Genomic DNA, 71,705 nt, shown 5'->3' with positions numbered 1-71,705 from the left:
GAGAAAGGTTTTGCGAGTGGGTAGAAGGAGAAGAAGAAGGAAAATGAACGTCGTCGTTGTATGTGCTTCTATTATCCTACCTCTCTTCCCTCTTCTCAACGACGTCTTCATGAAGGACGCATGATGGATACAATAATTGCGAAATCCTAAACGACTAAATTGGCGTGGTCACAAGGGATGGAAAAGGAAGAGGAAGGGGAAGCTGTTGATGATGATGGTATTCTGTATACTTATGAGCAGACCAAAACTGTGTGGTTATTGACCCAGCTTGGTAAATTGAATGAATACTAGCGTTTTCAAATTTTAATAGCAAATTCAAAAATGAGCCAGCAACAATAACTTTTTCGTAGACTTCATGTGACAATAAGAAAAAGGGGACATTGTGAAATATTCTATTCTAACAAAAGATTTAGAGACCCAGGGAGAAAAAACGCGCGTTTCGTTGCCCAGGACAACAGAGACCTCCACCATGAGCTTCTTTTTTTCTCTATACGCGTTTTTCTTCTATTTGAGTGCTTTTCTTTTGTTTGAGGTTAGAAACAAATAGAAAGTGCATGAACTATTTTTCCTTGAAGAAAATTTATGCTCATAGGCTACAAAGTTGATAATAAATCACTCATTTTAGAGACAGTGTTGTTATAGTTGTTTACAAACTCAGTTTGTTGATATATTATTTTGCAAGTTTGAAAAATAATACTTAAAAATAACCGGTTTGGTGTTTGCGTGTTTCGAATAAAGTCGCTATAATAATGGAACTATAATAGTAATAGCCTGTCAAAATATGTTATTATTTTGAATAGAAACACAAATTTTATTATTCCAATCAGTTTGGTTTGAACCCTGTGAAAAAAGGGCCCCTGACTTTCGGCTTATTTGCGTATTTCCTCTAATAGAATCCCACCCGAACCGTCATATTTGAGTTCAATTATATCGATTTCTGTGACAGATATAACAAATATATCAACTGATAAAATATTTATCATAACTTGTTCAATATTTTATCAGTTTCAAAGTTTTGGTATCTTTCGCAGTACTGGAGATAATTGAGCTGAAGGCTTCTTTTAGAGGAAATACGGTATTTTGGTTCGTGTCGAACATATGAATAAGTTGTCAATCGAAAAACTATTTATCATAATTTCACATACATTTTATCAGCATACATATTTTTGATATCTCTTATAGAAACCCAGTAAAGTCAGCTTAACCATGACTATATGCTACTCATACAGATTTCAAAGTGAGTTTTAGTCTATTTTTCGAATATCTGCAAATTTTAAACCGTATCTGAAAATATTAAAAATAACACAATTTTTTGGGTCCTCCAGACTTCATTTGCAAAGAAAAAAGAACAAAATCATACACTTTTCAAGACATAAAAAGTACACGAAAATGCAAGAAATTCAATGACAAACGATTGTTGGGCGCGTGGGGTGAGAAAAGTGAAACTGTTTTTTTGTGTGGAGCATTTTGGAACATCGGGGTTGGGGGGATGCGAAAGAAAAAAGGGCATTTTTGTTTCGAGATGTTAAGGCATTCTGAGAGACACAGCGAATTGTTGAGGTTTTTCAGTGATGAGAAATTTGGTTTTAGAATAAAAACAAAAAAAGACAAAGGCAGGAGAAACCAGGAATAGACTTAAAAGGAGATGAGCGGAATTTTGTGATGGGGCGGTACAACAATTGTAACGAAGAGAGGAGGGATTTTTGGTTTTTTTTTTTGAAGAATGTTGTGAACAGTCTTTACAGATTTTTAAAGTTGACTCGGAATTGATCGAGAGAAAAAAAGCATCAGCTTTAAAAATTTGTAAGGAAGTGTCAAAAAGTGAGAAGGACTGTAGAAAGAGTTTTTGAAAGATGCACTTTGACAAGATATATTAGTTTTTGATGACAGGGTACTGAGAGTGAGAGGAAGGGAAAACAGTTCTGAAAGAATAGAGAGCTCGACGGGACAATGCATTAAAGAATTTTTTGGCTGTTACGGGAAACATGATAAATGTTTTGTTGTTGAAAATCGAAAAATAATATTGCCTTAAAAAAAATCGAAAGAACTAGAAAAGATGTGATTATTAGGAGAAGGGTCAACGCAGATGGGGAAACAAGTGATAATACAAAACCAAGTCTTTTATCTTAAAAACTGAAAGCCAGCGCAACGGAGGAAGCATGGAAGGAGTATTACCAGCATGTGCCAGAGACTAAGCTTTCTACGCATCCTACGTCACGAGTGTTTCGGTATTCAGGGACAGAAAGACTCTGCAATCGTGGACTTCAGTTACGCCTACCGGCCGTCTCTGGAAGCGCCATACTTGCAATACTCATACTATGTTTCTACCGGTGTTTCCTAACGTTCAGTTTTTTCGAAAAATGAAATGATAAGGCATAATCATTAGATTCTGATGCTTTGCGTTAGCAATAGATACGAGTAAAGGGCAAGGAATAACAAAAAGAGTTCAGAGGAATCACAGAACACATCTAGGGGGTTACGTGGGGTGGAATTTGATGAATCAAGCCCGTGGAGATGGAGGAAAGCAGCAAAGTAGAGTTTTGATTGCTAGATGAGGGGAGTGAGGACATCATAAACCGTTCTTTAGAGCTCTGGGATTGGATAGAAAGACAAATGAAAACAGTACCGAGGTGTTTTTCTGAGAGGGACAATTTTTTGAAAAAAAAGGAAATGCCAGGTTATGGATAGAGTTAGAGAGATTTTGATGAAATGTTACGTTGAAGCTTTTGCGGCTACCGTGTTGGAAAGGATAAGAACTAAGGCATTTTAGGTGAAAAGTGAAATTGGAGAAAAGTTACCAGGGAAACGTGAGAAAATATTAGAAAAAATACTATAGTCGTCAGGTTATGGAGCACATAAAATCAATTAGAGATGATTTCCATAGAGATACGAGAGAATTGGTTGGGGGAGTTGGACAGATATAACTGGAGACATGACAAACTGTTGGGTACTCGTCAGAGGATTTAGAGCTGGGGATAAAGAGGATAAAAAAGCTATAAAGAAGTCGATTCCTATGCAAATGTCGATCCTTAAGCGAAATACATGACATTGTTGGCGTCCGGATGTACCTGGAGAAATTGATTATATTTTTTACAAGGACACAGAACATAAAATATTGATAAACTAATAATCTTACTTGAACAGCACGGGCCATGTTGGATAAGGTCGTATCTTCTGAGGTTCCAGATGGTTGGGATCCCTCCCCAGAGTCATGCTCACGGTCGACAAGATGGTAACGGGCACGGAAAGCGACCAAATGAGCGTAGTAGGCTGGCGCCGGGATTGACACAGATCTGGTGCATCTGACATAGGTGTGGCACATTTGGTAGGTCAGTTGTTGAAGTTCGTCGGCAGTCAGGTTATTGTCATCCCAGAGAACATGGTAGTGAGATGGGCGGGAAGTTCCTTGGATACCAGCATGAGAGCAGAGGTAGAAATCAAACTCGGTTGGGTGAGTGATACCAACATCGACGGTGGTTCCTGGCGGGATGTTGTAGGCTTTTCCGACCTGATCCTTCTTCTCAACGGCGAAGAGACGAGTGTGATGTCTCTTTTGGACAGCGATGAAGGTGATTCCTGGTTGGTATCCTCTCTCGAGCATCATGCAAGCCTCGCGGATGGCACGAAGTTCGTATTGGAGAACGTTGAAGAACTGTCCTTCCGAAACTCCATCACGGTAGACAACGATACGAGCTGGCTTGAAGCGAGTGTTGCGGTAGAATTGGACGAGAAGTTCGCGGACCATGTAGGTCAAATCCGAAATGATCTCCTGGCGATGTTGTTGGACACGAACAGTTGCTGCGTATCTACTTGGATGGGCATCCATGGATCCTACGACAGCGGCGATAGATGGTTTTCTAGAGTCTCCAGCTGGTGGATGAGTGATGTCGCAACCGAAGAAGATAACCGGTTCGTTGAAGATACGTGGACGCACGTTTGGAAGGAGAATGCTGTTAACTCCACCAAGCTTGACGTTCATCTTCAAGCACAAGTTGGACAAGGTCTGTGGTGTGGTACGGATGGCGTTCTTGGCTTGCACGCACTGGGTTGCAATTCCCAATACGGTATCTCCAACACGTTTAACCTCAGCTTAAAAAAGGAATCATTACATTAGATTCAAATGAGACATGTCTTACCATAAACTGGAGTCTTTCCTGGGAGGACAACAACAACCAATTGGATTCCAGAGTAGTTCTGCTTCAAGTACTTGAACATTGGCTCGACCTGCTCAACTCCGACGGCATACTTGCAGAAGCATGGATTGCCGATGATTGGCATACCAGCATCGTTAGAGATGCGTTGAAGTTGGTTGGTGAACATGCGCAAGTCATTCTCCTTGACATGTTGTTGTTGAGCGAAGCAGGCGATTGCCCAGACACGAACGTCGATTCCAGTGTGGAATTGTTTTCCACGCATGTCCCAGACTCCTTGGTTAGGAAGAGCGGTCGCACGAGTGCGTCCTCCGTACAAAAGCTTTGGTGCCGAGAGAACACGTCCCTTGACTTCAGTCATGGCTGGATTGATGGTGATTCCAAACTCATGAGCAAATGGATCGGCGGAGAACTCGGCCTTGCGGACCAAGTTGGAAATCTCACGCTCACGCTCTGGGGCAGATCTTGCTGTAGCCTTGATCATGGTGGAAGTCTGCACATCGGTGAGCTTCTTGATGCAACGTTGTCCTGGAACAATGTTGCAGACCTCTGGTGGCAAGTAGGTGTGTTTTTGCTCCTGTCCGACTTGAAGACATGGCAAGTGAGGGTATTTCAATTGAAGACGGTATTTGTCGTAGAAATACTTGGCCACAGTGCACTCGATGGTTTGTCCGGTTTCGAGTTGAAGCGGGAAGGTTTGAGTCTGAGCTGGACGTCGAGTCACATTGCAGACACGGTACTTTCTGCGCATTTGTCCACAGTGAGTGATCTCGATCTTCAGACCACGAATCTCCTTGGTGAACTTGACACGTTGAGCATCAGAAAGAGCACGTCTCTCAGCAAGAGCTTGGACTGGAAGCTCTAAAACTTCAGCGATGAACTCGATGACTGGCATAGAGCGGTAGAAGGCAGTTGCAGACACATCGATGTTGAGCATCATCTTCCATTGAGATGGACGGACAGATTGATGGAATCCGAACCAGACTTCGCGACCTCCTCCTAGTTTGCTCTCAGCATGATATTGTCCAGCGGAATGGGATCCGGATGAGATGGATGGGGCTGCTTGTGGTGGTGGAGCAGTTCCTGGAACTCCGGAAGCACTGATGACTGGGGGAGAAAAGAAGGAGCGGCCAACTGGGGTGTACTTCAAGCTTGGCAAGTGACGAAGGATCACATCCATAGCTTGAACAGCCTCGAATGGAACTTGACGAACTCGTCCTTCCATAGCATCTTCCAAAGTTGACAGGGAAACCTGACCAACCCATTTCAAAGAAACAGAGAATTGACGTTCGACAGCAGAATCTCCTGGAAGAGTGACATCAAAGTCCATTCGCTCTCTTCCAATTGGAAGTGGCTCTCGGGTGTACATGTTCCGTTTTCCATCGTAGACAGGACGGATATTGGTGAAATACTTGGAGAACGAGCTGATCAAGCAGCTGATAATCTCACTGAAATAAAACAATAACTGATAAGGAAGCACTTCCCAATTTACAACTTACCGGTTCACTCTTCTTGGACACTTATCCGGAGAGACATCAACTTGGTAGTGTTGGATGGTTCCTCCTGGGATTCTCACAGCAAAGTGATTGGCCCGAAGAAGAATGGATCTTCCTTCGATTCCATGGTTTGGTCTCCGTGGACATTGGAATTGAACTCCACTTTGGTTTCCGCTGAAATTCATTAGGTATACGTTAAAATGAAGAAGTTGAATATATTTTGAGCTCTAGATCGAAGAAACTTAATCTCAAGGATCTAAGGATTAATTCCATTTCGTACTATGTAGTCTAATCTCTTTCTTATTTCTCTAAATTCTAATCCAAGCATGTCTAATCTCTTACCCAACAGCACCAGCTCCTCCAGCTTGCATGGCTCCGGCAATCGTGCTTGATGGTTCTCCGATGGAGACTCCGGATGAGCCGAGAGGTGGTCCAGGAGCCAAGCTTCCGGCTTGACGTTGAGGAGGACTGTCGCCTCCAAATGTTGACGCAGTTTGCGCAGTAGGAGGAGAGTTGAATATTTCCTGGAAATTTCAGAATGTCTTGATGCTTCAAATCAGGGATTTTGAATATTCCGAAAAAATTCCAAAGGCAATTTTGAAAATCCTTACTTTTGAGTTTGCAAGCTTTTTATAAATTCAAGGGTACAACAATAAATAAAAAATTTAAATTTGATCGTGGTTTAAAAAATTGGCCCATGAATTAGAAGAATGTGTTTCTGTGATATTTCATTTTCTAATTTTGAACTTATAATCGGAATTCAACATTTTCCGCGACTAAGGTGACCAATAACGGATCGTTAGTAGAAGGAATCTATTGTAAAGTGACCTTTTTAACAGTTAAAATAACTAATCAAGTCGTTTGATGATGTCATCTCAAGGGAACGTTCTATTTTTCAGGTTACAATTTTAATCAAACATGAAATAAGGATTTCACAGTTTTTTATAGAACTTTCGTTAACTGGAAATGGAAGTTTGTTCTGAGGACCATAGAGATTGAAACAATCTTCAACTATTACGAAAAATTGCTTGACAAGATGTTTAATAATTTCAGATGAAATCCATAAATTGGAAAATGTATAAACTAACGTGTTCGCCTATAAATTTTCCTGACACGTTTGCTACTATTTTAATGATTATAGAATTTGAAAAAAATCTTAAAATATGACAAATGAGACAAAATCCTGATATTTCAACTCACCTCTAAATCGTTCTGGAGCGCGGATGACGCAGCCGCTGCCGACGGGTTAAGCGGCTGCGTTGATGCTCCAGATGTTGGTACTACTTGCGAGGTGCTCGTTGGCGACGTTCCGAGGAACGACGACGACGAGGATCCATTGGATGGTGACGTTGGTCGGAGTGTAGTACTCATTACCCCTGGCAAATATTGCGGCCCGCCGGACATTGAGTCGTTTGAGCCGACGGTCGGTGCCTCTGAAATGTATACAGGTTGTGTATGTGTGATGAAATTGTTGCAAATATAAGAATTTCGCATAACATTTTCGAATAAAATAAACATTTCAACTATTGAAACGGGAGGAAACTTTCAAAATCGATATATAGATTGGAACTGGCGATTGTTCACTGATGGGAGGTAAAGTGCTGAAGAAGAAGAGGAGGAGAGATGGAGAAATTGTCGCCGTCAGCGCGATTGGCGATTGCGACGAAGATGACGACCAGTCAAAGGAGGACGAGGCGACACACACACACAACGACATCGGAGGACATTGAATCGGAAATCGGACCGATGCGATGCGTGTAGGACAGTAGCAATATAAATTTCGATTCCCACAAGAGACTAGAGGGAGAAAAAGTTGGGAGAAAGTGGGACAAGACAGTACTATACCCCCCGCAAACAGTACACTATCAGCCGAGAGTCAGAAACGTCAGGGACGATGGTGCAGCGAAACACGGAACGAGAGAGGGAGAGATAGTTGGAAAATGAGCGTTTTTAAACGAGAGTCATCGCCAAATACAGGCAGCACCGTGGCTGTTGTGTCGGAAAAGTGGGTTTTGTCTATCGAAAGGAGTTGACTCAGCGAGCGAGGAGCGCGAGAAACAAACGAGAGTGCGACAGGTAGGATGGTCTATGGAGACAAAAACTCCGAGCGGTAGCGCAAGAAGAGAGAGAGAGTGGAAAGGCGTAAGTTAGGTGAGCCGATGAAATGCAAAGATGCGGAGGGTCAGTTGTCCGATTCAATTGAATACGCTAGCGGCGGCGGCGGTGCCGGAGGGACCTTCACATTCCCCACTAGTTGGAGTGACTGAAGAAATAAGAAGAGACTTAGAAACGAAAATAAGTGGTTTCGAGTTCAATGACCCCCCTACCTAAGTGGATCTGTTTATTTATTTATTTTTGATCTTCAAAAATTTTTATTTCATTTAATTATATATGATTCGGGTGTTCTACAAACCGGATGAACGCGTTCCGATACGATCTCCGACGACATACACAGCAATTATAAAACTACTGTGTTTGTGTGTGTCTGCAATGTTGCCAACCATGATTAGAGGTCAGTACGGTCACGACCGGCCAAGGATAGATTACGTTTTTGTACAATAAAACATGCGCAATTGTTTTTTTTTTCGAAAATACCTAGTTTTTCAGCTATTTGCTGTTCTCCGGAATACACCTCTTCAGGCCGGTTTTGTACTGAAAACGCAATAAAAAGCTTTTTTTGCACTGAAAACGTTGAAAAACAGGCGTCTTTCAGAAATCGATGGAGAACTAGAAAACCAAAGTTTTCAAAAAGATCAGACACCGTGTTTCAGACCCTTAAAATTGTCAACATCAACTGAAAAATTCGTTTTTGTATACCTTATTGACCGGTACCGTATGTACTGGAATCGTCGCTTATATTTTATCATCAAAAGTTTTAATGTGGAGATTTTTGATGATTGTGGAAGTTACCTCTAGGTCAGATTCTTATTACTTTTCGCAAAAGAAAAAGTTTCTCACCTTTTGCAAAATTTTTCTAATGGCCTTAAAAATTACAACTTCTAGATATGTTAAGAGTATTTTTTATGTATTAAGAATCTTTAAATTTCTAGGTTAAACTCATATCATGCTTTTGACTAATAAAGAAGTTTTAGGCTGGATTTGGTTCCCACGCGGTAACGGTTTCAGAGTTAAAATGAAATTAATTAGATAACACAATTAATTATGTTAATGATGAAAAATTGAAATAAAATAAAAAAACTCACCATCGGTGTTGGTGTTGTTCAGTTCGGCCGCCATGAGAGGGTTTGAAAGCACGCGGGGTGAGTGAGACGGGAAAGGAGAAGAAGCGGCAAGAACTGCGAGACTCTCGATCCGACGTTGTGGCTTCTTATTGTTTGTTTGAACAGTCGATCACTTCAAAACAATATGAGTAGAATATAGATTGAAGACGACGCCTTGGACGTTGTTGCCAGCTAGAGATAAGACGATAATGTCCTTCGAACTGGCGAACAGGAGATGCAAAAGTAGAATAGAGGAGAAGAGGAGAAGTTGAATAGGTAGTGGGGGGGATAAGGAGGATGGCCCGATAGTGTGGGTGTTTTAATGTGTTATCTCCTTTGTTGAAGGCGTTCCTGTTTCATAAAACTCGTCGTCAGCTACACCGTTTCAAGTGCATATGCCACGTGGTGAGAGAGAAGAGAGAAGGTAGACCTTCTTGCGTTTGTCTCTGAAATAAAACGATTTGAATTGCGAGGGTCAAGGGGTTGGGAAAATTTAGAAAGATAGAAGAAGTATAAGGAGTAACGGAAAAATTGGAAAGCACACGGAACAGATCGAAAAGGGCTACAGTACCGGTCAATAAAATATCCGAAAACGTGGATTTTTAGCCATTTTGATCATTTCCAGGAGTCTAGAGCTCGGCGGTCAAGTTTCTGACCATCATGAAAATTTCACAGGGTGTAGAACAGACATAGATTGAAAATTTTTAATTACAGAATTTTTGAAAATTTCTAGTTTTTCAGATATTTGTCGATTACTGAAATACACCACGTTTTCAGTGCATAAACTGGCCGAAAGGGGTGTCTTTCAGAAAATGGTGAACATTTGAAAGACTAGGAATTATCAAAAAAAATGTTTGAATTCAAAGTTTTCAATATAGGTCTGTTTTACATTTCTTAAAATTTTCAGAGTGGTCGGAAATTTGCTCCAGACTCTGGAAAATGGTCACAATCTTTTAAAAATACGTTTTTCTATATCTTATTGACCGCTACTGTAGCTAGAAGGAGATTTCAAGTAAGAAAGTAGTAGAAGTTGGAAACATGTAAAACCTTGAGAATCAGAAGCCACATCATATTTTGTTTCATGCTGGGTTTGTTCGTTGCACTTTTAGAAGTAAAGTCTAGGACATGTGACTACTCTTATAGCCTTCAAAAGTTATAGAAAGGGAAATTTCAAAATCAGACAGTGACCAACTATTCCCGAATCTTGGCTGGATCACGCTAGACAGAATCGAAAGTGAAAGCAAGATAGGAACACGCATATGGCTACTGTGACATGTGACTAGTGACGAAATATTCCAGAAAGATCCTGCCAAGAATCAGTGTCTCAAATATAGTGTCACAAGATTTGTTACTTTTTACCTTGGCAATCAGATCAAAGTGGTTCTTACATTACTCAACATAGCATGAAGGAACATGGATAAGGATGCAAAGAGAAGAGGAGAATGAAGAATAAGCTGGTGCAAGCCGGCACGGAGCACGCCATACATTACTAGATTATAAATGTATGCACTTTTAGACAAGTGCCATCATCCACAGGCACCTCCAGACACCAGGGTGCCTAATTCCAATAGTGTAAGATGATCATATTCGGGGGATTATCAATTTGCCTAATCCATAAAAACGAACAAAAACATGTAAAATGAGGATGAGCTGTGGGCAAAGAGAGACGGACTCTTTTTGCCAATGAGCATTCGGACGTGTTTCTTCACTCATTGACAGCCTAGAGGCAAATAGCCTCGACCCTCCGTCCTACCCGTCCGCCTTTAGTGACAGATGGTGGCGTGGATAGAAGGGGGGAAGAGCCATTGAATAGAATTGGAGACGGACCGATAGGAATGGACGTGTTGGTCTGGTCCTCCTCTCACATAAGGGGTCTGTGGAAATAGTGAGCAAGTTGAAGAGGGTGGTAGAGAAGCCGTTTGTCCGGTGCATTTTATGAGGGTGACCTCCCCGGCGGACCAAAACGGTAGGGGGACGGGGAGGAAAGAAAGTGATTGAAATGCACGGTTGTGTATATACAGCTGCTACGTTTTCACCTGACTTTTGAATTTCAGTCGTATAGCAATAAGCTTAAAAGTCAGATTGAAAATCAGAAGTTTTAGAAAATTTTTAGATAAAATTACGGCTTCAGCAGTTGCACTTTTAAATGTTAGACATTGTTGCTAATGTTCAGTGAAAAGGAAGAATGTGGAAAAGTGCAACTCACAAATCAGCCTTTTGCAATCTTAAAATACACTTTCGTACATTTTCAAATAGTACTTTTTATTACTGAATGGAACAAAAAACATTACTATGACTTTGATTTTGATCACTGTATACGCCAACTGTAAAAAAGAAAAAAAGCACAATGACGTTACGAAAGCATAAAACTAAAAATCTTAAAAGTCTGTCTAGTGGTCAACGACTGCGAAGTATAGGTCCCACCCAAAAATCGACAATACCCCAATGTTTGTTCCTGTGTCTACACACTCAGAAAATGCCAATACTATTCTGCTATCAGTTTTCTTAATTGTAAGTGATTTTTCTCTAGATTCTCTTCGCTATCCACACTATTTCGTTTTTGTGATAAGCGTTCGGTTATCAGAAATAGTGCAATGTTAAATGTAAGACTATAATTACAACAAGGAAAAGAAGATGGTGAACTATGAAGTCTTATAACCAGGTTTCTCGCTAAAATAATTTTCAGATTTTCAGTGTAATCCAGAGGCAAGGAATTGGAAAAAAGGAATAGGTGAAGATAGGTGGTGAAGTAATCAGAAAAAAAAGATTGGAAAAAATGTGGGAAGGCTTCATCTATTTTGCACACAGCACGAAGAGCAAAAATAGACAGAGAATGCTCAAAATGGGAGAACAAATAGGAATCGATTTGAATTTGATAAGTGATTAAATGGAAAACGAGAGAAATGATTCTGCGAATGATATTGATTAGAAAAAGATTACTGGGTAGAAAGAAAGAAACGAAAAATTGGAATTATTTGCAATGAGTTTTAGAAATAAAAATCTTTAGAATAGCAAGAAAAAAGAACATCGAAATTGATTAAATTGATAGGTATAGAAATGAGCACGTTTTATAAATTGGCTAAATTATCATATATTGCACTCAAGCCAACAACTTTAAGCTCGTATATCAGAATTTCTGTAGAAGGTATCCGAAAAAGGTGAACTAACAAAATGTTTATTATCATTTTGAAAATATTTTGTCAGTTGACCTTTTTTTATATTTTTCAAAGCAACCAAAGAAAATTGGCTCAAAACGGACGTTGGTTCTGAAATAGGAAGGAACCGTGACAAAACATAGGTTAGATAAATCATCTAAAAGTTTATTTGTGAATTTCAAGTTAACAAAGAACTTCTCGGATAGTAAGAGAAGGAATGTAGATTATTTTACTCTTATGAAATTTACTTTTAAATTGAAAGAATTCTAAATGAAGGTTCAAACATCGAAAATCAAAATCTAGAACTTACAAAAATCCAAAACCCAAACCAAAACTTTTCTGACCCCATAACAGTCCCTTTCTAGTAGATCATAAATAATAGTTCCCTTACAAAACGTGAAAAGCAATGCCATCTCCTTGGGGATCGTGTCGAAAAGTATGAGAGAGATAGATAGAAAAAAGGGATTTTTAAAGTTTTGTGAAAGCAAAAAAAGATTGAGTTCTTGTTGTTCAGAAGCCACAGCGGCACTATCAGTCTGGAGCAAACGAAATTGCAATAAAAAAAGCGAATCCAGAAAACAACAATATTTATCTATCAATTCCAAACCAATCACAACAAGCACAACAAAAAATTAAAGAGTAATTAAAAAAAGAAATAAAACAGTTGGGTTGCCGGAAACATACACTGTGAACGATCCGGATGCCGATCCATGGATAGGTGTGGGTGTTTGGGGAAGCAAGGGGTTTTACTAAAAACTGGGTAAGTATAAAACCAAATTAAAAAAAACGTTTTCTATTTTCAAGTTTTATATTTCATGATATTATCTTTATTAATTATTGCCACACACACACCAATTATTAACCAACCTTACATGCAGCAGACACTCAGAAAACAGGCTTCACCGTGGGGGGCCCGTCCTCGAGAGAGGCGTAAGTCGAGTTTTTTTCTGCAAAAAACACGGAAGAATGGCTTGTGAAAAGAGGAAAAAGTTGAAGGAATCGAGTTTTTTTTCTTTCGAGCGGCGTTCGATAAAAAAGAGAAAAATATAAAAAGTTCGTCAGACATAAAGAAACATTGAAAAATAATTTTAAACTTCTTGTGACTGGAACACTTTGACGTATTTCACGATCACATTTGTCGTTTTTTTTCACTTTTTCAACACATGACAGGTTTTTTGAAGGTGTTTTGACACTGTTTTTTTTTCAGTTGAGGTATCATGCGATTAGAGACAAAAGAAAACAAAAAATGTATTAAAAATTCATTAGCTTACCTTCAATAATCCTTATATATTTTCAATCAAATATTTAAAAAGCTGATTCAGAAATTTCTGATTTTTTAATCAGTTATCTCACCACATGGCGTAAACACATAATTATAGGGTGGAAAAAATTTGCTAACTAGCAGACAAACACATAATCATTATGGTTAATGAGAACGAATGAACGAAGACAGAAGCATAAAAAACTGGGAACGACGTCAAGACATGCTAGTCGGGATTTGCAGCAAGGACACCACTATTTTGTAGAAAAAATAACGCAAAAAAAACATACCAAGCAAAGAAGAAAAGGCTCTTGCCGCGACGCGGCCGCCTTCGCAAACGTACCACGCTGTGTGATGACATACGCACACAAGCAAAGAAGCGGAGATAGATAAAGCAGTGAAGTGAGTATTTAGAGAACTGGCGGTGCTGCGAGAGCAACGACAAGAAAAAAAACTCAAAGAAAATGAAAAGATGCATTCAGTTCTGTGCTTTCTGTGTGGGTTGTGTTGTTTTTGGGACGAAGCAAGAGGGTCCCAAGAATTTTGATACACCCAATTTGTGGCACTTGTTCCTTCTAATTCTCTAGTTGAGTAAATAGAGCACTACAATTTAGCAGCAATCGTTCAAAATCGTTCAAAATCGTTCAAAACAACTTAATCATTCGAAAAACTGGTCTTCTCTTTAGGGAAAATGACAAGTCACATAATTATACCCTTCTTTTTGTTTATTTTTGTGCCTGTCTTCTGAGAATAGTGGTTAATTAAGTTCTGACCATTTTTTCACATAGTATTTGTGAATGTTAGGTTCTTTTAATATTTGAAAATAATTTAGAAGAATTGAAGTTTAAGTTTTTGGCTTAAAATGTTTTCAGAAATATAATCTCGACGTCTCCATATTTTTATTAAATTTTGTATTTTTATTTAAGATTACGTTTTAAAATAATTATGGGTACTTGCGATTTGTAGAATCGACAAAGTTCCAGACATTTTGAGATAATGCTAGTTTTTAAACAGTTATTGTGATTCAGCCTATCAAAACGTCACTACCGTAAAACCTGTAATAGAATAACACCTCTAACTTTAAACTCTGAGAAACTTGTTCTCGGGCCCTGTCAAATAAATGAAAAAGTTGTCAACTGCTAAATTGTTAATCAATTTATCATCTGTAATATTTTTGATATTCTGGATATTAGCCAAAATAAATGAGTTCAAACTTGACAGTGTGAAGCCCTTCTGTTACAGGTTTTACGGTAGAAATTAAATTCAAAAATTGCAAAGAAAAAAAAAACATCTGTCCATTCTTTCTCTCCATCAGATTGAAGTCCTCAATTAGCTGGGAAAACCCAGCAATTTTCTCTGTTCCAATAACATTATTTTGTCCACTATCCAACCAAATTTATCCGCATGCTTTCTCACCACCTGCCGAACACGGAAGGCGGTTTTCTCAAGGACAGAGCCAGAAGCACGGGACACGCGCCGAATCCGTAGAAGACTTGGAGGTCGTTTCAATGAGGGGTCATCTGGTTATGTCTTCGTTTTGGTGTGCGGTGCTTTGCACAACGTTGCGCTTAGCCACCACCCTAGAACTCATATACATTCATTCCTTAGTCCCCACCCGCTATAGTATATTTGCATATGTAAGAGCCCTTGGTCATGTTTGTCTTAGAAGAAATTTTGGTGAGGAGGAATGAAATCGAGGGTCGGAAAGTTGAACTACTCGGTTCCCCTTGTTACGAAACCTTGAATAATATTTTTTTTATGGATAAAAAATAAAGTGTGTCTAAAACTACATAGAATATTTTGATACAAGCTTTGACTGGATTAACTGGATACCACTACATATCCAGAATCTGTTATAGCTCCACAGTTCAATGAAAAATAATCAAAGTCATATCGAAATCTACAAAAGTGGCAAATAACACAAATAAACAATGAAAAACAAAAATTCAAAAACCGCAGAAAAGAGACATGTGTACACAGGTCAGCAGCGAGAAGGGACCCTCCTAACATTGCTCAGGTCACATGAGGAGACATCGAGAGAAAAGTTGAGAAACGCGAGAAGCTGGGAAAAGACGAAGCAAAAGCAATGAGAAAAGACGAGAGCCAGAGAGTTGTCCCATCGTTGGAAGAAGCCGGAATGTGATGATGATGGTTGTAATATGATGATTGAAAAATGGGAGAGAGAGAAAGCAGAAGCCCAGGTGGACAGGATATAGAGAACACTTGGGCGGATGGATGAGATCTATGAGATTGTGATGATACAATAAAAAACAAGTGTATGTTCGAGATATATCTTTCCAGTTTTCTAAAAAAGATCCGAATTGGACTATTAGATTCAAGATTTATCGATAAAAATGTCGCTTAAACAGGGCTATAGGATTTCCTAAGGGATTTTCGGAGAAAAGTGAAATATGTCAAATATAATGGATGGTACAAGCTAAAATCATTATGATTTTCAAAATGTCTTTTTTGGGAAAAATAAAAACAATCATTTACAGCTCCCTTAAACAGCTTCTAAATGCCAATAATCCTGATTTACTAAATATATGAAAGCTTTGTGTCTCTGATATGGAGCAGTGAAATTTTAAAAAATCAACTTGACGTTCTGCTAATTTATCTCGTTCCCTGAAAACGGCATCAAAACGTGGTCCACTGATGAACGTGCAATATGAGCCAATTTATCGCAGTTCTTGAGAAGAGTTATTAAGTAACTGAAGTAACTGATAAAACGTAAAAAAGTAACTGATAAAACGTTTGTCGTAATATCAAAAATATTTAACGAGTTGACCACATTTTGATAATTATCACAGGGACCGAGATAAAGCTCAAAGTTGATAGCTACCGTACTAAGATATGCCTAAACGTTCACTTTGAGCTCAATTAGCTTTGCTCCTATGAGAGCTATAAAAATGTTGTCAACTGATAAAATATTTATGATATTATGATGAATAATTCAGCAATGAAAAACTTTCGAATATTTTTCAAAAGAACCGAGATAATTAAGCTCAAAGTGGACGTAGAGGGCGTCTTCTCTACAAGAGTTTATGGTAAAATGACATTTTATGAGGCGTCTTACGGTATATTTTGAACAATGAAAAAAAAACAGAAAAACCATGTCCACGTGGCCATTTGTGCCCACAAAACCACACAAAAATTTGACGTCATGTCCATTTATGCTCATCTCATCGCAGTCACTAGATTCCCATGGAAAACGAATATTAATGAAATTCACGAAATATGTGTTTTGAAATTGAAAAGATCTAGTTCACATGAAGAGATGGACTGGTACTCAACAGATGGAATAATGCTTCAAAGAGAGTGCAGTGAACGGAATAATTAGGTTTCCCCTAGTGAATGTGTTCTCGCAAATTCATTCAATTTCAATGGCTTTTCGGAGACAAGAAGGGGTGGAGGGGTCATTTATGTTGAAAACATTACAATGTGGTCAACAACTTTGGCTAGGAATTCAGTAATATGAATTTGTGAAGTTAAAACAAATACTCCAAACGTCTTGGTGCAAGTGTGTGGGTTTCTTTGATCATCGGAAATTTATTTGGATGTGCAAAACAGATTCCCTGAAAACGTATCATCCAGTACTAAACGAGAAACAGAAAATGAAGGCAGACAAGCAACTGATATTCTTGAACTCTTCGCACTAGCAACTCTAACTCTATGATGAGGAGAGCTCATATGTATGGTATGGGTCCTTGGGAAAAAAGACTCTACATTCCCCGCTGGCAAATCATAAATGCCAGGTGGATCTATCCTTTTTGAACGGCTGTAAAAGTGACATTTGAGTCGTAATCGAGTACCGAAAGTGTTAAGAGACATGAAAACATGGCTGTTTTGTTTTCTGAATCGAATGGGAGTTAGAGGGTTTCATATCTTTTTTCGAAAACCTTAAACTCGAGTGTTTTTTTTAATTTTTTTTTAATGCATCGTATCAAAGATTAAAAACAATTCAAATACTATTATTAACTTCATAAGCTATTAAAATGGTTAACTGAATCTTAGTTGATATTTCTGATTTCTCATTTCTCATATAACAAAGTAGGATAAAGAATAGCAACCATCAATTTCAGACCTGATCTATTATTGGCGATGCTCAGTTGTAATTTTCTTATCTCTCCGGACCGCTATAACCGTACAGAGCCAACAACTGAAAAAATTGTAGTCATGACAGTCACACTCTGATAGAAAGCTACTCTTCACTTGCATTTTGAGCTAATTTATTTCTATTTTTTTGGAAGTATTCAGCAAATTGTAAATTGTTAAAATGTTTTTAATGTTATGTTGAACATTTTATCCGTTGCCACTTTTTTAAATATGTCACAGGAGCTGTGATATGAGTACTCGAAATGCAAGTGCCCTCCTATTAGAGCGTTTATCGTAAACAGGAGTGCTTTAAAGTATTGTTATCGTGAAAATAAATTTGCCTGTAAAGTTAAAAAAATTAAATGTGAACCGGGACAGTTTTAAGCTAATATTTCGAACATCATTCTAGAATTGCGCTTTGAGCCTTGTTATCTCAATTGTTATCTTAATTTCTGTAAGAGGTATGAAAAATCGACAAACTACAATGGACTGCAACTAGATTACCCCAAATGCTTCGATAATGCTTCGATAGTTGGTGAAATTATTATGACAAGTTCATCAGTTGACAAGTTTTTAATATCTTTCATAGGAATCGAAATATTTGAGCTTAAAGTAAGTGCACGTAAAAGTTTGCCTTTTGTCACAGTTTTACTGTATTTCAATCATCAAAATCGTCAGCTTCCGGGGTCATAACATGTTTCCTTTTTTTGTTTGTATGTAAGTATTTTTTCAATCAATTTATCAAGGTTGATCTTTACAGTAATCCTTATTAGAAGACGTGGATTTTTCGTGAAAACTACAACCTACAAACCATGTCTTGAATGTAAAACTTCTAATTGTGCACCCTAAGTTAAAGTATACTTCAAATAGTCATGCCCCCGGAGCAATTTTCAAGCAATAGTAAACCTTCCAATTGATATATTTTTCCAATAGTCTTGCACTATCAATCCTAGTACATGTGTATTGCACTTAACATACAGTACTTGATTTTTTGTTTTTCTCCAAACATATTGTTTTCAATAATTTGAGTACATATTCTTGTGTCTTGATTGTTTCATTAGTCAAGTAATAGTGGAATTTGTAAAAATACACACAGAAACAGTATAAGTATTTTTCCTTGTTATCAAAAATGCCCTTTTTCGGGAGTAAACTTCTGATTGTAGTGCACCCGAAAAAAATTATGGTGAACCGTTATGGACTGCAACTAGATTACCCCAAATGCTTCGATAGAAGCCCATTTCACGTGTGCACTTTGAATACAATTATCTCGGTTCCTACAAGAGAAATAGAAAATTTGTCAACTGATAAAATATTGGTAATATTGTGATAAAAAATTTGTGTAAAAAGGAATCGAGATAATTGAACTAAAAATGCACGTATAGGATGAGCTCCTAGTTGAGCATTTACGGTAAAGATTTTACGGCATCTCTAAAGTTCAAGTTTACGCAAAAACAGAGTTTCATTCATTTAGTTCCCTTAATTGTTTTCTCCTTCCGGAATAGACTAAAATTCATCCTCCTACCGTATTTCTCGCTGGATAGTGACCCTATAAAAACTTTGACACACCGTATCACAATCATTCTCCATTCGTTTTCACACTATCTTTTCTAAGAAAACCCATCGGGTGTTGTAATGAAAACAAAACCCGAAAGACAATAAAAAAAGAGAAAAAAAGGCGAAAATTCCTAATCGTAACGACTGCTGATAAATCACTTTTTTGTGTCCCTTTGTACATCTTATTCGATGAAAAACGCAAAAACGCACATTCGGCGATAGAACTGACCGATTGCCGATGCGCCCGTTTGATTTATGTTCTGTTCGAGAACCCAAGCCTCGTTTCCGTGTATGTTCTGTTTCTTCTGACAATTTTATCGTTTCCTTTTTATTGTTTACCTATGGACACTTTTCGCTGATTAATTTATTGATAATAAAACCCTTAAATCGTTGAAAACTGATCGAATTCCGCTCTAATTTTGAGGTCATGCATTGCATTTATACCTGTTCAAAAATCATTGTCAAATTCTTTTATTATATCACGGAATCCGGAGAACAAAAAAAAATCAAATGTTATGCCTAACAAATTTGTAAAAAGCAGCTTGGGGTAGGGTACATTTCCAGTTCGAATTGCAAAACAAAATATTTGGTATTGTATTACCAGTAAGAAGATCAAAAAATTGATACGAACAATCAAATATGGGATTCCACGCTATGTATCACAAGTCATGGCAGTTGTATGCTACTAAGGGAGTGTGTCATGACCATCGATGATGGTCAAGAGAAGCAAAACAGATAATGATAAGGAAGAAGGTAAGATTAGATCATTGCGAATGGCAAGATACTCTACTGGAAAATATAGGTATCAGGCTGCAGTCGTGGGATTTATGTCGGTGGCTTAGTGAGAAGATGTGGGATGGGGGAAAAGGAAACAATACAATTTGAGAAATTGATGTGTACACAGAGAAATAAGCACAAATTAAGCATTTTTGGTGCATCGAGCGTGTCAAAAAGCATTTCGAGAGGAGATGATGAGACTTGTCTTGAAATATAACGTCATGTTGAGGTGTGAGAAGTATGTTGAAAGATATTTGTGCAAGTAGTACAATTCCTCCAATGCCTGATTTAGCAGGCTGCTGCGTGTTGGTGTGCAAGGGCTCTCTGATGAGCTCTCATCGTGGCTCCTGGAGACTCAGTTCTTGGCCGACGATTTCTCTTCATAATCCCGTCTTTTCTCAGAGACAATGGGCGTTTTCTGTTGTTCTTACGGAAGTACAAGTTGCATGCGCTGAAATGTCGGTTGTGATTGATGAGTGATGACCTTCCTGATCAATCAATTAATTCAACTTACTTGCACTCGACACCACCTTCGCCATTTCGTCGCCATAACGTCGTCTCACGAGTTTTGCAGTTCGAGCAGATTGAGTTTTGGTGACATTGGACTGCCTGAAAATGGGTTTTGATTAGTTTTCAATCGGACACTGGTCGTACTGCCATTCTCTTTTTTATTGGCTTCGGCTCGATGACAAGCGGGTCTTGCGGGGGCGGTGAAAAATTGGGCATTGTAGAGTATGAATGTGGTGGGGAGTTATTTAGTAAGGGAAGCGGCGTTTCCGACTGTGGAAAGTTTGTGAAGTTGGAGAGGTTCTGGAAACATGAAAATTTTATTTGAAGAAATAACTTAGTATGTTTGTTCTTTGGAAATTGACGAAAGACTATTTTTCCAGTACCGGTCAATAAGACATACAAAAATATATTTTCAGTTAAGTTGTCGAAGATTTTCAAGAGTCTGAAGCTCGGCTGCCAAGTTTCCTATCTTTTTGAAAAATTCGCAGATTGTAAAACAGAGATAGATTGAAAACTTTAAATTTGAATAATTTTTTGAAAATTCCAAGTTTTTCAGTTATTTTCCGATTTCTAGAAGATACCTTTTTGGTCAGTCTTTGTACTGAAAACATAAGAAAAGCTGTCAGTCTGAAACCGGAAAATAGCCGAAAAAGGAAAAGGAAATTTCAGGAAATTCTGTAAATGCAGAGTTTTTAATCTGGGCCTGTTTTAAACTCTCCAAAACTTTAAAAGTGATCGAAAACTCGAACGTCGAGCTCCAAACCACTCAAAATGGTCAAAATCGCCAAAAAAATCAACTGGAAAGTACGTATTCTTATTGGCCGGTACTGTATGAATCCAGCTCATTTTGCCAAATGTGTTTAAAATTTGAAAATTGTAAAACCCGGCATACCGTGTTGAAGTTTTGATGATGTTTATTGGGTGACACGAGTCGTGAATCCGATATCTGAACAAAAATATAAAAAGTTATGCTATATTAACATTTTAAAATTTTACATACACCTATTGTTTCGTAAGCTACAGTACCGGTCAATAAGATGTACAAAAACGTATTTTTCAGCTAATTTTTGGTTATTTTGACCATGTTCAAGAGTATAGAGCTTGGCTTTCAAGGTTTCGATTACTTTTTCAGTACAAAAACTGCTCAAAAAGAATATGCAATATTTTCAATCTAGGTCCGTTTTACACTTTCGACAGTTTTCAAAGTGATCGGAAATTTGACGGCCGAGCCTCAGACTCCTAGAAATTGTCAATAGGGCTGAAAAAGAACTAAAAATACGTTTTTGTGAACCTTTTTCCGGTAATGTAAAATTTCTTGAGATAATTTTAAGACTTTTAGGATACTCACCAATTCAAATATATTGAAGGGTACTTGTTGTGACTGTGTTACTGGAGCTGTGTTCATATAATTTGTGGATAATGGTGTTGGGAAGTTCATCTGTAGCATTTCCTGCTGATGGCTGAGTACCTGTCTGGAATAAAGAAGCGAATCCATGAAGAATATAGGCAAGAATAAAAATGATGGATTGCGACGACGACGTCGCCCTATGATGCAGTGTGCCTTTATATGATGAGAGAGACGGGACAGAATGAGAGAATTTTTTGGTGGAAGTTTCGATTCTTTTTTGCGGCCCCGCTGATTGATGTCAGTTGATAATTCGACTGACCTTGATAACATTTGAGAACAAATAGAGAAAGGAGTTGTCAAAAAATAGATTGACGACGTAACGGAAATGAAGAAAAAAATTTGATGAACATTGTTCATTTAGTACTTACGCATTTGTGAAGTCTGCATATGTAGGCTGTTCTAGTTGAATATATGGATGCTCCACCAGTGCAGGAGCCACTTTTTCCACACGGTATTCATTCATCGTTGGACTACCAGCAGCAGCTGTAATCAAGACTCATGAGAGGAGATACAGTAACCGGATGGCAAAAAAATGACATTTTAGTTTGCTTCTTTGATACGGAACTGAGGAAAATAGAGTTCAGGAGAATTGTTGAGTAAAGAAGGTAATTCTCATTCAGGAAATGTTCATTAGCATGTATTGAAAAGGTTTGTGTCTGGGGCAAAAAGCCAATGTTAATTTTTCAGAGCACCTATGAGAACATTGTCTGCTTTTGACAAGAAAAAATTGGAATCCAGAGCAACTTAAAAACAGAGTAAAAGCTTTGTAAAGGATCATTCAAAAAAAGGTTCTACGTGGTCAGATTTATAGTGCTACATTATTGTTTTAATTACATTCATCTACCGTATAACATGATATAGAAGAGTCCGTCAACTGTCACGTTTTGACTCAATCATCTCGGTTCCTTCAAAATATATCAAGACATTTTCAGCTGATAAATTATTTATCATATAATCACCAATATCTTATCAATTGTCAAATTTTCACAATCTTCTACAGGATCCGAGATATATTAGCTCAAAGGTAAAAAAAGATCTTTCTATTACATGTGGTACATCTCTTAAGAGTAATTTGAAAATAAGTCTCTATCTTTTAATTTCGTATTTTTATCATGAATATCTGTTCAGTGTAGTAAGCTTAAAAGTTTGAAACTGACATTGAAAAAAGCTAGACTGAAAAATGAATAATCCCCTTTATCATCGCCATGTTTTGTTCAATTTCCCCGAGAGACAGGAAGGACTAGTACTTCCTTTGTCAAAGTCAAATTTTCAGAGCACTGATACATTTTTTGTCCTTTTTGACTTTTAAAGCTAGTTTGTTTTCTAGGTTTAAAGATTTTTGAGTCTCTGAAACCTCCGGTACACTTAATTGAGAAATAACAAATAATTCGAAAGTACCGTATCCCCTCTACTGGAAGCCAATTTCAACTGTCAACGTTGAGATATAAAAGCTCAAAGTTGAAGGTACCGGTAAGCTTTTACTAGAGGGAGTACGGTAACATGCTGACCTGAAGTCCCATAAGAAAGTCCCATAAGTATTGTCGAGCTGAGTCAAATTCATTCTATTTTTGCATGAACTTGAAAAAGTTAATTGACGCAAAACATGAAAACCGTGAAAAAGAATTACGCACGGTGCCGTGGGAAACTACGAAAATTAGCGGAAGTTTGGGCTTAAAATGGAATTGAGTTATGTAGGTTTAACGTCACTTTAATTTTAAATAACCCTAATTTTTTGAATGGAAAAATTCACAAAAAAATGTTCCTACCCAACCAAATCTCAAAAATAAAACGTCAGACCTTCTAAGCTCCGCCCCCACCATTACCCAAGATTCTAAATTGTTTGATAACTTCTAAACCAACAGTAAGTTCTCTTAATTTTTTGTCTTTGTCGGCATCCTTTTAAACGAACACCAGAAAAAGATACAATCCCGCGATTTTCTTACAATTGACTGATTAGCGCGTGGAGAGGACAATCAGAAAACGGCATTGCGGTCAGTAGACAGTACTCGCGAAGGTCAGACGGACTTCCCAAATAGAGACTTACTGTAATAGGTGGCCGGTTTGAGGGAAATTTGGGAGTCCTTCATGAAGTTCGAGATACCAGGCAGACGGGCTGGATGAGATGGCTGGACGGCCTCCTGTTGATAATACTGGTACTCGTTTGAAGGAGGCGAACCTGAAAAATATAGAAAAATAATAAAAAAAACTAGCTGAAAGGGAAAAATGAAAAAAAAACGGGTTTTTGAGTTATGGCGGCAAATGCAACAAAGAATACACAAATAGGGATCGGTGCAAGTATGGGGCCTATGCATACTCATAAAAACGGCATGTGTGTTAGCTGTGCCAACATGAAAAAGATGAGCAATGTTTATCATGTCTAGAAGAGGTAGATACTGTAGAGGGGCGACTCCCATAGAAGGCGTTAACATGAAAGTTGGAAATTCAAATTTACATTGGCACCTGTTGCGGAAATTTCGTTCTTTTTGTTGCAATTTTTAGGGTACAGAGAGAATTAAGAGTGAAATGTTTGTTTGGAATGGATGGATGGATGGCATGAAAAAAAGATATTGTGTGTATTTTGTGACACATTGTATTCCGTTCAAGGAGGAAAGGTGAAAAGGAAAAGTTTTAGAGAGCATGACCTGTCTCTTGGAGGTTTTTGGAAGAATAATTTTGGGTATGAGGGGAAGAAGAGATTATAAAGTTTGAAATTGAAACCCTTATCTTTAGAGAATTTGACTACCGTATTTCCTTTAACTTTCAGCTCATTTATCTCCATTCCTGTGAAAGATACCAAAAATTTGTTAACTGACAAAATACTGGTGATATCATGATAAGATTTTATCAATTGACTATTTTTTTTTATATCTTTCTCAAGAATTGAGATAAATGAGCTCAAAGTTGACAGTTTGGGAAAGCTTTGTTGAAGAAATACGGTATGTGAGAAGGACTGAATTCATAAGTACCGTATTCCCTATAACAGAAGCCACCTTGAACCGTCAACTTTGAGCCATGGTATCTTGGTTCATGTGAAAGATAAAAAAATTCGTTAACTGATAAAATGTTAATTTTAACATCAAAAATATTTTATCAGTTGACAACGTTCTGATATCTTCTACAGGAAATGAGATGGATAGGCCCATAGTTGAGAGGTAGGGGGAGTGGCTTTCTATTAGAGTGATTTCGGAAAGGTCACAATTAAAAGCCGTGCCTCCAGAGAATACGCGTTCTCCTTAACATTGATAATAACAAAAATCTTGTCAAATCTGATTAATGTGTGAAAATGCTGGTATCAATACCTCCTACACTCTCCTCTAAAACAACCAATTTAAACAATTACAAAAAACTGAGAGCGGGCGTATACAAATTACCGCAATCGGGTCCAATGGTTGGAGCGAGAGAAGGAGAGGGACATTCCGATTCACGGTAATACTACGGTACTGACCATCTCATCAAACTTGACTTTGCGCGCCCGCCCAACCACCATCTCCATCTGTCTTTTCTCGAGGTTGGGACGCACAGAATCAAGACCGAATATACAGAGAAGACAGAGACGACTACTGGCCGTGGGTTGAAAGCGGAGAAAGGCAAGTAAAAATGGAGATAGGGGGCCTGATGATGGTTGAGACTGTTAACAATAGGACCCCAAGAATGAAGAAAAAGTGAGAGGCAGAAAGACAAAATTTTTTCTGTTTCTCTTTCTCTCTTAAAACAATTTTTCCCACTGTTTGAATGGTACCCACGATCATTAACTTTATAGTGGTGTACTGTGATGTTGCCAATATTGCGATCACGTTGTTTTTTTTTTCTGCAAGTGTCAAAGTACAATTCTTTTTCTGAGATTTTTTGGTCCGTCCCTGATCTGTCCTGGAGGTCTAATTGGGCTGGCGCCATCGGTCATCAAAACTCAACGAAATTTGATAAGCGACACATTGTTATCAGGCTAGACGGTGTTGATAAGGAGGCTAGCAGGTGAAAAGACCATTTTTCGAAGGGAAAAAAACTTGGCTGAACTCGTTTGATCTTAAACTGATAAGAAAAGAAAATAATGGAAAATTTCCTCGGATAATGATACACATACACAAATCAAATTTTGCTGGGTGGGGGTGATCGACCGCCCCGCCATAGGGTCGAGAGTTGTCGAATTCTGGAGACGACGATGAAGAGGAAAGTGACGAAAGCCAGCAATTGTTCCCTTTTCCTCTCCCCTACTATACATACGCACAATACAAAATATCAGTTGATATCCGGAGGCGAGAAGTGCCCGCTCTCTATCTTCTTATCCGTTGTCTCTGTCGTATTTCTCGATCCACAGTAACAACATCGGTCGCCGTCGCAACGGGTTACAAATTGTTCGGAGAGGAAAACGGACGATGAAGACGTCGTCTTCAAGATGGAGGAGGGGCAGACATTCACCAACCCCCCGCAACAATTGCATTCGATGATGATTAAGTTGTGATTGAGGCAGAAGATAGGGCCGACCCCGCAGTGTCCAAGATTCGACGGCGAAAACGACCAAAACCGTACTCCTCCGCCTCCACCACCTCATTTGAAAATGACCATGAAATAAAACGTGTCACATTTTTGCAAACTGATAGAAGAATTGAAACAAAAAAAAAGAGACACTTGTTTTAGACTTCTAGACAAACGTCCGTGGAGATTTCGACAAAGGAGATTCGAAAGTGCAAAGTCGAGAACGAAAGTGAATGATGACTAATTAGATTGATTACATCTGAACCTTTGCAATATAAATGGCTGGCAAATGAAATCTGGAGTTCAAAAGTGCGCGAACGATTTGAAACCTCTTACGAAAAATAGATTTTCATTCAGAAAGTTAGAAAGAATCTCATAAATGACAATAATTGAAATTAATAATAAGGAGAAGAAAATTCTAGAAAACGGGTGTTTTTCTGAACTTTGTAATACTTTTTCTTTGGAAAGTTGCATCTAAGGAAGATTTTGAATTTTCGAAATTATAGGATTTTTCGATTTTTCGTATTATTGGATTATTTAACATTTTCGAAATTACGGGATTCGTTAGAACTTTTGTATTTCTTAACTTTTTAGAATTGCAATGTTCCTAGTATTTTCAAAAGCCGAAACTTCAATTTCAACTTTGTCGGATATCTCCAAACTTCTGAATTTTTTTTTAATTTCTGAATTCTGGGGACCAAAAATTTTAAAAATCGAAACATCTGATTTGAGTATAAAAAAGAAACTTGAAGAATTTTTTTCCGAAATTGCTTCTATTTTTTTGGAAATTTTGAAATGGAGTGATCTTAAGATTTTTCGAAACTATCGGATTTTTAGAATTTTTTTGTAGTTTTGGACTTTTTGAATTTTCGAAATGTTCGAATTTTTTGTTTGTGTAATATTAAGAATTTTTTCCCGGGTTTTTTAATTTTCCCGAAATTTTCAGAGGGCCAAAAAAACTTTTCAAGGACAAAAATGACTAAAACCAAAAAATATAGAAGATCTCTCAGAATAAAATTCCTAAAATGTTCTTTTTTCTAGTTATTTCAAGTTGAAAGATCTTGATCTGCACTTTTCCACAAAACCTTTGAACTATCCAGAACAAAAGGACCTACAAATTTATATGAAATTGCACAATTTTTTATATCTTGCTCTTATTTTTCTGTCTAGAAAAAAAACCTAGCTCTGTCTAGAAGTCCAGGAATAATCTATAGTCAAAGTTATAACACTGAAAAATTGAATCAAGATTTCAAAAGTCAGAAATAAAAGTCAGAAAAAATGTGGAAATTTTTTTCAATACTTTTTCATTACAATTTCCATTTATTTGATTGAAAGACGTTAGAGACAAACAGAGAAAAGTTTTGAGCTCACAAAAAAAATAACTGCATGGCGAAAAACGTTACTGATAGAATCAATCGTAAAAATCCATCTCTTCTTCTCCTGTCCTCAAATCTCTTCTCGAAATGTACTATCTTTGCGAATTTCAAGAACAATCAATCACCTCCTCTTTACCCCCATTTGTCCTTCTATTGCAATCTTTGGGAACGACTTTTTGATGATACGGTCATCACACTGTTAAAATAACAATTGCGATGTGATGAAACAAAAAAAAGCAACGGTAGAAAAAAAGAAGGGATACTGATAACTTGTTTCTTGTTAATAGTCTTATTTTTGATGATGTTCTTCAATCTCTTCAAATATAGACGATGAAAAAAAGAAGGTGTCAAAAAACTAACCTTCTTTCCAAAATTGACCATTTTGAGATGTTATCCATTCAGAATGATTGTTTTCTTGCAACATTTGATATGGAGCGCCATTCAGGTTTTCTTCAGAGTATCCAAAGTTTGGGGGTGTATTCATAAGACTTTCTGGAAATTTTAAATGAATTAGAAAGTTTGGAACGTTGAAAAAGAATAATAAATGTTACCTCTGGTTCCAGAACTTGAAATTGAAGAATTTGGAGAGGTCGAGTAATAATTGGATGTATCCATCTGCATTCTACCTCTGAAATAACTTTGTTGTGAAAACATGAGACTAGTGGTGATAAGAAACAATTTTTTTCCATCAAAAAAGAAACTGACTGCTAAGAAAAAAGAAACACAAAAAAGTGAGAGAACTATAACCAATACTGATAACGCGTAAGTTAAAATGTCGCCTATAATGTTTCTTTTTGGTTTTTTTGCGACCGTGGGAAACGGAAATTAATTGGTTAGATGAACATTTATAACTTTTTTCATTTAGAAATTACCAGTAAGACTAATTAACAGTAAGATTAGATCAATCTTATCGAACAAGTTAATATCTCTAAGAAGGCGTTTTTCTTGTTTTTTTTGTTCTGTTTGTTAAAAGGTTGTCTTTTTCAAAGAGTTTTGCCGAAACTAGGTTTGGTGTGAGTGCGGAAAAGTTTTGTTCCAAAATGTTTGAAATTTGAAAAAAAACTATTATGTATAAGATATACAATTACGTAATTTTCAGTCAATTTCTAGCCATTTTGACGATTTTCAGAAGCTCAGCTTTCAAGTTTCAGGTCACTTTGAAAAACGTGAAGGGTGTGAAAGAGTCCTAATTGGAGAACTTTGCATTCACAGAAATTTTCAAAAATTCCTAATGTTTCAGCTATTTGCTGGAGTTCTGAAAGACACCTGTATTTTTTTCTGTACAAAAACTAGTAAAAAGGGGTACTTCGGAAATCGGCCAATAGCTGAAAAACTAGGAATTTCCAAAAGTAGAGTGAAAGCAAAATTTTTAATCGAGCTCTGTTTTACACCCTTCAAAATTTCATAGTGATCGGAAACTTTACAGCTGAGCTTCAGACTTCTGAAAATGATCAAAATCCACCGAAAAACACGTTTTTGTATACATCTTATTGACCGGTACTGTAGGTATCGTAACACCACGGGGTCACAGGGTGTGCGCTTTTCCGAACGCAACAAGGGCGACACGTTTAAAAACAATTTTTTTTGTCACGTTTTCTCATTGGAAGGTGTAAATGAAAAAAGACTCCGTGTCGACTTGTTTTCAGATAACACGTGCTGTGCAGCCAATTTTATTTTTTAAATTTGAATAACCGCCAGAGTGCAGTGGAGCGCGCTCATTCAAAAGCAAACACACTTTCACCCCGTGTAACACCTGTATCAAAAGAGCACCTATTTAAAATGTGTTGTTCAAGTTTAAGTTTTTTGTACAGGTTCACTAAAAATATGTCAGAAAATCCTCAATTTTACAGAATTTTTACGAAAAACTTCGGTGAAATTAATAGCTTTTCATGAATAAAAAAAATTTATTGACTAGATTTTTCTACTGAAGACTTTAAAAAAAATCGCCATGAAAATAGGAGGGCCCCTCTAATTAAAAGACTCTTGAAATAGAAGGGTCGTTTGCAAAAACTTCAGAGCAATAGAGCTTGGAGCCTTTCTAGCATACTGTAAAACCTGTAATAGAAGGACCTTCACATTTTCAAGTTTGAGCTTAATTATCTCGATTTTTGTGAAAGATATAGAAAATATGCCAACAGGTAACACGTTTATTATGTTATGGTAAACAATTTATTAGTTGACAATTTATTCATATCTTTGACAGCAATTGAGATAATTTGTCTCAAAGTTAGAAGTTAGTGGGCCACGAATTTACTGTAGGATTTACGGTATATAAGAGTGTACAAAAAAAACTGTTGAAAGCTAAAAATTGTTTAAATTCAGATTTTTCTGAATGGCTAGGTTCATCTTTCATAAAGTAAAAAAAGTTTGCATCCAATCAAAAAAACGAAAAATTAACATGACATACTTTGAGTCCGAAACACTACAAACCCTGTTTTTCTTTCAAAATCACAGTCAATTGCAACTGCACAAAAAAACAGCAACACACCTAGATAAGAACACCGGAGCTCTACAAAAAAACGTAAAGAGAAACAAAAGCAGTCTCTCTACACCGTCCTAATCACTAATCGATATGTTTGAAAAGCAAAAACATGAATAATAAGCGTTTCGACAATAACAACTATTTTTGAGCTGTTTTGACAGAGCTAGACAGAATGCTTACACCTTAAAATACAGTAATAATCAGAGAGTAAACAAATCAAATGAAAAATAAATGATGACAGCTTGATGTGCTTACTGTTCCGTTTTTTTTTTCGATTTCTCAACGAGGGCTGAAATAATCAAAAGTATATTATCAAGAAACCATCTAGACTAACACCTATGCAAAAATGAAAAGAACGAAAACACTTATCAGGAATAGAACTCTCCGAATTTTTGCGATAAAACCTTTATTGTTCAATTGTTTCCAAAATCAACTTACATTACAAAAAGTGGGGTAGGTGATAACATTGTATTCCACTGATTTCCTTGTTACTTTCAGGAAAAAGAAGAATTTCAGATCTGGATGAAGTTTCTGTGGGGGGGGAGCAAAGGGAAAATTGAGAGTATGTGTTGCGTTTTGTTTTCAATTATCGAGCATTGCCTTCGTCGACCACCGAGTTCCTATCTTTTCCATTCTGCAATAAGTGCAGAAAAAAATAACAAGCCAACTTCTTTCTTCATGGTTTTGAAATTGTATGTAGTTTAAAATTTTTGGCATAACTCACATTTTGAATTTGTTAAGGAAAACATTTTGTTCGTGTAGTTCGTACCTGGTCATTCCAACCAAATTGATCTTGTGAACATTGTTCCAATGAAGTCATTTTTTGTTTCGGAAGACTTGTCACTCAAGTGAATGTCAATTTATTGTGGCAAGTTGACTTTTTTTCGGGTCGTTTGACTTCATCTTGATAAGTTCAAAAATCGTAAAGTGGAGGACATCGAAAAAAGGTATTTCTCGAAATTCTGTTCATAAACGACACTCGTGGAGTTAAACTTGTGTATTCAACGGAGGAGGCGCCGCGCAGCTGCCAGCTGAGCCACAGTGGGAACAACGTGGTACAACTGAATTGAGGTTACAAAAGTTAGTGATTCGGAGGTACAAAACGCCTGGGTAAATTGAATTTGTGTACCGTTGAGCTGAAGTTTTTGATCCCAACGAAACTACGAAACATTTTGAGACAAAATTTCAAATCGAAGGCACAAAAAATACAACTTGCAACAAAATTGTGTACCGTCGAATCATGGAGTTTGTACCCCTTTTTTGCTCATATCCCTCAATATTTTGTCGCAGACGTGATTTGGGGGTACNACGAATTCGAACGTTTTCAAATTCGAACAGACCTAAAATCGAACTGTTTCAATTCAGAACAGTCCTTTTTTCGCACACGTACCAGAACAAAACGCGGACAGAATCGAACTGTTACAAGTTCGAACTGGTAAGGAGTCCAACTCTCCTAAATTGGAACGCTGCCTGCAACAGAGCGCGCATGAAAGCACACACAAAACAGCGTTCCAATTTGGGACAGTTCGACCCCTTATCAGTTCGAACTTGTAACAGTTCGATTCTGTCCGCGTTCTGTTCTGGTACATGTGCGAAAAAAGGACTGTTCTGAATTGAATCTGTTCGATTTTAGGTCTGTTCGATTTTGAAAACGTTGGAATTNGTCGTACCCCCCGTGATTTAGCTTCGTTTTTTTCTAACCCTAGCTCCTTCTCTGCTTCAATGATTCAGAAACCACTGGTTCCTGATCATTGCAAAAATAGAAACATATAATCATTTTTATATCGTCACTGGTCCTTAAAATATAATGTGTTTAAGGTTATGTCTATTTTTTTCATGCGTAATAGTTTTGCTGTTTTTCGTTTCTTGAACAATTTCAAACGTTGAATTCGATTTAAAGAAAACAGTCAACATTTTCAATATAGCATTTGTCTGCTGATGTCTGCCTATGCATAGCTCACTGAAAAAAGAATATACTGTAAACACTTTAATAGAATGATCTAATAATTTTCAACTTTTAGCCATTTTATCTCGAGCAATGTAGGAGATATCAAAACATAGTCAACCGGCAAACCTTTCATAATTTTATGATGAACATTTTGTCAGTTTACAACTTTTTAATACTTTTTCAGGCAACGAGATAAATTGGCTCCAAAATAACAGGGTAAATCTAGAGGAGAGACTACGGTAAGCTAGTGGTCTTGACAGTTTCTTCAATTCTAAAAATTGGTTTTCATAATTTTTATATTATCACTTTCATACCTTCCCCTCTTCATATTACTAATAGCTCTAATGTCTAGAAACTTCCAATCCACTGGGATATTTTTTGTGTGGGTTAAACAGTTTTTACCCCTTTTCATTTATTTTTCTGACAATTCATCATCTAGAACATCTCTTGGGTGTTTTCTCAGTTTTTTTGAAATCTAATAAAATATGCATTCATCTTATTAACGAGAAATAAAGAAGGGATAGAAGATTCAGGGAAAAAATTTGAACAGGAAGCGAAGAATTTAATCAGTGATATAGAAAATCTGTCGCCGGCGTTCGGCAATTGGTGAAACCTTCGCTGTTCCTCTACAGAAAACAATGTTGGCCACATTACGACGGACCTAGAAAATACAACTACATGACGTCATAAACTCCAATGCCCATTACCTTTGGGAAAGTGATGAGCCTTCCAATGAGTACGGAGGAGAAGAATACTGATGATGTGATTGGAAGAGCAATCCAAACGACCATGGCCAAATCCGAATCTGCGAAATATGTGCTCAAAACCGTAAAGAGCTGAAAATTAGGAATTTATTGTTATAGCTGACTCATACTAATTATGTTCTCACCATGTTAAAGGCAACCGTCCAAATAGAACTGATAACCACAAGAAGGTCGGAGAAGTGGTTAAGCTCTCCGGTCAGGACAAGAGGAATGATAGAAATTAAGGCTGCAAACAATGGAGAGCATCCAGATAGCAAACACCATTTCTGCAAAAATAATAGTTTCTACCCCGCCGCACATTTTTCACGATTACCGAATTAATAACCGGAAGCACAAATCCATTTTCAGTGATTCTGATCTCTAGAGGTGTCACAATGAATGGGACAGCTGTGAAGAGTGACAATGACACCAGTATACCCAGGATGTTGCGATCGAAAGACTTCTAAAAATTATTATACAGTAATTCGACTCTACAGAGCTTCACGATCTGTTTTTTTTTGTTGGAATCCTATCTTTTCAATCACAGACAACAGAGTTTTGGTCAGAACAAGATAGGTTTTTTTTTATTTATTTTCAGTGCACTCAAGTAGAAACAAAAGAAGAAGTCAGAAAAGCAACAACTGCACCTACGAAAACAAAAAGTGTGAGAAAATGGAAATATATCAACTTACGGGTTTACGACAAGCTTGGGACTTCTGTGACAAAGCAAGCGCGATTAAAATTAGTATTTCAAGCGTAATCATTGCATTTAACACTCCAAAAGAAATACGGAACGCCCAGTTCAGCCATGATACTGTATAATCTCCTCGAGTAAAATCTCTCAAAAATGATCTGAGTATTGGAGAAAAATTATCATTTTGACCGAGAAAACAGAGCTTAATATTCCGAAGAAGCTCTGAAAACCAAAATTAATGAACTAGAAATTTGAGGAAAATTGAGGAACTCACAACTGCCATGAAGGCGAGACGATAGTATTGGGGAGCGAAAAAAAATTCCCGATATTTCTTCACAACCATATGAAAAGCAATTGAGCCCACTAGGTTGGCACCATCTATGGTGACAGTCGTAGCTATAAGCAGTATGAGGAAGAAGTTCATGGCGTTGGAGAGATCTCAGGAAGTCTTCGAAAGTGGAACAACAAATGCTGATAAAGACTTGCTTGTTTCCCGAATCCCACGCTCCGCCTTTTTGGCTGAAAATGGGCGTTCCCAAGATCTCAGTAGAGGGATGAGAGAAAGGATAGAATTCCAGAACAAAGAGACCACAAGAGAGTTAGAGATTGCCGGTTGCCTAGGCACTCATGTATAGGGGCAAGATGAGAGAAACACGAGTTGGGAAGAGATAAAAGAGCCAGATGTTGGGAGAAGACGTTGTCTCACTTTATGACTTCATGTATCTTTCGGGAGTGCTTTCTGACTGAAAAATAGGCAGGGTCTGGGGAAATTGTCAGGGGAAGGTTGATTACTGCGCTAAGCAAAAGTTCCAAATTTTGAGATCCTGACATTTGGGATAAATAGTCTACGGTGACTTAAGGTTCTTGGGGTCGCTGAGGCTTGAAATACTACCGCCTGAAGTTTCGCAGTCTAGGTTGCAAACTTGTGTGTAAGAATTGAGAATTGACTGATGAATACGAATTTTATTTTGAAAAAGGTGGTATTTTTCAAATCCAAAATGTTCCAAAAAATTTCTAGAATCGCATTTTTCGATATTGATCCAACTGAACAATTGTTTTCTCTCCCTTCCCATAACGACGTGCAAGAACTAACTGGCAATCTCTTCCGCTTGTTAGATGAAATTGATCATCACAAAACGGCAATTTTCAGAGACAACTGAATCATCACTTCGGAAAGAAATATGAGCAAAAACCGAAAATGGTAATTTTCGACAAAATGGCGGTTTTTTGAAAATTCGTTTTTGAAAAAAAATGGGTGGGGAATAATGTTATTTCTATTGAAATTAACATTTTTGATTTTTACGAAAAGATTCTGGTATGGCAAAAAATGCGACAAAAGGGTCCATGTTTTACAACTAGATGTAAATCATGATTCACGAGTTATACTGCTGAGAAAATAATGCAGTTTTTTGGAATGGAACCTTGTGGCAGAATTTATGGCTAGTAAAACAAGAAACACATTTCAATAGTATTGTTATAATTACAGTTTCTTTTAGGTGTTTTTGAAAGGGCTCTTTTCTAGTTTAGAGGTCCCAAAAAATTCAGAGTTCCCAAAAAAATTAGAGGTCCGAAAATAAAAAAGAGGTCCGTAAAAAAAATTGAGGTCCGAAATTTGAAAAACGCGCAGATGTTGGAATAATGTACTAGAATTTAGAGTTTTGTGTTTTAAGGGTCTATAAGATAATAAGTGCGGAAATGTGACTTTTCCTAACATTTTTAGCTCCATTTCATTTTTGTCTTTCTGATGGACCCAAATTTTCATATAAGCAAAATGCCGGCAAAACAGTAATGCATCCATGAATATGTTGTCTTTCAGGCTTAGATAATACAGAAAATGTGCATCTCTAAACATATTAGAAGTATAAAATATTAGGTTGGTAAGAAAGTTTCTTCCTTTTTTGGCAAAATTTTTGATCAGATTTTCCTTAAAGCAGAGGGGGCAAGATCAATGAAAGTAACGTCCATGAGCATCGGTAGTTGTCTGGTAACGCTCTGGTAATTTCTTGATGACATCGGACCTGAACGACGAGAGCTGCGATTGAAAATGTGGGTCAATTCCTTTTTTGTGTCAACTTTTCAATTGAAGTATTTTCTATGAAGATGACGTTCAAGAGCCCCAAACAACCATTTTTTTGATAGGGCAAGGTCTGGGGAATACGATGAGTGCAAAAGAATGGTTTAGACAAAATACATGAATTTTTGGCTGATCCCTCTAGTCACAGGTGGTCTCGCATTGTCGCGCAGGAAGCGGACTTTCGTTTTTTCTCCTCGTTTTGATTCGGCTGTCAAATTCAACTTCTCCAATTAGAAACTACACAATGCGGCAGTTATAGTGGTACCTTCATCTAAAAGTTCCCAGACTCCATCCCATTGAAAAAACACCAAATACATAGCATACCCATTTTCACGTAAAATTTAGGTTTTGAGACGTCCAGAGCTAGCTGTTCTTTGGCAATCAACTGACCCTTCCACACATAAATAGAGTAACTTACTCACTTATTATCTACGGTAATTAGATCCCTTACCTAACTGAACGTGCGAAGAAATGATAGGAGAAACATGCTCATGTCTATTTGGAAATCCATATCGTAGTTTTTCAAAGCATTGGGTACGAGTCGACCCAGTTCTTGAAGTTGCCAAAAGACTTCGATCCTTTCACAACATTTAGTTGACTAACCGACAATGCCTTTGACATTTTACAAGTGGTTTGAAGTGAATGCGACTTCACGACTTTAAGCAATTGATCGAGATCCACCTCATTGGGCCGTTGGCATCTTTCAACCGGTTCTCCCACGTGCGAAATTTTTTGAACCAAAGGCAAACTGTAGGCGATGACCGAACATGTCCCTTATATAAATTCACCAATTGCTTGTGAATACCGTGTTTTTGAAGACCAAATAAAAATAAAAGTATAAGCATGTGGCTTATGTACATTGGGATATGGACCAAAAGAATCGTCATTTCTCCAACACGAAGTGAGACGAAAATTTGAAAATCAAGGATCTAATAGACACTAAACACAGCTCTCCAACAAAAAAAATCTGGCCTGGTACGCCACTTTGATAACTAGAAATCGAAGCTCAAAAAGAACCCTCCCAAAAAGGAAGAAACTTTCTTACCAACCTAATATATCATCAACACTTATTATTTTATAAGACCCCAGAACTATAGTTTTTTACACAGTATAAATTCTGTTACGCTATTCCAACGTCTGCGCGTATTCCAAATTTTGGACCTCTATTTTTTCTCGGGACCTCTGAATTTTTTGGGACCTCTAATTTTTATTCGGACCTCTACACTAGAAATGACTTTTGAAGTACCGTTTACATTATATCTAGCAGAATTACCCCATAACATTCAATTTCGAGCCAATTCTTATCATTCCTTGAAAATCATATCAAGAAATTGTTAACTGACGTAATTTTCATTTTAATATCATAAAAGTTTTGGGAGTTTACCACTTTTCGATATCTCGAATAGGGATCGAGATAATTGAGCCTTTAGTTCAAAGCTAGAGTGACAGTGCTTGTGAGAATAGTGGTAACCATGCTCAACTGGAAGAACTGGGAGATCTTCCTCGGGAAAAGTATTACAAAAGTAATACCAGCTATCTCTGATACGCTTTTCTTTATGCATGATCTTTTGATTTTTTCAAAACTTTTGCAGTTTTTCAGAAATAGAACTGCTGTTCTATCAGACAGTGGCAGACTGATATGTACGATTGGATGAGTTCCAATTTGGTGGAAATAGCACTACTCTATTGAAACGTGAAATTTTTCACCCTTATCAAAGCACATGCTTCCAAAAGGCACGTGTTTCAAGATTGAATAGTAGAGTTTTGTTAATTTTTTGCTTGGCTGAATTCTCAGTCACGGTAGAATAACCTTAAGTGGTGATTTTAGCTCGAAAATGTTATAATTTTGTGCTGTTCGCGAAAATAACAAAAAAAAGATAATTATTGAATAGCTTCATTTGTCATATCCTTAAAAGCATACTTGTAATCCAAGCCTTTACCGGGCCTCCGCGGGCCCTGGCATAGTTTCTCTCAGAGTCAATAATTTTGGGCCAACTAAGTTTGATATGATAGAACTCGACGAGTGCTACAAAATGCTACTGTTTGGAAAACTGTACTTTGTCTATGAACAAAATTACAGGCCATAAAGTGGCTTTTCCCGGACGGCCCGGAAGGCCCGGGTCGGGCCTGCATTTTTTCGTACTATTTTGTCTGTAACTTTGTTTATAGACAAGATACAGGTTTTTTCAAATAGTATCATTTTGTAGTACTCCTCAAGTACTATGATATTGAATTTAATTGGTCCAAAAATATTGACTCTGAGAGAAACTATGCCAGGGCCCGCGAAAACCCGGAAAAGGCCCGGATTACAAGTATGCTTAAAAGGTCACATCAATTATCATTTCTATAATAAAGAAATGAAGTGGCTTCTCTCTTTTTTTTTGTATTTCTTTCCATTTTCCTAGGAGGGGAGTTTCCCAGAAAGAAAATCCGCCAGACCAAGTTATATTTACCGTACGACTTTTATGGTTGGCAGACTTGACGCACAATGAAAAAAATGAAAAGAGATTTTGCTTTTTTTAATTTGAAATAGTGTCAAATGTAAGGAGCGTAGCGACCATCGTGCGCCAAATGTGCGCCAGCTAGCTCGTGTGTTACAGTAGTCTTTAATAGATTTTTCCAACCTGGATGACGGTTTCAATAATGCGATGGTTGTTCTCGAAATGTTCAGTTTTAGAATGAATATATTCATTTTGATCTTTTCATCATTCAAACCACCGAAACATTTTTTTCTTGTTTTTTTTTTGATAAATGTGACTCTACGACAATTTATGATTTAGAAACTGGACAACCAATAAGAGAAGTGATGTGATCCTATGTGTTTTGAAGTAAACAAAGGAAAAACTCCGAGTGATAAATCGTTCTCAGGAGAGATTTTAAATTTTTTAATTACTACTATGGAGGTAGAGTTCACGTGATCTAATAAATCAAATTCCTATCGGAATTCCGTGAATGTGACGTTTGCTGGAAATCTTTTCGAAACGTTTTCCAGAGAAGGGATTGAATCTGCAAGGGCCTTATTGGGGGCTGGAAAATATTCCTAAACCGAAGGCTCCCAAACTGGGATTTTTTGAAACTCGCTGGCCCTATCCGACAACTTGTTGATTGATTTGGTTGATCTAAACAACAATTCGACATTCTCATTTCAGTAATCTCCTCTCATTGGTTTCCCACACAGTTTGGTGTGAGATCAGTTTTCTTGAGGGAAAACACATTCCAATTTAAGTGTGGATGGGCACAACGTTTGCTGACGTAGAATGGTACCCCGCGTTTCGCGTAAAACAGCGTTGCGTCTGTTTTCTATTGATTGCCAATTAATAATCAATAACCATTGCTGTGGTCTTCTCATTTTTTCATCCTGGGTCATTCAAGGCCTTTTTTCTATTAACTTTTCCATTTTCTATTGACTTTTTTTCATAATTCTGATTATCTATTCATTTATTGTTGCAAACACTAGGATATTTATCTTTTTTTTGTGGTACGTAGTTTTCAATTTAAATCATATCTTGGTTAGTGTTTGGATCTCAGAACACTTTAGCAAATCAGTAATACCAAAAACCATAGCCTCTCTTTTCTATCTGTAGCAGGTTGCACAACCGACGATACTCGCGCTCTAGTCGTTTAGTGCCAAAACAAAAAAGAGGTCTCGATTTTGAAGCGAAGAGTTTATAAAAATGTCCCAGTCCCCCGGAAGTTCAATGCAGATTCAGTTCCTACTCCTGAAAATGTTTCAAAATGATTTCCAGCAATCGTCATATTTTCGGAATCCTGATAGGAACTAAATTTATCTCGCTAATAATGAGAGAAAATTAATTTTCAACATCTCTTAGAAACGATTTATTTCTCCAAGTTTTTCATTTGTTTTCTTCGAAAACATCGGAGCATATTTTTTTTATTCGTTGTCATGTTTCTGAAACATAAATTGTCTTAGTAAAACTATCATAGTTCCGAGAATGTGACGTTTGCTGGAAATCTGTTTGAAGTATTTCCGAAGAAAAGATTGGGATTTTAACCCTTGTGGGCCATATCCGACTACTTGTTGGTTAGATTTATTTGGTTTGTCTGAACCACCTTTTGATATTCTCATCTCGGTAATCTTCCTTGCTAAGTTCTCATAGCACCACACAGACACACAGTTTGGCCTAGATCACAAGACAATCATTTGCCCTGTGGGGAATTTCAGAAAGAGTATGGATGGGAACACCTGATGACGTGGACTGGTACCCCGCGTTTCGCGTTCAACAGTATTGCGTCTGTTTTCTATTGATTTCCAATTAATAATCAATAACCATTTCAGTGATCTAGCTCATTTTCCCATTCTATGCTCATGCCTTTTTTTGTTGAAGAAGGTGGAAGGTTTTTGCCTAAAAACTAAGATATCTTTAGTTTCTTTCTTTATTTTGGCAATCTCAAAAATTGTAAGACAGCTTCTAATAACATTTCTAAAATTCTGATTATTTGTTCATCAATTGATTTTTTTGGCCGTCAGCGCCAAAATTGTACTTTGCTTTCTTTCTACGTCGAGTTGATTTCCTTTTGCGATTTGATCTTATTCTGCGATTTGGTCTTATTCTGCGATTTGATCTCCTTCTGCTATCATTCACATTCTACCATTTTATCATCTTTTCTCCCAATTTGGAAGCTACTGGTTGGTACCAAACTTCTTTTCCCTGCTACTAAGCTTATAAATAGACCTGCATGCATCCACCAGTTAACGGTATCGGTGATTTTTCTTTTAGTATCAATATTTTTTGACAAACTGAATTAGGTATGATAGAACTCGATAACCACAAAACAACACTGTTTAGAAAAATTATTTTGTTGGCGAACAAAGTTCCAGACCAAACGGGCTGAAAGAACCACCAGGGCCCGACCTGGCTGGATTGGGAGCTTACTGGTACGTAACTTTGTTGGCAAACGCTGTATCTTGTGGTACTCGTCAAGTTCTATCATATACATTTTAGTTGGTCAATTATTGCTCCTGGGAGAAGTTATCACAGCGCCCTCTAGGCCCGTTTTTGACACGTTTTCAAGTATGCTCCGAAAGTGTATGAGAAATTGTTTATGGTACACCCCACACCTCCAAATATATGGTCAACGTGTTGCAAAAATGAAATAATGATCAGATTTTGGCGTTTTTGGATATATTTTGAACATTTTTGTATTGGTACTATACTTGAATTCCTCTATTTTCCTAAAACAAAAAACTTTAGCAACCACTAAGCACTTCATCAGAAAAGACTAGAATTCGCACTACAAAAACCCCCTCAAAAACCTGGAAAATCTAGAGAATAGAGAAAATGCGTAATCACCAGTCCACTCGCGAGATACAGTAACCCATTTCCCGTCTGAAAAATTACTGTTACTATGTAAAATTAAACGGAAAGTTTTTAATATAACAAGGAAACCTAAGAAGCTCACAAACCCAGATTTTGATGAAAACTTTAGGATATGTACATCTCTGAAAATCTAGACATCGCTGAAAACTTTAAAATCCGCCCGCCAGTCTCAGCCGAGTTATATCAGTTTCAGTACAACAAATCGCCGATTCAGTGCGAAAGCAGCGTTTTCAATAATGGTTTTCTCAAATTCTAGGACGTTTTAGAGATCGAAATGTATTGTATTATATTTAGACTTTGATGAAATTTCGAACATTATCTCAAGAACAAAAAGACTTTTTTATTTTTGAATTTTTTTCACGATTTTCCAGATTTTTTCGAAAATTGAAAAAATGATTTTTCTGAGGAAAAATTTGAAATATCAAATTTCATCAAATTTGGAATATAACACAAAAAGATTCGAGTTCTGTAACCTCCTAGAAGTGGAGAAAATCGTCGTTGAAAACGGTGCCTTCGCACTGAAACTATGATTATTGTTACTGAAACTAATATAACTTGGCTGAAAATAGCGGGCGGATTCTAGAATTTTCAAAGATGTTTACATAGACGATTTTAAACATATAAGAAAGGTGAAAACTCAAAGGTTTCACGTTAGAGCAAAAATAACTAAACAATGAGAAAATAATGAGAATTTACACATTAAAAACTCCGATTACAAAAAAGTTGTCTTCATGTGGGAATTTTTTGATTTTTCCCGGAAAATGTAACGTGAACATATATTTTCATGAAATCTGGGTTTTCATGAAAAATCCACATTTTATTCAATTTTTTTTTCGTTTTTATCAAAGTTAATGTACAGAAACACATAATCTCAAACACAAGAATACATCTGTGAAAAAAGACGCGAAAGTAAAATCAGAAAAACGTTCCTCCTGAACGGAAATGTGAAAAACACAGTTTTGAATACAAAAAAATTCAATTTTTCCTGCGTAAGCACAGAATTTTTCAAAAAACTCGTTTTGAAACCCCAAACGTGAAACTTTTGAAATTTGATTTCTCTTATATCCTCAAACTTTCATCAAAATCTGAGTTTTTGAGGCGGGCTCTTTCCGGGAAGAACGGTCCCAACGACTTGTGACAACGGTCCCATTTTTTCGACAACGGTCCCAATGTCCCGAGGACCGTCCCATCGTTCCGACAACGGTCCCAACCAGGCTTAATCTAGAAACCCTATTGAAAACATCGGAAATTGTAATTTTCGTTTCAACTAGGAAACACACTTCAGCAACAAAAACGAAAATTTTGCTGATAATTGAGAATTCCAGCACTTTTTCACTGAAATTTTTGCAGAATGTATTTGGTTTATAATTATAGGCTTAGGCATTATAGGCCTTATAGGTTATCTCGTTCCTCTAATTTTCTTCATTTTTTATTCCCTCAATACTAAGCTCATTTTTTTCAGATTCTCGTTGTAAAATGGTTTCAAGTAACAAGAGAGCCGCTCTTCTCAAGAAGGTTGTCAATCAGAACGGTTGGTCAGCCAAAAGCTGAAAAACAACCAGTACCGTGCGAAGCGACCTGCCACACTTCAAAATAGCATTCTGAATTGTATTATGTGTCCCGTGTGTACTTACATCTTTGGCACAGAGAAAAGAGCCAGAGTGTTACGTGAGTTTTGACACATTTTTGTCTGTTCAAAAAAATCGCGCGGATGGTTGTTTACGTGCTTGTTTACTCGTTCATCAGCGCAATAGTTTTGAATAGAAAAATTAAAACTATTCGAGCTGTTTTTTTTTATTTCAGCGTGTTTGCACACGATTTGCGAACAATGCGTCACTACAATTGTGAAAATGGAAAGAGATAAAGTGATGGAGAGAGATGGTCTTGACAAAGTTCCAGACGTGGACGTAAAATGTCCTATCTGTAGAAAAAAAGTTTTAGTTTGCAGTGTACAATCTGCACGCTCTCTAATGAAAAACCGAACTGTGATGACGGCAGCTGTAAGTTCCACTTGTAATTTTCGATACCTTTTTTGTGTTCACTGCTTTCCGATTTATTAACTCTAGTATAACTCCAAGAAAAACTCATTTTTTTTGATAAAATATCAATCTTTTTTTTTTGAAGACAATGCTCAAAGGATGTGATCTTTCGGAAGAGCCGGAGGTTCAACTTCCACTTAAACCCCGGCATGGTAATGCCACATGCAAAACCCTTAAAAAGAGATTCAAGGAACTGGAAGGAAAATGCACAGAATTGACGGCTCTAAAGAAGAGAGAAAACACGCTGCACGAAAGTTTAGAAGAAAAAGCTGCACTTCCTCTGAAATGCCCAAATTGTCAAAAGCGCTACAAGGACAACCCAAAGTTGATCAGTAAGTAGTAAAAAATTGCATTGTTTTCATTCTTTGTTTCAGGATGTGGACACTCAGTTTGCACAGATTGTTGGGAAGTTATGAAAGCAGAGAAGGACGATCGTAGTTTTGTTAAATGCCCCACATGCAATTCGTTCAACAGAATTCATGAAAAAAGTGTTAATTACTGCGTTATGAACTCGAAAGACGAGTATGTGAGAAAATATTTGTAAATAATTTGGTTTGACAGTGTTACTCATTTTTTATAAGTACCATTTTTTTGGATTTATATTATTAATCGGCTTTTAATCTTAATTTATGATTTCTAGTGTTTCGTTTTTCCAGTGTTCTTTTTTGTGTTTTTTTTGTAGATTTTGTGTATCTCTGATTAATCGATTATTGTATTGTATTGTTTCTTTTTTTTTTAAATAAAAATTTCAAGAATCCTCTGAATATATTAAAATGTTAGTACCTAACTCCCCAGTTGAAATTTCCCTTTGACAATGTGTCTATGTTAAAGAATTGGCTGCAATACAATGCAATACAAATCGATCTCCGTTTTTATTTATTTTTAGCCATACATACAGTACCGATCAATATGATATTAAAAACTCTTTTCAGTCGTTTTATACCATATTCAATTGTCTAGAGCTCAAACTTGATATTTCCAATCACTTTGAATATTTCAAAAGTGGAAAACAGATCGAGATTGAGAACTTTGCATTTTCAGAATTTTTTGAAAGCTCCTCATTTTTCAGCTATTTTCCGAATTAGAAAAAGCACTCCGTGTTGGCCCGTTTTTATACTAAAAACGTGAAAAAGCAGGTGTCCTTCAGAAATTGGTAAGTATCTGAAAAACTAGGAATTTTCGAAAAATTCTGTGGATTCAAAGTTTCAGATCTAGGTCTGTTTTGAATTCTCCGAAATTTTCAAAGTGATTGGAAACCTGAACATCGAGCTCCAGACTCCTGAAAATGACCAAAATCAACTAAAAAGACATGTTTTTGTATATCTTGTTAACCGGTTCTGTAGATAATCCTTTTTTTCCCTATGTTACGTCTATCGACTCATGCTCTCAAGATAAAAGGAAGAGTTTTGCTGAGAGTACCGCCGCCATCTAGAAAAAAACACAAAGTGCATGCGCCGTATTGGATCGGTGCCCACATTAAGTTTTACTGACATTATTGATGTCTCCGGCGCCGAAAATTCAAATATGTACTTTTTTTCCTCCTCCCTAATATCCCGTGATTCTTTTCTGCGTCTATTTGATCTCGCTTCCACTCTCGGTTTCGCGGGCTCGCGGTTTTTCTCCTCAGCAAGTTTTTCGATTTTTTGGAGGGTCCGTCGGAAATTGGCACGTCTCGGCGGCATATCGAAGCAGACTTACTAGAAATATGAGGTTAGGACAGAACCTGAGCATACAACAATCTCAATAAAATCTTGTTTCCAATTCTCACCTCCACTATCTTTGACGTCGAGGATTTTGGTAATTAACTTGAAAACGTTCTCTTGGACTCCAGTCGTTTCATGCACCTGGATGATGAGACATGCATTTTCAGAAGTTCCAAAAAAAGAGAAATCGAGAAATCGCGTGACGTTGTATCACGAATCACCAATTAAAAGTCCCTAATGAAATCCTAATGACGCAAGTGAGAGAAAAATTCGCGAAAAATACTAATAATTCTGGAATTGTTCAAAAATAGAATTCAATACACCAGTTATTTTAGGTGATTGAAGTTTTTGGTAGTTTGAAAAAGTTGGGTTATAACTGTTTTCAGAGACCACAAATCGAAAATATCTTTTCGAATAAAATCTTCTTCCTTTAATTTTCCATAATTTTAAAATACGGATCTATCTTAGAAGAGAGTCCTTCAGAATGAACCGTCGCTGTTCAAAATTATTGGATCATCTCATTCTGGCCAGAGTTTTGTTTAATTATGGGTTCAATCGTTCTCGAAACATATCAAAAACAGTTTCAGACTGAGATCTTTACTCGAAAATTTCATTCTCATTTTTAGACATCAAAACTTTTAAAAAAGGGCCATCCCAAAAGAGTGGTTTCATTTTGGAGCCTGATGATGATCTTTCAAAAAGAAATAACCAAACTTCAACTTATTAAAAACCGAAATTGCCAAAAACAAGCCATTTGATGCATTTAACTCTATTTTTGTTCAATTCCAGGATCATTAGTATAATATTTTCGTGCATTTTTTTCCGTTTACTTGTGTCATTTGGCACTTTTAATTGGTGATTCTTATAACAAAGTCATGCGATTTCACTTTTCACAATAACACTCTAAATCTGATAACGAAACGAAAATGAAAAAAAAAACTAATTATACGATTTCAAAATATGATTTGTCGTTGGACCAAATCCAGAATCTGAAGCCATCACTTTAGAATACAGTTCTGATAGTTTAGAAACGGTCCCGTTTTCGAATCACGGTCCCACACTTCAAATCTTGTTTTTTAGAATGGAGGAATCTTCACGATTTCTTTTCAGACTTGAAAAATTTTCAATTCCCCAGATCTGATTGCACAGATTTTTAGGTTCCATACTTGTGAGGCCATGATATTATTTATCGAAAATTCGCAATTTTTAATATCTAAGATTCTCAGATCTTGAGATTCCTGAGATCTTAAATCCTGAGAAATTGAAAACTTGGACATTTTTCAGATTTTTTGTTTTTTTTTCTATTTTCATGAGTTTTTTTCTTTTCGTGATGAGTGTAGTCTTGCTTCTAATTTTTAGTCATCTTTCCATATTCCAACATGGTTTTTGAAATTCGTACCATTCTAAATAGGTCCCAGATAAAAATGTATAGCCTGCTCTTTCATTTCATAATACTTTTATTCACCTCCGGTTGTTATGTGGATGAAGAAATCGCGTGACTTTTTTGTACAATCGCTAATTGGAAAATCCCAAGTGTAGCTCAAATGACGCAAATAATGAAAAAAGATTTTCCAGAGAAATGGGCGGAGCGTAAAATGGGCGGAGAGTGAAAATGTGCCCAGAAGTATCCGGAAATCTATTTAAAGATTTAAATGTTTCTAAATGCATCTGTTTTTAAATTACCCTTTGGCATAGTTTGTCCCAATTTTTGTTGTCCCAAGTTTTTGTTGTCTCAATCATCGAATAGTGCCAAAGTATCTTTTAAAATTTTTGAATTTCAGACAATGGAGTCCACTAACTCAGGCAATGGAGTTGTCAACGTTCTTCCTGCTCCCGCTCCTGTTTCCGATGCTGCTCCAATTGAACATCAAGATCACAGCCAAACTGATCAACAGCAGGCTGCTCCAGACGAGGTTCTTGCTACTGAGCAAGCTCCTCCAAAATCCTCTTTTGAGGATGTGAGTCTATCTTCAGCATTTTCCAGATGTTAGAATGTTTGTTTCAGTTTCACGAAGCAATGAATGAGCTCACTAAGAAATATGAAACATCGAAGGGAGACAGGGTAGGTCGGATTTTTTTGAATTTGACTTTTTACTCATCACATTTTCAGTTGAAACGATTCTCAATTTTCGCGTACCAAGGTACTGTCAAAGACGACCAAAATGAATATCGGGTCATAGAACAACATCCGATTTATTCGAAAGTATGTTTTTATTATACAATTGTTTTAAACGTGTACTTTCTTACAGGTCAGCACAATGGAAGACCGCATGATCTACAAACTGGCCCCTTTCCTCCCAAAGGTAACTCTCTTGCTTGTTGATTTGTTAATCATCAATTTCTTTCAAGCAGCGTCCTATCAAATTCGCCCTTGTCCACAGCAGAGAGGTTGCTCCAGAGAAGGATTCGGACACTCACTTTGATGTGAACGTATCTGGTCTTAGAGAAGTAAGACCTCAATCAGAAGAGACACAAAACGTGGTAAGTTTTGAGTTCATGACTACGGTAATATTATGATTCAGCTCAGAAAAATCCTTGAAGACTATCTGAGCAATCCTGCAAACACACCAAAAATCCCCTTGGTGAGACTTTTTTTCATTTCGCTTTTTTCTATCTTCAAATTTGTTTTTCCAGGTCATGAAGACGTACGAGAATAATTCAGTTGGAGTAATGAGGAGCTCCCATCGACTGTACTTCTGTGTTGGCCAGCCCCCAGCGAAACCGAAACCGGAGCCCACGCAACAGCCAAATCCACAACCTCGACCACCTGGGCTGAATTCCAACGAGAGTCAACAAAGGAAAAGCTGCTGTTCCATAAACTAATTTTTTTCTGTCATTCGTTCGTTTTATATTCCAAATTGAATGCTACGTGTTTGCAACAGTTGAATAAAAATTTCACAGAACGCTGAATTTTAAAATCTCGGTGTGTTTATTCCTTCCATCCTCGTCGTCGATTCCATCATTATCAAAGCACTTCCCAAATTTTGCTAATTCACCGCTTCTAAAGGTGGGCTCATTATGTCCCGTTAATTGTAATATTTTCAGCATAAATATTCATTATGAACTACAACATTGAATAGTTAAGGTAAACATCGTCATAGAATGCTCTCTAAGTTTTGAGTCGGTTTATCTCGGTCCGTGTCAGAAATATCGAAAAGGTGTCAACTGATGAAACGTTTGTGATATTATGGAGAATATTTTGTAAGTTTACAACTTTTCAAAATCTTTCTCAGGAACCAAGATAAATTACCTCGAAGTTGACAGTTAATAGGGATCCCTTGCACTACTTACTCTTGTACTACTCTCTTGCACTACTTATAAAAAAAGTAATACCTTCCTATTGTAACAAGTTCGAAACTTCCGCAAATTGAACATGAGATCAATGTGTTTCTTCTAATCATTAATTTAAGAGCAAAGTTCCGATTGATGACACATTTGGTGAAGGTTTTTGCGACAACTGATAAAACATGCATAGAATTTCGAAACGTCTTATCAAAAGTCTGGACTACATTCAAGAACTACCAAACATCTTCACTATCTTTTGTGAATAGATTGACTCACTGAAGTTTCAACTGAAACCTCATCACTAATATATCGAAAAAGAAAAAATGTAGTCTGATTTCTTGTTATCATTTGAAGATCAAAAAATTCCTCTGTGTATATAAACCAGAAGAAGAACATACTTTCAGTGCAACTATGCTCTTGAATTTATTCCTAGTAATTTCCTTGGTTATATGTCCTCATACAGTATTGGCTAGTATTCGAGAAAATATTCTGGCACCAAAACCATTACATGACTTAAGCCCACAGTGTTTGAATGACACCGAGATTTGGTTTCAGTCTCTGCAGAATTTTGCGAATGTCTCTCTGGATTGTATCACTCAAAGAAAATGTACCACTGAAGAATTGAGAATACTGGAAGACAATTTATATGCTATAGAACGTAAGTTTGAAGAGTTTGTGCTAATATAAAGATTTCTTAGTTATCGTTGGGTGTTTTGGACCCTAACTCAACTGCTACTGTCGTCTTTTGAGCGAAATAAGTAGGATTGCCGTTTTTAAGGCGAACATGGTCGCCTTTTGAGCGAAGTCAGAGCGCCGCCACATTTTGAGCAAGCTTCGGCGCCTTTTGGGCAAAAAACATTTTAGGCGAACCCAAGCCGAAGGTAGAACCTGTTAGGCGAACCCAAACAAAGCCAGCCAGCTTTTGCTCTTGCTTTTGCCATCATTTGAGTTGCTGTTTGGGCATCTTCTGGGAAAATCGCTATCGGAATCTGGCCAACCAGCGCCCAAAATATGACATTTGCAGCCGAGAAGTCTAAGTACACATAGAAATGGATGAAAGAAAAACTGACACGTCTATACTTAAGGACCGATGTTATCTTTAAAAACCAAAATAACAAACAAAACGGATTTATTTTTCAGAGCTGGACGCATTCGGACAAATACCTGTACCAGGAATGTTGGAAATTACAACATTGTACGACGGATCTTATCAAGAATGCCAGCGGATCAGTGGTGTTAAATATGAGACAAATTACTGCTATTTGGTGATCAAACCAGGAAAAAATGTATCTTGTGCTGCTGGAAACTCTTCTTCTCCTATTGACTCTTTACCATTGAGGCTTGCAGTCTGCCTACCGTATTCATGTGACCACCAGGATATGATCAACATTTTCAATCAAGCGTCTTTGTATCCATTCACTGCTTGTGCAGCATATTGTGTGAAATTTGATGTTGAAAAAGACGCGCCTTTCTGGGGATTTTCGTTAGTTACACTTTTGTAAATCTATTATTGATTGTTGATATTCAGATCGTTCTTTTTGGTGATGGTTTTTATTGCGGTAGCGGCTACCGTGTTCGACTACTTTCGAGATTCTCTATTTGGATATAAAAATGACAAAGAGAAAAATATATTGTTCAAAATTCTCCTGGCATTTTCTTTCTGGACAAACGCAGAATTGATTCTATCAGTGAAAGAACAAAAACCAGGATTCATCAAGTCATTGGACTGCATTCGTTTGTTCTCAATGACATGGGTCGTCACGGGACACTCCTATCTGTACATTATTCTGTCTAATACGCTCTCACCAATCATCAATTTTCCAAAGCATTTCTGGAACCATCTAATTCTGAATGCTTTTTTATCAGTAGACACTTTCTTCGTGCTTTCTGGAATCGTAGTTGCGTATCTGTTTTTCAAAACCAAGCCGAGCAGAAAAATTATAACGAATCCAGTAACTTGGGTGATGTTCTATGTTCATCGTTATCTGAGGTTGACACCTCCTGTGATGTTGTTTATTGGTTTCTTCACAGTTTATGCGCCATATCTTCAAGGAACGTTTTCGGCATCCGCGTTCAGTGAGTTTTTTCAACATAATTTCAAAGTGAAATTTTCATTTAGACGAATTTCTACAGAAATGTTATTAACTTCAAAATGAATGCTCTATTTTTGTTTAGTCGGCCTGTAAAATTTTAGACTTACGGCCTGTAAAATTTTAGACTTAGAGACTACAATATTTTTTAGAAATCTGAAGTTGGGTATTTTTGATTAAGAGTTGGCGAAGTTAATGTTTTTGACCGATAGCTATAGAAATCATTAGAACAGTTCACGGATTTCGGAATTACTCTTTCTGTTGTGAGCCAGTAACTTCTAAGATACCAGGCGCCGCAACCTCACTAAAACCGTTTAAAACTTCCAGATGATCTTGTCGCTGAATCAAATGCATGCAAGGAAAGTTGGTGGCAAAATCTTCTCTACATCAACAACTTTGGTGATACCTCGAACAATAACAACAACACCTGCTACGGACCCACCTGGTATCTTGCAGCTGACACCCAATTATACATTGCATCTCCCATCTTTCTCATTGCTCTCTATTTTTCATTTGCTGCCGGAACCGCTTTACTTGTTTCTGGATGTATTGGGAGTATAATTGCTACCTATGTCCTTTTCAATGTGTATGATATGGCATCTGATAGTTATGGTAATGGAGATGCCACTCATTTCTTTGGTGTGATATACTCAAAGCCATGGATTAGATGTCCACCGTATCTCGTTGGAATCTTCACTGGATATCTTCTGGCTCATTATGGAAATCGAAAAATTCGGTTGAACTGGGCACTGGCGTTAGGTGGATGGGCAGTGGCGTTTGCGATAGCTGGATTTTGTATTTTTGGAAATTATGACTACGACAAAGGATCTCACTGGAGTGTTTTCGCAAGGGCCTCTTTCTACAACTTCCATCGTCTTGGTTGGGCAGTCTTCCTTTCTTGGGTGATATCTGCGAATCATATGGGATGGGGTGGTCCTATCAATAATTTTATGTCTCATCCGATATGGCAACCGTTTGGAAGATTATCCTATTGTGCATATATTGTGCACTGGATGGTTTTGTTTTATTACCATAATATCAGTGGCACCCTTCATTTCTATTCTACTTGGGAAGTGGTAAGTTTTTGTACATACTTTTTTTGGAAAGTTCAGAAACTTGCATTTCCCGAAATATAATTCTTTGTGATTAACAGCTGTTTTGTGCAAATTCGTTCAAATATAATATTGCGCTTGAATCCAAAAAGTGACAAAATTTTATTAATAGTACCGAATTCAGAGCCAGCCTCGAATTCAGAGCCTCAAGTATTGTTTCTCATCTTGATTCATTCACACAATAACATTGTCAACTACAAATTTGAAGCTCTATCATTGTTTAGTAGATCTGAAAAAGTTCAGTTTCATTGACCAGTACTATACTATGTAGGCATTTACTATACTATGTAGGCATTTGAAGTTAGCTATTTTCTTGAAAAATACTTTTACAAGCTTTCGGCTGATACTGTATGTGGGGGAATCCAAAATATAATAATAATAATAATCATTGACAATAACGCATAACCTATTACGATTGCGTAGACTATGCCAAAGGAACCATAAAGGGATCATTTTTGGATAATCTCATAATTACAGTGTTGCGTTGCCGATTGCGCATGAGTAATATCAATATCATAGCGACAGAAACCGAGAACTGCAAAAATATGTGTAGTTTGGAGGTTTAGGTATCATAAAAGGAAGAGAAACAAAGTCGTTGTGGACAAAAACCTTTTAAATTGATGTTCTCAAAACATTTCTTCATTGCAGTTCACCCATGTTACTCTGCCAGCTACGTTCATGGCATACGTTTTTGCCTTCTTCTGGAGTTGTCTATTTGAAATTTCAACACTCAAGTCAGCTTTGCCGCTTGTTTTATTTTATTTTATGTTGCGAATTTCCAGGTTGGAAAAAATGCTTTTCGAAGTGATTTTCAAATCTGACCGACCATCTCAAAAGCTTGGTGGATCCGTGGAAAATGGAAAGCTTCCTAATGCAGTGGCTGAAACATGGAGTTCAGTTGAAACAACACCGAAAACTAATTGAGTTGTGTCATAATCTGTTGATCTCTTGAAATTATTGATTTACCGTTCACTATTTTTGTTTTATACAACATTTCATTGAACAATAAAACGATTTCTCTATTGAAAAACCGGCCAGAAAATAATCGAAGTTGCAAAAGCTTCGCTTCAAACCCTTGTCTTTTTTTTATTGAAGGAACTGTGAAAACAGGAAACTTCGACAATCAGCTAAATTATAATTTTGTATTTCCTTCTAGAAAAAACTGTTTTTTTTTCACTTCCGGAATTTCTCGATTTTTGGTAAATTCACGACTTTTTACAAAACCAAATTTAATTTTTCACTTTAAAGACGAATATGTCTAAAGTTCGCACCTGCAAATGTATTAGAAAAAAACAAAAAAAAAGAGCCAGAGTTCACCTGAAGAGAGCGCCTCCATGACAGTAAGAGTTCGAAATCGAACTGTCAAAAGAAAGCTCCCTTCAGTCTTCCTCAGCTATTAATTTAAACTTACATGGAATAGAAATAATAGACTTCAGGGCTGGAAGATTTGAAAAACAATCAATTGTTAACTAGTATGTTTGCAAGAGCGGTCTCGTTGTGATTGATTATGCCGTTATCAGTTTCGAAATTCAAAATTGGTTGGCGCTACAATATAAGGCGCGTGACATAGTAATTTTGACAGTAAGTCGTATGCAAAAATAAAGTATTGTTTTTTGTTGAGGAAAATACAACAATTTTGAAATTTCATGTATACGTCACTTTACTAGTACTACAGTGCCGAAAGTAAATGAGCCGAGCAATAGATTTTTTCACAGTCAGTTGAACTCGATTGGGCAAAAAAAACATCATCGAGACCAGTGGAAAGTGAGAAACCACACACCGGCATACTTGTGAATACACACGGGCGGTCAGAGGGGGCACAACTGCCGATGGCTGAGTAGAACTGTGTATGCGAATAGGTGTATGCCTTGTCGGTTTGCGCTGTCAGCCCAAAAAAAAGATGGGTCAGTCACCGCCCACCTCTATCGCTCTCTCTCTCTCTTTTCCTCTCTCGCCCGATCAACGTCGACAGCACGCTCGCTCTTCTGGTTGCGACGTTTTTATCGTTCATTGTTCTTTCTCTCTCTGTTTTCTTCTTCTTCCTCTTCTCTCACGCCTTCTCCTTCTTCCACGTCTTATTCTTCTTCCAATTTTTTTTCCTTCTTCTCAGTTGGAAAGAACGCAAAAACCGGTTTGGCAATTGAATTCTCCTCAAAAGAAGAAGAAGAAAAAGACGCGGCGAAGTTTCTCGATAATTTGAAAAGAGAGAAGTAAGAAGAAACGGCACAGAAGAGGTGGAAGGTTGAAGAGGAGAGGGAAGACTTGAAAATCGTGAGACGTGATGGCTGGGAGTGATGTAATGGCGGTTGGGCGGCGGCTGCGGCTGCGGCAAAAGGTTTGAAAAATCACTTCGCATTTGGGCGCGAAAAAAAAACAACTGATTGGAATTGAAATTGGTTTTTCGGAGCGTTGTAAAATTTAATTAAAACTGGGAGGAAAACTGGGCATGTGTTAGTACCTGTCACCTGGAAAGGAAGAAATGGAAAATGGAGGGAAAATTGTTTGGGATTACGACTAGCAAGTCAAGTGATTCGAAACGATTAAACGGGGATTAGAAGAAAAATCCGAAAAATCCTAGGAAATATTTGCGGTTTGCCAAGATCTTGGGATTCCATAAAATTCGGAACCTATTTAAACCGATTCTGACTTTTAATAACTCTCGGATAAGATAAGATTTGTGAATGACTTGATTTCAGTAAGTCATGCAAATAGCTACAATACCGGTCGATAAGATATACAAAAACGTAATTTTCAGTTGATTATGACCATTCTCAGAGAGTCTAGAGCTCGGCTGTCACGTGTCGAATCACTTCGAAATTTTCTGAGGGTGTAAAATCAACCTAGATCAAAAACTTTGCGTTCACAGAATTTTTCGAAAATTCTTACTTTTTTAGCTATTGATCGATTCCTGAAACCCACCTGTTTTTTTCCAATTTTCAGTACAAAAATGTAGCTGCTGAAGATAAACGCCGGTTCCTGTGGCCAAAGGTCCCACAACGACAACTACAGTAACCAAAAATATTTTTTTGGATTTACTATCTCAATTTGGGTTAATTCTAATTTTCCGATAATTCTAATTTTTCAATTTTCTAAAGGGAAAAATAACAGAAAACTTGACTAAGAGCGGTAGAAAGCAATAACCTAAAAATGGAAAATTTTTCAAAAATCGGTTACGGTAGTTGTTTTTGTGGGATCTTCGCCTACTAAAATGGGCCAAAAAATCTCTTGGACTTCTCATCCTTTCAAAATTTCTGACTCACGTATCAGTTCCTCAAATCTAAAACTAGAAAAAGCGTTCTGCAAAATTTGGAGCAAAAAAACATTTTTCAATCAGGCCATCCATTCAATATAAACATTTCTCCTCCCTCTTTCTATTCTGCTCATTGTTCCCAAAATCAAAAAAAAAGTTGAGAATCTAGAAGTTTCCTTGTTTGCAATAGTTATCACACTTCTTACAAGGTGCTTTGCGATGCATTTTTGAAGACGATTGTGGGCACTGATAAGATTGTAAATGATCGACTCGACGAATCGCTATCTGCACGTCAATCCGAAAAGTGCAAGATCATAAACGAGAATGAAGAGATGAAAAAACGACGAGCGACACAACTTTTCAAAAGATTACTCGATGGGAAAAAAGAGCGAATTGGCTGCGATTAGTTTTTAGGCCAACACATCATTGAATGATTTTGACAGGATTGGGTGTTTGGTTAGGACGAAAAAAGAGAGGGAAGAGTGTGAAAATATTCAAATTGTATGTAAAATCGAAATTTCGCATTCCGAATTTAGATGGATTTCACATTTTGGAGCACAAAAAGCAGACCAAAAATTTTTATACAAAGAAAAACTGCAAAAAGTCTATACAATCGCGCAATATCCGTTTTGTTGGTGTCTAATTACAAGTGGTCGTTGATGTTCATGGGAGGAATCTGAAGTTAATGAAAAGAGAGTTTCTTTTTTTGCAGTTTGGAGGTTCATGAAGTGTCTTTTTTATATTGAAGTTGTTTTTTTTCATATTGAAGAAGTTGCATTTCCAGTGACTACGTACTCAACCTCGTCATTTTTCATACTTGCAACCGGGCCTTCGCGGGATCTGCCATAGTTTCTTTTAGAATGAATATTGTTAAACCAACTAAATTAGGTTGGATTGAACTGGACGAGAACTTTAAAATATCATTTTGAAAACTGTGTCTTGTTTACGAACAAAGTTATAAACAAAAAACGGAAACCCGGCCCGGCCCGGGCCTTCGCGACAAAGCCGGCCACTTTACGACTTCTAACTTTGTTCATAGACAAGACACAGTTCTCCAAATAGTATCATTTTGAAAAATATTTATTCAAAAAAAAACTCCAAGGCAAGTGAAGGGCCCGGCGAAGGCCCGGTTACAAGTATGTCATTTTTTAAGTCAAGAATTAAAAGAAGAATTCGACCCAAAAATGTTCCTATGTGCTAGGAAAATAACTCCATTCACACAGAAACAACACAAAATCATATATTTGAAACAAACCTAGAAAAATCTTCGAAAAGCAAAAAATGTAAAATTCTGTGTATTGCTGGAAACTTCTAGAACGTTTTCAATTTTTCGAATACCTGCCAAAACTAAAAACTCTCCGTTTCATTTTTGAAACTTTTCTAGCTGTGATCTAAAATTTTCAGTTTTGGCGGGAATTCAAAAAAAATCCATTTTGCGAGATTCTGCTAGTTTTTTTTCTTCACATTTCCTTTGTTTCAGAACTCATCTTATCCTCACGAATTGTTTTAAGCACCCCTTCTCTCCATTCGTTATTCCGAATTCCATTTAGTTATTACCTAATGGAGGACAAGACCTTCATTTTACGAGATAATAGTTTTTTGGGATCCGCCTCGGTACCCATTTTATGGTTCTTTTACTTTTATGAGCTCAAGTCTTGGTACGTTGGACGAAGGTTTTTTTTTCATTATTTCATTCCATTCTATTTGATGGTCCGAAGAAATTTTTAGATTGGCTTTGAAAGCTCCTCCCTGGAAAACGAAAAGTTTTCCTTTTTCAAAAATCAGTTTTTATATTTCAACAATTCAGTGGAGTTTGAAGTTTCGGCGGAAGACGACAATGATACCGTATTTTCTGTAATGAAAGCACATCAAATCATCATGTTTGAGCTCAATCATCTCGCTTTCTGTAGAAGATTAAAAAAAAATGTCAGCTGATAAAATCTTGGAGAAATTGTGATAAACAATCTATCTATTGACAAATTTTTGATATCTTCATAGGAAGCGAGATAATTGAGTTTGAAATTGAAAGTTCGGGCTGGCTCCTATCATAGAAATACGGTAATATTGAATTCAGAACTATTCATCAAAGTTTCGAATTCTAAGAAAAATCTGGGTTTTATTTTAAAAGATTTCACTTTTTTGACATTGATTTGAAAAACGATTTTGATCTCTAAAAAGTGAATAAACAGTGTTCATTATTATGGTTTGGACCTGTCAAATCCATAAATTTTAAGAACATCAGTTTTGGTCTGACATGTGTTCTCTCTGAAAAAACGGAACAACATTCAACGAGTAAAAGAGACACCCCTTCAATCGTTGGTTGTAAGAAAGATATTTGCTTCTGATAGTTTAAAAATTAGAATGTTCACGATACTTTGTTCCCAATTTTTGGAAAATCTCTATCCATCCACCTGGACACATTTCCAGAGTTATTTCTTCCTAAAATCTATTCACAGATTTTCTCACAATTGCACATATTCCGCTGATTAACGTCATTGTCACCTAAATCTGCACTTTCTATGATGTAGGCAACTACAAACACCGATATTCACGTTTTGAATTGTACGTCACTTTCCTGAATGTCCCTTTGAACTAGTTCTATTTTAAAATTTTATTTAGACCGTTTGACATCATTTCCATCACAAATTTTGTACCAAATTTAATATGACACTGAATATTGAAACTGAATTTGTCATTTGACTTGTACTAATTTTGATATGAAGTACTACACATGTGAAGTAATAAATCATTCAGATTTATGTCAATTTCAATATTTCTGAAGTTTTCGAAAATAACAGTTTTGCACGAAATCGTCATGTGGTTTGAGTCGTATTCAAACAAGATAGTTCGAATGTTTTGAAACTTGAAAAATGCTCATTAATGTGAAAAAAGTTTTACGGGCTCCCTACCTTTTGATTTTGAGCCAATCTAGGTATCTCGGTTTCTGTCAAAGATATAAGAAAATAGTCAACTGATAAATTGTTTATCATAATTTCACAAACATTTTATCAATTTACACATTTTTGACATCTTGCATAGCAGCCATTCAAAATTGGTTCAAATTTAAGAATTTGGTGGACCTTCGATTTCAGGGATTACGGTATTACACCTGATATTGAAAGTTCACCTATTCAAATCACATTTAACCATTTTTTGAGCTCATTGTTTTTGTATTCAAGCTCACATTTTTCTGTTGACACTTTTTCTGATCAACGCTTAAAACTATTGCTTATTATTCATTTTTCGAAAATAAGAAGTCATGATACATGGCATGATTGCTGACTCTTGACCTTTGTGAATCACTCAGTTTCTCAAACTTGTTTAGGGATAATGACACACTGCAGAAGTAAAACATCAACTTCAGGAAACATACATATCTATGAAATTTGTTCAAATCGAGCGAATAACTGATTAAATTGAAATTTGTGACTCAGTGTTGATTGTGCGTGAATAGTTTGAATTATGTAATTTTGTATTCAAACTACATAGGCCGTTAACCATATTCCCAGTTTACTGACCGGTCACATTTTCAGATCCGTTTCCCAGCTCCCACGCTTGCAAGATATAACATTTATCAACTCTTTTGTTTTCTGAAACTCAATTTTCAGTGACAAATATCCCACATAAGAATTTTTTTCAAAAAATTCCTTCTCCCTTCCTCTCCCAGGACCTTTTGATGTCACTTTCATCACTCCTCTCACACCACATCCGACTTGACACTACATTTTTCAAATCTGTCGCTCGGATGTCGTTATTTCAAGTTTGAAATAATATAAAAATAGTAAATCACTCAGATTTATGTGCATTTCTCTCTTGTCTGTCCAGAAAATGTGACCTGACAAATTGTATGTATATGTGAAGAGGACTCTTTTTTTTTCAATGAAAACTACTTGAGTTTAAAAAATTTCACTGGTGGGACACTTGAGTCACTACCGGAAATTAATTGTGCACTCTGAGAAGAAGTGGTGCACTTTTCAATTTTTAGTCAGATTTTTTGGAAAGCGCTGACTTTTTTTTTCAAAATCATTTTCAAATCAGAAGAAAAAAGATTTCAAGAATTCTTAGGAAATTTGACATTCTTATATCATACAAATTACTCATTTTCATTAGAAATATGGTATCTTGGGAATCCAAAATCTTTTGAATCGAATAACAAACCTAAAAATCATGATTGCACTTTAGCTGTAATGTGATGACCAACCATCTAAAGTACACCAGATTCTGTTTATAATTCGGATGGAGCCAACCAAAGTCATTCCGTGCTTTCTTGACTTCTCTTTTCTTCTTCTCCCATCCGTTAGTCTCCTCTCTTCTCTTTTTTTGTTCTTCCCAAATTTGCCGTCGACACTTCTTAATTTATGTAGCACTCATTCTTATTACATCCCTGCCGTGAGAAAAAGTCCAATCATGCGACATCATGTGTATTCTCTGGAAATCCTATTAATGGATATCCGTTTTTTCTCCGATTTCCCTAATGCGAGAAATAGAGTAAAAATATGCTGTTTTAAGTTTAGACTCTTCAATGTTCCTTCTGGATCAAAAATATAATTTCATAGCAAATTCCAAATTTCAAATTCCAATTGAATGCGAAAAGTTCAGCTTCAATTAATCAAGCTTCTCTTCTTCCTCCTTCTTTCCTGAATTTTCCATTTTTGACTCGTCACTTTGTCTTCCCTCCTCGCCTGCTCCATTTTTCCATCATAAATTCAAAAACCAAGACAAAGAAGTGGGTATGACGTGCAAAGCCCTCAAAATAATCAAAAATAAACTTTTCATCATTCCAATTTGTCTCTTCCCATACTTACATTAATAGATTGATTCCGAAATGTCTTCCTACTAATGTTCCAGTCGGAAAAATCAAGAAAAGAGAGTTTAACGACAGAGAGTTTAACTTTGACTTTTTGTTCTTTCTTTTGTCTCCATTTGCAATTCGAGGATGCAGGAAGTTTAAAGTGTGTTTTAGACTTTTCTTTCACTTCTCTATTTAAGGAACTCTTGGAAAAGTCCATTCTGTGCCAGCAAAGAAGAATGTAGGCTATTGTTTTTCCTTTTTTTTCCAAATTCAAATAGAACTAAAGGTTCATCGGCTTTTGAGTTTCTTCAAAATTTTTGAGTTTCTTCAGAATTTCTGATTGTATTTTTGTTTATTTTTTTTGAATGGTTTCACTTAAACCTATATATTTTGAACTATATTTTTAATGTTAACAATTTATTTTCGATGTCGTATTTTTGTGTTTCCAGTTTTGATATTTAAGGAAAACATGAATCATAAAATTACAATCTAGTTTAATCCGTATTTTGAGTGGGAATTTCTAAAATGTACAGTGCACGCAAAAATTATATCATAAAATAGTCATTTCAGTTCAAAACAGGCAACTTTGGGGGTCTGAAAGAGAGATTATAAATCAAATAAAGAACTTTATTTTTGTAGTTGCCCACTTTTTTGCACATTCCTTGCTGGAAAAATACCTGATGTCAAACAGAAAACGACCCAAAATGATTGTACAAAAAATTTGCTAACTATAAGAATAGAGTTTTTATTTCATTACTGATCCATAAAATAACATTTCATTCAAGACATCAGAACTGAATTTGTTACAGACGCTGACTTTTTTGTGAAACTCCTTTTTCAAATCCAAAATAAAAAGGTTTAAAAATGCTTAATAATTTAATAATAATCTTATATCATACAAATTACTCATTTTCGTTACAAATACGAATATCTTAAAAGTCCAAAATCTCTCGAATAGAATAACAACCCTAAAAATCAAGATTGCACTTTGAATGTAAAGCGATGACCAATCTTTTCAAAGTGCACTAGATTCTGTTCACAATTCGTTGGTTGGAGCCAACTAACAAGGGAACCTCAACACCTCACAAACCCAGATTTTAATGAAATTTTCAGGATAGGTTGAAAATCGCCAATCTAGACATCTCTGAAAATTTTAGAATCCGCCCGCCAGTTTCATCCAAGTAATTATCAGTACCAAAAACCAAGAAGTACCAGCACCAAAAATCATATTCAGTACCAAAAATCGCCTCTTCAGTGCAAAAGCAGCGTTTTCAAAGACGATTTTCTCATGTCCTAGGACGTTTCAAAGCATGCAATTTGTTGTTTTATACTCAAATTTTAATAAAACTTGATTTTTCAAACTTTTTCTCACAACAAAAACATTTGAAATGCTGAATTTTTCCACGATTTTCCAGATTTCTTTGTAAATTGGAAAAAAATTTTGAGAAAAAAGTTTGAAATATCAAATTTCATTAAAGTTTGAATATAACACAACAAACTTCATGCATTGAAACGTCTTGAAAAAACTTGAAAAAATCGTCTTTGAAAACGCAGCTTTTGCACTGAAAAAGCGATTTTTGGTACTGAAACTGATAATTACTTGGATGAAACTGGCGGGCGGATTCTAAAATTTTCAGAGATGTCTAGATAGGCGATTTTCAACCTAAGCTGAAAATTTCATAAAAATCTGGGTTTGTGAGGTGTTGAGGCTCCCTTGTTAGTTGACTCCAACCAACGAATTGTGAACAAAATCTTGTGAACTTTGAAATGATTGGTCATCACATTACATTCAAAGTGCAATCTTGATTTTTAGGGTTGTTATTCTATTCGAGAAATTTTGGATTCCCAAGATACCGCATTTCTAACAAAAATGAGTAATTTGTATGACATAAGAACCTGAAATTAATAAGGATTTTGAAACCAATCATTTTTGGGGTTTTCTGTTTGACATCAGGTATCTTTCAAACAACTGAATGTGCAAAAAAGTGGGCAACTACAAAAATGCAGTTCTTCATTTGATTTATAATTTTTAAATTTTTCAGAACAAACAAACATGTTATAAATACTTTTTCAGGCACCCAAAGTTGTCTGTTTTGAACTGAAATGACTATTTTATGATAGAATTTTGGCGAGCATTGTACATTTAAAAAATTTCCACTCAAAATGCAGATTAAACTATTCCGTCATTTTGTACTCATAAACCGTCATTTCGTACTTATCCACTCCGTAACAGGCACGGAAACGTCATTATGCTTGAAATAAAATTTATAACGACAACGAATACCCTGATGACCCCAAATGTAAAAAAAACCTGATTGACGACACTTTGTTTTCGAAATGATCGCTATTTTTAGAGAAGAATCGAAAGAAGAAAATTTTGATTTTCTTAGATAATTTCAATTTGCCATACCCTCACAGCTGAATGTACAGTGCTGGCCGGAATTCTAAATTAAAATGAAAATTTATTTAAGAAATGGCCAACTTTAGGTGTCTGGAAAAGTACTTATTGTTTGTCCGCCTGGTCTGTAACTTTCTAGGACCATAAATGAAATATAGAGCAATAATTGTATAGTTGAAAACTTTTTTATACAGGCATTTGCTGAAGAGATAACCTGTGTGAAACAGAAAATGCATCAAATTTATACGAAAAAGTTGTGAACTAGAAAAATAGAGCCTCACACTTGCGCCCAATATTTCTGAAATTTTCAGAACAAACGGATAAGTGATAAATTCTTTTGTAGACCCTCCAAACTGATCAATTTTCACTGGATTCTGCAATTCGACTTTTTTTTTGTCCAGTAGCGTATTTTCTTTTAAAAACGTGAAACATAGATTTTCATTCATTTTGAAACTAATGGTTTGTACCGAAGCAGCTTTCAAAATTTTATTACAGTAGTTCCAAAAGCCGACTTTCCAAATCCCAGCATTTTTCAAATTTCTTAAAAGCTGGCCTGTTTTTCATTTTTTTTTCCTCTTCGGAAAAAGAAAAGAATACATCATCAATCAATATTCTTCTTTTCCTGTTTTCTCTTCTAAAATTGTGATTGGGCCGCAAAAACCTGTCATGTCAAAAAAAAGAAGGGTTTGACACCTCACCGAAAAACTCAATTACAATATTTCCCTATTTTCAATCATTTTCGTGCTCACCGAGGGTGTTCTCCACTTTGTCATCATCCATCTAAAAAAATCTCGAACCTCCCAAGGATGCTTGACAGTTGGAATACATTAATTACGTGCTTTTCTCTTTTTCTCTTTTTCTCTAGCTTCGTTTTCGGTACCTCTTGGCTCCGCCCATTTTTTAGTTTTTTTGAAGTGGCATCCTTCTCTTCTCATTTTCATTCGACTGGACATCATGTGTTTTAGCTTCCGAAGAATTAAGAAAAAGATGTTGACTCTCGTCGACTGTGTTCGTCCAAATTCTTCGGACGTAGAGGAGCAGCCGATCCAAACCGTCAGTGCATCGCTCTCTTCAAGTTCAACAGAATTCAAACCTTCACGACATGTCCCAGATACTATTCGCCCCAGTCACAGTCGCCGCGCGAGAATCGAGTTCCCGGGTGAGCCGATGTACCGGTGCTTCTCTTGCAAAAAGGATATTCCTGTTGTTGATTGGCGTCACTACTCGAGATGCAAAGAAAGAAAGGAGGGCGGGTTGACATGTGAACAGCTTCTGAAAGAGAACCTCTTAATTTCAGCGGGTCCTTGCAAGTTCTGTCGTCAAGGACGAACGGACAGGCCAAGTGAGCAAGATGTGAACAACTGCAACGGAGGCTTCGAATATTCGGTTCGCGAGGTTAGTGAAAAGAAATTTAGAACATCAGGGAAGCAGTGGGGAAAATGAATAGGTTATCACGTTGAAGTTAAGCCTCATTAGTCACTCAACAATCTTATTTTTAGTTGTGAACTCTTCATGTTGTGAACTTCAGATCAGCTGATATATTTTCATAAAAACCAAATTTAGCCCACCAACATTTATAGCCTATAAAGAAACAGATATACATTTAATGGTTTCCTAAGCCACTTTGACATGATGGCCTAACTAGTTCAACTTGAGTCTTGTTTGCCACCGAATTTTCTGGCCTAGAAGAGACCTGATATTTACCTGGTTGGTTTTCTAGACCATTTTAACATGACAGTCTAATTTTCGTAAGTCGAGTTTCCTAGGCCACCACTTCGAAATATCCTAGAAAAAACACCTAGGGAATGACAGGTCGTTTCTAGGACACTTTATTATGGCGGCCTAGAAAATTCAACCTGCAAAAATTAGGTCATCTTTTTAAAACGTCAAATTTCATAGAATATGACCTAATGTTTTCTAGATAATTACTTAATTTCTTAGTGGCCCCAAACTTTCATTGATCAAGATATTACGGACACTTTAATTGAGACAAAAATCAGAAAAATGCAAATTGCCTAATTTTTCTAGGAAGACGCCTCAATTTTCGATTTTCAACTCTGCAAGACACAACTGGAATTGTTTTTCAAAAACATCAAAGAGGAAGTTCTGGCCGATTTCAAACGGTCAATGGTCGATGGCAGTGGATTCCCGTTCATCTGCTTCGGATGCACAATGGATACTAAATCCAAATGTTACTCATGTACGGCTAATCTTCCGGGACCGACATTCTTGGTATATTGTAAAAAAAAATCAACACAAATCGAAATATTGATTTTTGCAGAATAAGATGAACAATTTCATCGACAACGCAATTCTTCCAACGTATATGCTTTATACGGAGTCGTACAAAGACGCAGAAGATGCTATCGTAGAGAAGGAGTATGAGGAAAAGTGGAAGATCGCCAACCCAACCCTGGAGTACAAAAAAGAGAAAGCTCGATTTGCTCTGATGAGAAACGCAGCTTGGTGTAAAGCGGATATTGCTCGTTCACGTGAGACATTTGTGAAGCTTTTGAAGGAGTTTCGGGACAAGTACAACATGGAAACACTCAAAGAGATCTCATCGATCAGAAACAATCACGCCTTCAACACTCAACGTGCCATCATTGGACCACCGGGAAGAATGATTGCATCTGCTTAAATCGTTTTTGTATTCTCCCTCCATTCGCACTTGTTTTTCAAATACTCCCAACCCTTCTTCCTTTATAACCGTCTCTCTATCATACACCCTCCTCCCATGAAATAGAATGGTTATCAAACAACTTTGAGCTCATATATCTCATTTCTTTAAAAAGATATCAAAACGTGGTCAGTTGAAAGAATTTTCATCATACTATCAAAAATACTATGTTACTTAAGACACTTTTGATATCTAATATAGAAATTGAGATAACTGAGCTCAAAGTGCAAGACAGCATTCTATTTGAGTGTTTGAGGTAATCGTCTCTCTATCTAACACCTAACCCTGTTCACTCGCTAGTTTGCTTCCCGGTCTCACATTCTCGAAATTCATTGTTTCACCCATTTCACTATTTTTCTTTTGTCACATTTTGGCAGAGACACCATTTAAAACATCCCTTCAAATATAGCTCATTCTGAATAACGATCTCACACTTTATAATTAGTTTGCGCTTTTTTTGAAGCTGATCACAATATTAATGTATTTCACCCCGTCTTATAAAACTTCTCTCGCCCACTTCACCTTTCTTGGATATGCCCCTTTCATTTAATGCCCGTCCCGCTTTTAAGCTTCTTCAATTAAATAATCAATAAACTTTTTTAAAAACATAGAGTATCGCTTCTTGGTTGCTACTCGGTCCCTCCCCCGTTGACGTTATATTTTTATGGATAGTTTTGATACTACTTTGGCTACAAACGAAGTATCTAATCGATGGTTTCAACCAAGAACTAAAATTTGAAGTAATCATGTGGACGTATTAGAGACGTCTTGAGGCAAATCCAAACATCCAAAAAGCCAGAATGCACGTTGACCACAAAGTAGCCTCTACTTTTTTTTTACAAAAAATGAAATATATTTACTGACTTTTGTTTTCGAAATTTTGCGAATACCAGAAATATTCCCAAATGTATTTTCCTACATATAAAAGCTCAAAACAATTTGATCATCACATGGTTTTCTGTGTGACATGTCAGAGGTTTTCTACAATATTTGTTTTTGTTTATATGTTCATTTTCCACACAAAAAAATGTGGAAATTTGATGACTCACCAAAATCACCAGAATCTCCACCGACTCGTGTGAATCACTAAAGTTTTAGTCATTCTCGCGGTTTACCCTGTTCATATCTTGCTCAGTTGTCTTCATTTAACTATACTATAAACACACCAATAGAATTCCTCTCCCGACTTGTCTACTTTGAGCTCATGTATCTCATTTTCTGTGAAATGTAACAAAAGAAGTAAACAGGCAAATTGTGTATTATGACTTAAAAAACATTTTGTCAGTTGACTACTTTTTGGTATCTCTTACAGAAACTGAGATAAATCGGCACAGCTTTTAAAGAAATGGGATCATTCTATAAGTGTTTACGGTATCTCTGCTCATTCTCTTTACATGTTGAATTTTCGCATCCTCGACTTTAGATTTTTTTAAAATGTACTTTTCTCTGACCTCTCACAAACAACGTTCTTGTCTATTTGCGTTGCCTCCAATATGACGTGGTATTTTTCCTCTAACTCTATACGTTCACCCACACTTTGCTTCAAAATAAGCAACACCTCGTGGTTGCTAGACATCACCATAGGCAATCTGAACCTCAGCTCCCTATAGAACGAGGCTCTCTAGTTCTGCCCAAAACAAACGATTGCCAGAGAGCCACATTTTATTGTTTCCTCTTTTCGTTTCGCACTACACTAACAAGGGAACGACAACACCTCGTCAGTTTGAATTTTGATGAAAATTTCAGAATATGTCAAGGATATCCTATCTAGACATCCCTGAAAATTTTAGAACACGCTCGCCAGTTTCAGCAGAGTTATATCAGTCCTAAGTTTTAGTACTGAAATCCGTTGATTTGCATGCTTTATCGCACATTTCATCCCCGAAATCCCTTTAAAGGGAGTTTGAAGAGGGCATGACATTTAAGCGCCTTTCGAAAATAGTAAATGTCGACAGCGTGGTGTCGGGGATGTGGTGGGCGCCAGTAGTCACAAGTCTGTGGGTTCGGACCCTCTAGTGTTTTTTTTCTTTCTTTTTGTTTTCTTATTGTGCGACATTTCAGGATCCCTCTGACATATGTTTCAAAATGTTATCAATTCAAGAGATTAGAACCAAAATTTAGAAAAAAAAATTTCAAAAAAATTCCAAAAAAATGTTCTGGAACCTCCTAGGAGCGGAGAAAATCACCTTTGAAAATCGCTATTTTTGCACTGAAAACGCGATTTTTGGTACTGAAACTGATATAACTCGGCTGAAAGTGGCGAGAGTGTTCTAAAATTTTCAGGGATGTCTAGATAGGCTATCCTTGACATATACTGTAAATTTCATCAAAATCCAAACTAACGAGGTGTTGTGGTTTCCTTGTAAAATGATACAGAGACCCCGATAGTAGACATATTGTTGTTACCATATAACGCATCTTCTACCTTTCCCCCCACAGAACAAATCAAACGATTGTTACAATAAAAGGAGAGTTGCGTTTTATATGACAAGGTCAGCCATCTCGCAAGAACGAAAAACGGAACTGCAAAAATCATAAAAACGAAACAAATATAAGTTTACAGTTTCCAAGAGGAAACCATTGTTAGATCCCTCAGAAAACTTCTTGAAATTCCAGAGTAGCATCCATGGCTTCCATTTAATCTTTCTAATCTCCATCTCATTCTAACTTCAATTACAAAAATAGCTGTGAAAAAAAGAAGCCAAAAACCCACAAAGTTTTTTTTTTATCTCTCTCTCTTCAATCCCAGAATCTAATATTTTTCCTTCAACGTCTGAATCTCTGAGGTGTTTTTGAGAGTGATTTTATGCGGCCTTTTTTCCCAGACCTTTTTTTCTTTTACATCTTCTCCTTCTCCCGACTTGACTCTATCTTGGCCCCCTCCACCTCTTCGCCACGTCTCTTTCTCTCCCCTTCTCTCTGCTCAGTTGATGTTTTCTCTGCCACTCGGTCAATCCAGCGAAATAGTCTGTGATTTGCGGAGACCAGCAGAGCATTCAAAAGCAATAGAGAAGAGAGAATCGATAGAACGAGACGCGGCCATCGTTAGTTCTCATACCGCTCGACGTGTCTTCATTTTCATTTTTTTTTTGAAATTTTCAGTGTGTGAATTGCGGCCCCTTGGAATTGTTGTCGACGTGGTATCCATGATCGGGAGAATTATTTGGGGTTGGATTATGGCCGTTGTGGATTTTTTCCAGGTGTCAATTTTAAAAGTTTTACGTTATTCAGTTTTGGTTTTTTTAACTAGGTTGAAAAACGCAGAAAATTCTGACGATTTCTGATTCAAAACCTCAGAAATTTGAAAAAAATAGCGTTAATCGTCCCTCGAAAAAGGAGCCATGCGGCTCTTACTTTTTGGTCCGCCTCATTAATTATTATGTTAATTTATCACCGATTCATTCATTCTCTCAAAATTCTCTTCCGATTTTGCAGCCAAAAAGCACCTAACGTTAGATCACTTTTGCTGTTCATTTTCTGAAGCTTTCTTTCTAGCGAAACATCTAGAAAAAAAACTATTTTTTGCTGTTAAAAACTCTTAGGAGAAATCATGCGGCGATATTGCTAAAGGGGAGGAGCCATTGATGCAGGAAATTCTTTATATAAACCTTGATTTTTAAAACAAAGAATTCACCAACATTATACTATCATTATTTCCATATACGCTTTCAATCGTTGTTCAATCGTTGATTTAAATTCTTTATTGAAATTATCATGTTTTCAGCCGAACAGAAACAACAACGCACCTGATCCGCCACTCATCGAAGACCAGGACCAGGAGGACCAGCGGGAGGTAGTGGACCACAGCGCAATGGAGCCGGAGAACGTGATGAGAGTTGTGAGAAATCATGACCATCGTCATGAACAGCTAGAAGCAGCTCGTGAGCAACACGAAGCAGCAGCTCGTAGACTAGGCCAAGCTATTGTAGACAACGGCGGTGAAGAGGCTAGCATGCGTCAACGCGAAGCAGCTCGTGCAATGCGTCAGGCCATTGTGGTCAACGACGATGAAGACGGCAGAATTCGTCGTCAACAGAGACAAATTCCGCCTCGGCGTCGTGCCAGAGGTAGAGTTCTCAGATCCGCTAAGTGACGGGAAACGAAATAGTTGGTTTTTCAGACGAAGCAGAGGCCAGAATGCGTCTACGCGAAGCAGCTCGTGCAATGCGCCAGGCTATTGTGGCCAACGACGATGCAGACGACAGAATTCGTCGTCAACAGATACCAATTCCCCCTCGGCGTCGTGTGCCAGGTACAGCTCTCAGCTCCGCTGAGTGACGGGAAACAAAATCTTTGGTTTTTCAGACAGAAGAGAGATGCCGATTCAACAAGCTATCCATCGAGCTCAGTACGCAATTGAAGCTCAGCAAGAGCAGCAAAGTGAGTGGGAAGAGAAACACGCAGAATCTCAGGGTCTTGTCGAATTCGAACCTGTAACCCGGTCCCGATAGCTAATTTTTTTATATCTTGAGAAAAAACTTTCTCTTTCTACCTCAAAGAAGAATTCCTTAGATTTTTAGTTTTTACATAAATATAGAAACTTTGAAAAATTTCAAAAAACTTTGGAATTTTAGAAATTTCAGAATTTGACCCGGGCCGACAGGGCCGGGCTAAGCCCGGAAAAAGAACGAGATCACCTAATCATTTTTTCAGAAAAGACTGAGTGCTCATTCTGCAACACTCTCATCCTGAACACTGAGTTCGTCGAGCACCTCACCCCATGCGCAACGGAACATGGAATTGTTGGAACTCAGGTTTTCATTAGTGACGTTAACTCATGTCTTTAAACAAATCTTGTTCCAGAAGAACCTCCCCTTGTACAATTTTCTGTCAAATTCGTGGACGTTGGACCAGGAATTTTATAAAATGAGGCAAGGGCTAGAGATCGAGTATCTCGAAGCTTGTCGAGACCCCTCCAAAATTTCCGATATGCACTGTATTAAATGTCCCACGTGGCGGGATCACAACGCGGGAGGGTGCATGAGCAACCTGCAAAAAGCCGCGTTCTTAGTAAGTTTTGAATTTGTGAACCCCCTTTGAACTATTGCATAATTTCAGCATCATACCGACCGAATTCTGAATCTGTACATGGCACATTATGAGATTTCTCTGGAGCTGAAGAAGGATCGAGGAGTTGAAGAGATCAATGCGAAGCACATTGCAGACTTTGGCTCCGTTGAAGAGTACCTGAACAGTAATCCAGTGAACTTGGTAAGCTTCATCAGTCAACAGAAAGGCAAAATTCAATCTTTCTTTTTCAGGAATCTGAACATAGCCGCGAGGGAGTCCGCCATGAAACGCTTGAGAAACAGAATGTCGAGCGCGACAAGTTCATCCAAGAAGAAATGGATAAAAATCGTGCTGCCTACGCTCGAATGAAGGAGATGGTCATTAGATACGCTCTTCGGAAATGCTCAGAAATGGTAGTTTATCTCGGGCAGAACAAAGATCGGTCCGACATCGGACAGGTTTTGGCCTACAGAAAATGTCTCCGTGACGAGGGATACGAGGCGGCGAGTCGCTTGGAGCGAGCTGAGCAAGGTGAAGTGGATGATTGGTTTGGTGGGTGGCGCGGTGAGAGAAATGAGGATGTGCGCAACGCAGGTCCTGATCCCGAGGACTACCCATGGATGGAAAACGACGAATTTGTCAATGCAAATGAGGAATTGAGGCGTGGCCAAGTGTTGTTGGACATGTGGAACAATGCAAACGTTGTCGAAGATGACGATCCAATCATTGAGGAAGATGACGATGCGGTCATGGCAGAGGCCCCACTCAACCAAGATCAACCCATCTAAATGAAATGCATTCCGATTCCGTGACAAAGCCGGTCCCTCAAAAATCTCTGGACGTAAATATCTTCCCTTGTACTGTCTTACTGTCGTTTATCTCGAATCTTTCTGTCAAATTGCTTTTCCTTCTCCTCCCATTCTTCCATTCATTCAATTTTTGAAAACTTCACGAGTCCCATTTGTTTCGTAATTATTTGGCTAATATATCTGCATGATGTGCATGCAATGCTTGAATCTCTTTCTTCTTGATTGAAAATTTTCAAATCATGTGTTTTCCTGTCTTTCTTTCTCTCTTTCTCTCTTTCCAAATTGTCTATCCTGAAATTAATAATGTATTCTCCCTCCGATTCACATACGTCAACGCATTTGCAATGTCATTGGTATTTCTAAAGCTACGAACTTCACAGTTCAAAATAAATTCATTCCCGGTACTTGTTGTTGGATATGTTGATCCAGTATTTTTACTGCTCAAATATTTCTCTCCCAATTTTGTTTTTCAGACGAGATTTTAGGCGATTTTCAGACGATTTGAGCGGAGCAGAACAAAATCAATGAAAATGACCGCAATTCGACGTGATGGTGTTTGCGGACTGCTAAATTATGGAAAAATAGAAGATGTGTGGTCCCTGAAAAAAATAGACAATGCATGCGATAGATGGGATAAAATTGGAAAAGGGAAAAGTGAGATTAATCAGACAGCAAGTGACTTTTTATAAAGGTGCGATTTATTTCCGTAAAATTGTATGAAAAATATCAACGAAGAATAAACCGAAACAATGAAAATTCGACTCTTTCCGGGGGAAAAACGGTGATAATAAGGTGAGAAAGCCGGTCTCATCTTTGAACTGCTGGCCCCAACGATTTACCGATGCCCGATCACTGTCCCAACGTTCCGACAACGGTCCCAAATTCACAATTTCCTGAAGGAAACGTCTGTCAGCCTGAGGAGCACTGAAAAAAGGATTGAAAACTGATTTGACGTACGCGAGTATTTAATAGAAGGTCTTCGATCTCCACGAAATCCGTCTTCGATCTCCACGAAATGAAGATGAAACTGCTAGTATGAATTTCAGCCAGGATTCGCTTATGGCACCCAGAGGGATTGACAGCTGAATTGTCCATTATCGGGATGTGCCAGCGAGAAAGATAAAAACAATATAACTAAAGGTCGTTGTTGGAACGTTGGGACCGTCGATCCGATAATGTGACCGATCGTCCCATCTTGGGACCATTCTTTCCGGAAATTGCTGAAAATTTCACATTGAACAGAATAATGTTCAAGCCATCTTCAATTTTCGAAAATTTTCAACAAAATCGGTAGTATTCTGAAAAATAGGCTTTTTTCAGAGAATGAAACAACTCGCGAAACAAATGAAGGAGAACTGATAATAAGCTGAGATATTGTCGGGCAAGGTAAGCTTCGATTTTTCGTAACATGTTATTAAACGTGAACAAGCGTTGCGGAGTACAGAGCTGATTGGAGGTCAATGACTGCCAGAACCGAGTAAAACTCGTCCCTTCTCTGATTCTAACCGCTGTAGCAAGCCGCTATTTGGTTATCTATTTTCAGGTGCTGAATGGTCGTCAGGACATCCATTTTTCGATAAAGGCAAAAACAAGATCAGAACCAGGTATTGAAGATTTTGAAACGGTACCATTGTCCTCTTGCTGCCCCTCACATCGACGAGCTGTGAGAGTAAATTATTCCATTCGCCGTGGTCATCGTATTGGGATCCAATCTTTGAAATTGCATTTTTAGAATACGTTTCTGTCAAATCCTTTTCATTTTTCCCGAAACAGAATGATT

At 37.1% G+C, this 71,705-nt stretch overlaps 9 protein-coding genes across 9 annotated transcripts; 5 read left to right on the top strand and 4 right to left on the bottom strand.

Moving 5' to 3' along the window:
* Window positions 1–3,029: 3,029 nt before the first annotated feature.
* On the bottom strand, window positions 3,030–8,884 carry Cbr-alg-1 (the record flags this gene model as incomplete). The annotated part of the gene is made up of 8 exons (XM_045240627.1): window positions 3,030–3,068; window positions 3,125–4,089; window positions 4,137–5,599; window positions 5,651–5,821; window positions 5,990–6,171; window positions 6,848–7,080; window positions 7,857–7,883; window positions 8,851–8,884. 8 exons carry the CDS (start codon window positions 8,882–8,884, stop codon window positions 3,030–3,032), a joined length of 3,114 nt encoding a protein of 1,037 aa, XP_045093554.1.
* Window positions 8,885–19,998: 11,114 nt separating this feature from the next.
* Window positions 19,999–23,940, bottom strand: Cbr-elt-3 (the record flags this gene model as incomplete). Its single annotated transcript, XM_002645642.1, has 8 exons — window positions 19,999–20,161; window positions 20,225–20,319; window positions 20,365–20,520; window positions 21,113–21,166; window positions 21,569–21,692; window positions 21,997–22,111; window positions 23,673–23,804; window positions 23,865–23,940. The coding sequence occupies 8 exons, from the start codon at window positions 23,938–23,940 to the stop codon at window positions 19,999–20,001; spliced, it is 915 nt and encodes a 304-aa protein (XP_002645688.1).
* A 3,207-nt stretch (window positions 23,941–27,147) lies between these two features.
* On the bottom strand, window positions 27,148–28,098 carry CBG28094 (the record flags this gene model as incomplete). Its single annotated transcript, XM_045240625.1, has 3 exons — window positions 27,148–27,212; window positions 27,838–27,969; window positions 28,029–28,098. The coding sequence occupies 3 exons, from the start codon at window positions 28,096–28,098 to the stop codon at window positions 27,148–27,150; spliced, it is 267 nt and encodes an 88-aa protein (XP_045098680.1).
* A 4,371-nt stretch (window positions 28,099–32,469) lies between these two features.
* On the bottom strand, window positions 32,470–33,768 carry CBG28093 (the record flags this gene model as incomplete). The annotated part of the gene is made up of 5 exons (XM_045240624.1): window positions 32,470–32,568; window positions 32,615–32,743; window positions 32,797–32,937; window positions 32,985–33,113; window positions 33,619–33,768. The coding sequence occupies 5 exons, from the start codon at window positions 33,766–33,768 to the stop codon at window positions 32,470–32,472; spliced, it is 648 nt and encodes a 215-aa protein (XP_045098679.1).
* An 8,602-nt stretch (window positions 33,769–42,370) lies between these two features.
* Window positions 42,371–43,340, top strand: CBG28092 (the record flags this gene model as incomplete). The annotated part of the gene is made up of 4 exons (XM_045240623.1): window positions 42,371–42,425; window positions 42,561–42,757; window positions 42,882–43,128; window positions 43,171–43,340. 4 exons carry the CDS (start codon window positions 42,371–42,373, stop codon window positions 43,338–43,340), a joined length of 669 nt encoding a protein of 222 aa, XP_045098678.1.
* Window positions 43,341–46,283: 2,943 nt separating this feature from the next.
* On the top strand, window positions 46,284–47,322 carry CBG28091 (the record flags this gene model as incomplete). Its single annotated transcript, XM_045240622.1, has 7 exons — window positions 46,284–46,457; window positions 46,505–46,561; window positions 46,610–46,702; window positions 46,749–46,802; window positions 46,849–46,980; window positions 47,022–47,081; window positions 47,134–47,322. The coding sequence occupies 7 exons, from the start codon at window positions 46,284–46,286 to the stop codon at window positions 47,320–47,322; spliced, it is 759 nt and encodes a 252-aa protein (XP_045098677.1).
* An 873-nt stretch (window positions 47,323–48,195) lies between these two features.
* Window positions 48,196–51,910, top strand: CBG07345 (the record flags this gene model as incomplete). The annotated part of the gene is made up of 5 exons (XM_045240621.1): window positions 48,196–48,442; window positions 48,925–49,267; window positions 49,313–49,860; window positions 50,202–50,950; window positions 51,635–51,910. The coding sequence occupies 5 exons, from the start codon at window positions 48,196–48,198 to the stop codon at window positions 51,908–51,910; spliced, it is 2,163 nt and encodes a 720-aa protein (XP_045093553.1).
* Window positions 51,911–62,413: 10,503 nt separating this feature from the next.
* On the top strand, window positions 62,414–64,067 carry CBG28090 (the record flags this gene model as incomplete). Its single annotated transcript, XM_045240620.1, has 4 exons — window positions 62,414–62,675; window positions 62,724–62,821; window positions 63,455–63,658; window positions 63,708–64,067. The coding sequence occupies 4 exons, from the start codon at window positions 62,414–62,416 to the stop codon at window positions 64,065–64,067; spliced, it is 924 nt and encodes a 307-aa protein (XP_045098676.1).
* A 2,969-nt stretch (window positions 64,068–67,036) lies between these two features.
* On the top strand, window positions 67,037–69,904 carry CBG07347 (the record flags this gene model as incomplete). Its single annotated transcript, XM_002645644.1, has 8 exons — window positions 67,037–67,150; window positions 67,831–68,173; window positions 68,227–68,358; window positions 68,412–68,486; window positions 68,760–68,860; window positions 68,910–69,116; window positions 69,165–69,317; window positions 69,368–69,904. 8 exons carry the CDS (start codon window positions 67,037–67,039, stop codon window positions 69,902–69,904), a joined length of 1,662 nt encoding a protein of 553 aa, XP_002645690.1.
* Window positions 69,905–71,705: the final 1,801 nt, after the last annotated feature.

The sequence above is a fragment of the Caenorhabditis briggsae genome (assembly GCF_000004555.2).
Source record: "Caenorhabditis briggsae complete genome, chrX, whole genome shotgun sequence".
Taxonomy (NCBI): Eukaryota; Metazoa; Nematoda; class Chromadorea; order Rhabditida; family Rhabditidae; genus Caenorhabditis; species Caenorhabditis briggsae.
This window is presented reverse-complemented; position numbering and strand designations above follow the sequence as displayed.